Source organism: Acomys minous (assembly GCF_964271855.1).
Source record: "Acomys minous genome assembly, chromosome: 11".
NCBI lineage: Eukaryota > Metazoa > Chordata > Mammalia > Rodentia > Muridae > Acomys > Acomys minous.
Window position 1 is genome coordinate 71,360,087 of NC_140492.1, and position 72,089 is coordinate 71,432,175.

The window sequence follows — 72,089 nt, forward strand, 5'->3', positions numbered from 1 at the left end:
TGTTGCACATTCAGCCCTGTTGTAACCTCAGAACTTGACACCAGATGTTTTCAGAGAGACAAGTTTCTTCTCTGGGGACTTGCTAGTCACTTCAGAGCTGCTTGAGGGCAAGCACCAGGCCTGAATATCCTACTGTGGGCCTTGGCTGTATGAGGCCCAGTGTACTGCCCGTGCTGCCTTCAATGCCATTGGATCCAGCTGCCTGGATGTGGGGAGGCTTTCTTCTAGAGCTGATCTGGCACTCTATGATCCCTGAATGGTTGAGAGACATATGCTGTGGGACCTTATATATCATCAAAGCATTCAGCTCTTTGCTCATTTCTACATACATACATACATGCATATATGTGTGTATACATACATGTATCTCTCCTTTCCTCTCTTTTCTGTTTTCCTCACCTCTTTTTTCTCTCTCCCTCTTCCTCTACCCATTTCTCTCTCTGTGTGTATACATATGTACATATTTATACATATATATGTATTCATATTCCCTTGGATTCACTTCTATATCCCCCACAGTCTGTCCTTGGTTGCTCCTTCCTTACTTCTGTCCAACTATCCATCCATCCACTCACCCACCCACTCATCCATCCACCCAATGTGCTTTCTGTAGGACAAGCTCTGTGTTGTGCTTGGGAGATTAAACTGAGGCTTGATTTCAGTGCCAGGGAGCTGCTTTCTCTGGATGGGATGCTCTCGAGTGTCCACTGCAGTTTGCATCTCTTGCATACTCACTGCAAAGAGGGAGGGGCCTGACTGTAAAGAAGCAGAATCTGCAGCTTCGTCCAGAGAGATCATGAGGCCCCTGTGTGCATATGAGGTCTGTGAAGGAAGGTCAGGCTGCAGAAGTGGACTGAGCATCTGAGGGGTGCTTTCTGTGGGACCTCACTCATCCTTTAACACGTAGTTCATGTGTTGTGAAGATTTTGCATTTTCTGTTTATATAAAAATTAACTTATAACTACCTCTGGGATTTAATAAAATCATTACTCAAAAGAAAGATGTAAGCTTTCAGCTATTGCTGCCATTATAGACTCTAATCCTCTGAAACATAAGCCTCAAACTAAGTGCTTTCTTTTATAAGTTGCCTTGGTCATGTTTTAGAAAAACAACTAAGACAGAAGTTGGTATCAGAGAGGTCTGAACACACACACACACACACACACACACACACACACACACACCATACCACATATACACATACACACAGATACACATACACAGACAGAGACACACATATATCACATACGTACATACATATACACCACACACACACCACATACCATACATAGACACACACCACACACACATATCAGACACACAGACACACACACACACCTCCACACCTACAACCCCCCACAAACACACACATACCACACACATATACCATATACACAGACACACAGACACACAGACACATACACACACACATACACACACACACAGACAACCCTCCTCCAAACGCACATACATACCACATATATACACACAGACGTCCCCACACACAAACAAACACACATATACACAGACACACAGACACACAAACACAGACACACACAGACACACACATACACACACACACACACACACACACACACACACACACGTGTACACAAGACATCTGCCATTGAGAGCTGTAGACAGGGACGCAATCAGTCCAAGAGGGAGAAGTATGCTACAAGCAGGCAAAGCTGCAAGGGTAGAGCTAACTAAATTCTCTGTTATCGGACATAGACCTACAGGGTTTTTCTAGCCTTTAGTCTGGTTTTGGGTTCTCGTTTTTTCAGGTTGACTTTTCATTTGAATTATAGTGTCCTTTGTTTCTTGTTTTTTGGTTTTTCAAGACAGGGTTTCTCTGTGTAGTCTTGGCTGTCCTAGACTCACTTTGTAGACCAGGCTGGCCTCGAACTCGCAGCAATCTGCCTGCCTCTGCTTCCCGAGTGCTGGGATTAAAGGCGTGCACCACCATGCCTGGCTCTAGTGTCTTTTGCTGTCCAGAAGCTTTTAAATTTCATGATGGCTATTTGTCAATTGTAGTTCCTAATGGTATATCAATTTCTAGCTTTTAGAGGACACTCACACTGATTTCCATAGTGATTTGCACAAGTTTACTTCACCACTAGTAAGTGATACTAGTTACTTATATCTATGTCAGCATTTAAACAAATATTAGTCTGAATGAGGTAAAACAAAATCTCAAATTAGTTTTACTTACCATTCCCATAATGGCTAATGATATTGAACACTTTTCAAAAGCATTTGCCAGCCATTTGCACTTTCTTTGAATACTCTGTTTAGTGCCATTTTTAATTTGATTATTTTTGTGTGTATTTAATCTTTTGACTATTTGCATACTTTACAAAGTGTTTTTAGATAAAAATTATTTATTATATGTGTAATAGATAAAGGTTTTTAAAACTCAGTTTTTCCAGGCTGACCCTTCATTTGAATGATAATGTCCTTTGTTGTACAAAACCTTTTTAGCTTCATGAGGTCCACTTGTCAATTGTTCCTAATGACAGCTGTTCAGAAAGTCCTTTCCTGTGCCTATAAGTTGAAGCATATTCTATATTTTCCCTACTATCAGATTAAGGGCATCACATCTTCTGTTGAAACCCTGGACCTGTTTAGACTTGAGTTTTGGGGAGAGTTCTTTGACACATACCTGTCCAGTTTGACTGCCACCATTTTTTGAAGGAGCCATCTTCATATCCAGTGCATGCTTTCAGTATTTTTGTAAAGTTTAAAATGGATGTCATCATGTGCACACATATTTGGACACTCGATTCTGTTCTTTTGATCTATGCTGATTTTATTGCTATAATTTTGTAATGTATCATGACATCTTTAGTAACATTCCTTCTGGCATTTTTCTCCCACAGGATTGCTTTGGCTATCCAGGAAATTTTGTGGTCCCATATAAATTAAAATTTTTTATTTTGTCTATTTTTTGTTAAGAATGTTGTGGGGATTTTTATTGGAATTGCATTAAATTTGTAAATTTTTTGATTATTTTCACAATACTAATTCTAACAATTCACAAGCATGGGAAGTTCTTCATGTTTATTCAGAGTTTTAAAGTTTCCCCTGTGGAGATCTTTCACCTCTTTGGTTAGGTTTATTTTTAGATATTTTCATTTTTTTTAAAACATTTTTTTATTTTCTACATATACATTTATATTACTACACATATATAAAATAAACTACCTATAGCAAGAAGAATCATGAAACAATCAGGAATTATATATATGTTACATTCATAGTGTTTTGGCTGTTTGTATTTGACAGCCTTGAAGAAAACATCTTTCCTATTTTGGTGCATCTAAAATTCTGAATGTAAACCAATATCTATCATATCTCATCATTATCAACTTAAAACATCTATCTAGGCCTAAAAGCATCTTTTTTTTTGGTGTTTCTCATATTTATTAATGCCACATTGTAGTGGTACTTAGACAAGTGTACAGCAACGGGCCATGTCCATCTAACACAGTTTGCTTAAGCTTAGTCGACACGCTTCATCTTGAATGGACACATGGAGCAGTTAATGATGGCCACGGGCAGGTGCAGGTGCAGGGCTGGAGCTTTACTTCTTTTATCAGCACTCCTGATTTTTATAAAGGATGAAGGTCATTAGTCCCATTCCTACCCAAATTTCCTGGTCAACCTGGGTATACTAGGGCTTCATTGGGACCCAGACATTCTTAATAAGGCTTTGAAGCATCTCTCCAGGTCACCTGATACCAGCTGTCCCAGCAGGCCTTGCGCGGAGGCAGTGGCGGCTTGTGGGGCAGCAGGCATGAGGCTCGAGGTCCCCACGTGCACCCGGGGCCTGGCCCCACCCTCTTGCGTCACCTAAAAGCATCTTAAGCCCTAAACAACTAAGCTTAACTGTAAAACTAAACTATCTGGTTTTCAACCCCATCAGAGACTTGAGAAGGAATAAAATTGATTACCTGAGTATACTGGGAGTGAAGGTTAGCAGCTTCCCAAATGAGAATATTTTTAGCCATTTTCTTTTTTATGCTATTGTGTATTTTAGAGTTCCATCACCTTCTTTCAAATGTTTTTAGCTATTTTTTTTTTAAATTTTGGATGTGTAGTATAACTCATTTATCTTCAAGCCCTGATATTTTATCTTTTACTCAACTCATTACACTTGTTTTCCCCTGATTTTTCTAACTGGATTATTGAGTTTTTCAGTTCCACCTTCGTTTCAGCTTGAGCACTTTCCAATATTTCCATGTCTTCATTGGATTCGATTTTCAAATTCTAGATTGCCTTTGTCTGTTCATTCACCCTTAGTTTTGTGTTTTGTTGAGCAACATTGTGGTATTTATTCTCATTAAGTTCATTGCACTGTCTCTTTGTATCTTCTTTAAATAACTTGAATTCTTTGATCAAATTTCATTCTTCTTTTGAATTTTGTGTTCTGAAGTTTATGTAGGAAATCCTTATTGTTGAACATTTGTAAAGAACTGGTGTACTTGGGGTGCATATTGTCTTGGTTTTCATATTGTTTATGTTTTTGTGATGAGCCCAGGCACGTGGGCTTATCTTACTGGTTCTTTACATGATGTAGACATAGCAGGGTAGATCCAGAGCACAGGATGTGCTCAATGGGCTGGGCTTGGAGTTTGGGTATGGCTCAGGTGGAGCCAAGCCAGGTGGACGTAGAGGGACTGGGCTAACATGTAGAATGTTCATACTAGCCCAAGCCTGGAGGTTACAGGCAGTGCAGGCAGTTCTCAGCCAGATAAGCAGGGACACTAGACACAGTACCTGGGCTAGATCTGAGGACTGGGGAAAGTGCAGGTAGGTTAGGATCAGGAAGAGTGACAGGGCTGGACCCCAGAACATGATGTGGCATTAAAAAAAAAAATCTCAGATGTTATGACTAGGGAAGATGAAATCTCAAAGTAACTTTATTTATTTATTTTTAAAAAAGATTTATTTATTTGTTATTTATACAATAATCTGCCTGAATGTGTGCCTGCACACCAGAAGAGGGCAGCAGATCTCATTGTATATGGTCATGAGCCATCCTGTGGTTGTTGGGAATTGAACTCAGGACCTCTGGAAGAGCAGACAGTCCTCTTAACCAGTGAGCCATCTCTCCAGCTCTCAAAGGAATTTTAGTTTGCATTTCCCTGAAGGCTAATGATAGTCAACACATTTAAAAATATTTTTTGGCCATTGGTTTTTCTACTGGGAACACTTCGATCAGGTCCCTAACCTACATTTTAATTGGTTTGTTTGTTTTCTTGGTGTCTAGTGCTTTTAATTCATTGTATACTCTTGCTTTAGTTACTATACTCCTTCTCCCTTCCCTGTGATGCAGATATAGGTCAGATTAGACCAGATTAGGAGCAGATAAAGGCACTTCTAACAGGCTGGTCCATCAGTCCCAAAGAACATGGCTGGAAGTCAAGGCTCAGGGTTAGGGAGGGGAAGTTTTATAGAATGTAGGTGAAGGGTCACAGCATATTAGCCATAAGCTGGGTTTGTGACCAAGTATGGTCAAGAGCTGAGCACTTAGGTGGGGATTTTGGGGTTGGCAGCAGCAGGAGAAGAGGTCATGACAGATGTCAACAATGCTTGGCCCTTTCCTTTGTTCCGAGGCTTCCCAGGTGGGCGGTGTTGGGGAAAGGAAGGCAGTCACGGTTTCCCAGCTTGTGCAGGGGTGAACAGGGGTTCCAGCCAGACAGCTACTGTTCTATTTTTGTGAAGAGACATCATGACCAAGGCAACTGTTAGGAAAGAAAACATATGATTAGGAGTTTACTTACAGTTTTAGAGAGTTAATCTATGATTATCATGGTGGGAAGCAGACAGGCATGGCACTTGAGTGGTAGCTGAGAGCTTTACATATGATGTGCTAGCAACAGGGAGAGAGAGAGAGATGGACAGACAGAGAGACAGAGAGACAGAGAGAGACAGAGACAGAGAGACAGAGAGACAGAGACAGAGACAGAGAGACAGACAGACAGACAGACAGACAGACAGACAGACAGACACAGTGGGTTTTTAAACCCCAAAGCCCAACCCTAATAACATACTTTCTCCAACAAGGCCACACCTTCTAATCATTCTTAAAGTTCAAACAGCACTATTACTGAGGACCAAGCATTCAAAGATATAAGTCTATGGGGGAACATCCTTATTCAAACCACCACAGTTGCAAACACTAATTCTTTGCTGGATGTATAGCTGGTAGAGATATTTTTCCCATTCTGTAAGCTACCTCTTCAGTTGATTAACAACTTACTTTGCAATACAGAAAAAAAAATTTTCATTAAGTCTCACTGACTGATTGTTGGTTTTATTTCCAGGGGAACAGAGTACTCTTTTGAAAAGTCCTTACTTGAGTCTATATCCTGAAGTGTATTTCCTACTTTTTCTTCTGGAAGTTTCAAATCTAATATGAGGTCTTTGATATATTTGACTTGATATGTGTACAGCATGAGAGAAAAGAACCAAGTGTAACTTTTTGCATCTATACTTCCAATTTTCTCCAAAAAATGCTATTTTTATCAAAGCATATTTTTTGGTATCTTTGTAAAAAATTAGGTGGGTATAGATAGGTGAGTTTATATCTAGATCCTCAATTCTATTTCACTGGTCAATGCATCGTGCTTGTTCCAGTATCATGCTGGCTCTTCTATTATGGCTCTATCGAATAACTTGAAATCAGGTACAGAGATACCTCCAGTGGTACTCCCATTTTTTGGTGTGTGTGTGTGTGTGTGTGTGTGTGTGTGCATGTGTGTGTGCGCGCGTGTGTATGTGTGTGTGTGTGTTTCTTCTCCCCCACAGTCTAACCACAGCCTAACGGGTCCCATCTGTATAGCCTGCATCTCTTTCCCCTGTGTTCTCACAGGACCTCTCCCCTAAAGGACAGAGAACAAATTGCAGGCACCAGAGTTTCATGTCAGAGGTAGTCTCCTGATCCCCCCTCCCCCACATGGAGAATGAGCTGCCCATTGGCTACATATGAACTGGGGCCTACATCCCCTGCTTGCAAAGTCCTTGGTTGGTGAGTCAGTTTGTGCAGACCCCCCCTGGGTCCAGATCTGCCAGCCTTGATAGCTTCCTTGTGGAGCTCCTAACAACTCCCTTCCCTATCCTGCATATTTCCATCCCCCAGATTTTCCATACAATTCACAATTCTTCACCCAGCTACATGTCCCAGTATCTGTCCAGATCCCCATCATGTGGAGTCTATCAGAGGACAGCTATGTTGGGCTAATATCCACTTATAAGTGAGTGTATACTCTGGTGCCTCACATTTGACCAATACCCCTGGAGGGGGAGACCTAGTGCCACTCAGAGGAAGGATAGCAGGTTACCGAGATAAGACTTGATACCCTATGAGCATATACTGGGGGAGGTAATCCCCCTCAGGAACAGTCATAGGGGAGGGGAATAAGGGGAAAATGGGAGGGAGGGAAGAATGGGAGGATACAAGGGATGGGATAACCATTGAGATGTAACAAGAATAAATTAATAATAAAAAATAAAAAAATTATCAAAATCAGAATCAGTAAATAAAATAAACACATAAAAAAGTGAGTGTATACCATGTGTGTCTCTCTGGGTCAATGATACCTCACTCAAGATGATCATTTCTACTTTCTCCATTTGCCTGCAAATTTCAAGATTTTCTTGTTTTCGATAGCCAAATAGTACTCCATTGTGTATATGTACCAGAGTTTCTTTATCCATTCTTCAGTTGAAGGACATATAAGTTGTTTCCAGATTCTGGCTATCACAAAAAAAGCTGCTATGAACATAGTTGAGCAAATGTCCTTGTTGTATGATGGAGCCTCTTTCCAGTAGATTCCCAGGAGTAGAATAGCTGGGTCTTTAATAATATTATACCCAATTTTCTGAGAAAGACCCAGACTGATTTCCAAAGTGATTGTACAAGTTTTCACTCCCACGAGCAACGGAGGAGTGTTCCCCTTTCTCAACATTCTCACCAGCATGTGTTGTCACAAGTTTTTGAACTTAGTCATTCTGATAGCTGTAAGATGGAATCTTGGGGTTGTTTTGATTTGTATTTTCCTGATGACTAAGGATATTGAGCATTTCTTTTTTTCTTTTTTTAATCAAAGATTTATTTATTTATTTTATGTCTATGAGTATACTGTCTTCATTCACACCAGAAGAGGGCACCAAATCTCATTAAAGATGATTGTGAGCCACCATGTGGTTGCTGGGAATTGAACAAAGGACCTCTTGAAGAACACTAGTGCTGTTAACCGCTAAGCCATCTCTCCAGCCTATTGAACATTTCTTGAAGTGTTTCTTAGCCATTCAATATCCCTCAGTTGAGAGTTCTCTGTTTAGCTCTGAGCCCCATTTCTCAACTGGGTCATTTGGTTTGGTGGTGTTTGATTTCTTGAGTTCTTTATATATTTTGAATGTTAGTCCTTTGTCAGATGTAGGGTTGAAGATCTTTTCCTAGTCTGTCATTGCTTTCTGTTGGTTCTTTCCTTTCCTTACAGAAGCTTTTCACTTTCATGAGGTCGCATTTGCTAGTTGTTGACCTTAGAGCTTGAGCTATTGGTGTTCTCTTCAGGAAGTTGTTTCCTGTGCCAATGAGTTCAAGGCTCTTCCCCATGTTTTCTTTGAGTCGATTTGTCTGGTTTTATGTTGAGGTCTTTAATCCACCTGAACTTTAGTTTTGTGTAGAGTGATAAATATAGATCTATTTGCATTTTTCTACATGTAGCCCTCCAGTTAGACCAGCACCATTTGTTGAAGATGCTATCTTTTTTCCATTGCATGGCTTAGGCTTCTTTATAAAAAATCAAGCGTCTATTGGTGAGTGGATTTATTTCTGGGTCTTTGATTCAATTCCACTGATCAATCAGCCTATTTCTATGACAATACCATGCTGTTTTTTATTACTATTGCTCTATAGTACAACTTAAGATCTGGGCTGGAGAATCCTACAGAAGATCTTTTATTGTACAGGATTGTTTTAGTTATTCTGGGGTTTTGTTCTTCCATATGAAGTTGAGAATTGATATTTCAAGGTCAGTAAAAAATTGTGTGAGAATTTTGATGAGAATTGCATTGAATCTGTAGATTGTTCTTGGTAAGATGGCTATTTTTACTATGTTGATCCTCTTGATCTATGAGCATGGGAGATATTTCCATGTTCTGATATATTTTTCAATTTCTTTCTTTAGAAACAAAGTTTTTTTTCATACAAGTCTTTCACTTGCTTGGTTATAGTTACACCAACGTACTTTGTATTACTTGTGGCTATCGTGAAGGGTATAGTTTCCCTAATTTCATTCTCACCCCATTTGTCATTTAGATACAGCAGGGCTAATGACTTTTTTGAGTTGATTTTGTATCCAGATACTTTGCTGAATGTGTTTATCAGCTGTAGGGATTCCTTGGTAGAAATTTTGGGGCCACTTACGTATACTATCATATCATCTGAGAATAGAGACTATTTGACTTCTTCCTTTCCAGTTTGTATCCCCTTGATCTCCTTTAGTTATCTTATTGCTCTAGCTAAGATATCAAGTAGTATATTGAAGAGATACAGAGAGAATGGACAGCCTTGTCTTATCCATGATTGATTTCAGTTTCTCTCCATTGAGTTTGATGTTGGCTATTGGCTTGCTGTATATTGCCCTTACTATGTTTGGCTATGTGCCTTGTATACCTGATTCCTCCAAGACTTTAAACATGAATGGGTGTTGGATTTTGTCTAATGCTTTTTCAGCATCTAAGGAGATGATCATATGGCTTTTCCCCCTTCAGTTTGTTTATATGATGGATTACATTGATGGATTTCTGTATATTGAACCACCCTGCATGCCTGGGATGAAGCTTATGTGGCCATGGTGAATGATATTTTTGACATTTTCTTGGATTCAGTTTGTGAGTATTTTATTTAACATTTTTGCATATATGTTCATAAGAGAAATTGGTCTGAAATTATCTTTCTTTGTTGGATGTTTGTGTGGCCTCACAGAATGAGTTTGTTAATGGTCCTTCTGATTCTATTTTGTGGAATAGTTTGGAGAGAATTGGTATTAAGTCTTCTTTGAAGGTCCGGTAGAATTCTGTGCTGAATCCATTTGGCTCTGGGATTTTTTTGGTTGAGAGATTTTTTAAAATGACTACTTCTATTTCCTTAAGAGATAATGTACTATTTAATTTGTTTACCTGATCTTGGTTCAATTTTGGTAATTGGTAGCTATCAAGAAAATTGCACATTTCATTTGATTTTCAAATTTTGTGGCATATAGGCTTTAGAAGTAAGACCTAATGATTCTTTGGAATTCCTCAATGTCTGTCACTCTCTCTCCCTTTTCATTTTTCATTGTTGATTTGGATACTATCTCTCTGCCTTTTAGCTAGTTTGGCCAAGAATTTGTCTATCTTGTTGATTTTCTCAAAGAACTAGCTCTTGGTTTTGTGGATTCTTTGAATTGTTCTCTTTGTTTCTAATTTATTGATTTTTTTTTTTGCCCTGAGTTTGATGATTTTCAGACATCTACTCCTCTTTGGTGTGTCTATTTCTTTTTGTTCTAGAGCTTTCAGGTGTGCTGTTAATTTGATAGTATGGGATTGCTCCAATTTATTTATAAACATACTTAGTGCTATGAACTTTCCTCTTGGCACAGCTTTCATTTTGTCCCATGTGTTTGGATATGTTATACCCTCATTATCATTGCCTTCTAGAAAGGCTTTAATTTCTTTTTTTATTTTAACCCTTACCCAGGGGTCATTGAGTAGGGAGTTGTACAGTTTTCATGGGTTTGTAGGCTTTCTGCTGTTTCTGGTGTTGTTGAGTTTCAGCTTTAATCCATGGTGGTCTGACAAGTTGCAAGGGATTATTTAAATTTTATTGTGTCTGTTGAGGTTTGCTTTGTGATGAAGTATATGGTCATTTTTGTAGAAGGTTCCATGCACTGTTGAGAAGGTTATTCTTTTGTGTTTGGGAGAAATGTTCTGTAGATATTGGTAAGGTCCATTTTATTCATGACATCTATTAGTTTCATTATTTCTCCATTTATGTCTGTCTTGGTGATCTGTCTATTGGGAAAAGAGAGGTGTTGAAGTCTCCCACTATTATTGTGTTGGGTTAGATGTGTAATTTAAGCTTTAGTAATGTTGCTTTTATATATGTGGATACTTCTGTATTTGTTCAAAATTGAGATGTCCTCATAGCATATTTTTCTGTTGGTGAATATGAAGTGTTCTTTTCATTAGTTTTGGTTGAAATTCTGTTTTATCAGATACTAGAATGGCTACACCAGCTTGCTTCTTGGATCTGTTTGCTTGGAATACCATTTTCCAGCCCTTTACTCTAAGGTAATGTCTATCTTTATTGCCAAGGTGTGTTTTTTGTATGCTACAGAATGATGGGTCCTGTTTTCACATTAATTCTGCTAGCTGTGTCTCTTTCTTGGCAGTTGAGGCTATTGCTATTGAGAAATATTAATGACCAGTGGTTTTTGGTTTCTGTGTTTTTGATGTTGGTGGTTGGGGGCAGGGCAAAGGGGAGAGAGAGAGAGAGAGAGAGAGAGAGAGAGAGAGAGAGAGAGAGAGAGAGAGAGAGAATATGTGTTCTTTCTTTTGGTTTTTCAGATGTGGGGTTATTTATTTCCTTTGTCTTCCTTGTAAAGTTAGCCTCCTTGGGTTAGAGTTTCCTTTCTAATATCTCCTGTGAGGCTGGTTTTGTGGTTACATATTGCTTAAAATTGTTTTTTTTTTTGGTGTGGAATATCTTGTTTTCTTCATCTATGGTGATCGAAAGTTTTGCTGGGTATAGTAGTCTGGGTTGGCAAGTGTGGTCTCCTTGTGTCTACACAACATCTGCCCAGACCCTTCTTGTCTTCATTGTCTCTGTTGAGAAGTCTGTTGTAATTCTCTTAGGTTTGCCTTTGTATGTGACTTGGCCTTTTCCCTTGAGGCTTTTAATATTCTTTCTTTTTTCTGTATGTTTAATGTTTTGATTATTATGTGGTAGGAGGATTTTTTTTCTCATCCAATATATTTGTGGTTCTTGTATATTTAATGGGCATTTCTTTCTTCAGGTTAGGGAAGTTTTCTTCTATGATTTTGTCGAAATTATTTTCTGGGTGTTGGAGCTAGGAATCTTCTTGTTCTCTTCTATTCCTATTCTTAAGTTTGGCCTTTCATAGTGTGCCAGATTTCTTGGATGTTTTGAGTCAGGAGCTTTTTAGATTTAACATTTTCTTTGACAGTTGCATTGATTTCTTCAGTCTTATCTTTTATCCTTGAGATTCTTTCTCCCATCTCTTTAATTCTGTTGGTGATGCTTGTGTCTGTAGATCATGTCCTCTTCCCTAGGTTTTCCATTTCCAGGATTGACTCTGATTGCATCTTCTTTATTGCTTCTGTCTCCTTTTTTAGGTCTTGAATCCTTTTATTTATTTACTTCTCTTGTTTGATTGTAGTTTCTTGTCTTTCACTAATTTCTTTATTAAATGATTTGTTCAATTCTTTCATCTCTTTCGTTGTTTATTTCTATTCTAGTTTGAGGGACTCAATTTCCTCCTTTAAGGCCTCTTCCCATTGTGATGTCTCTGGTATTAGCTGGTTTTGTCATCTCTGAATATAAGAGAGTTTGGGAGTACAAATAGACAATGGGACTTTGGTCCTGTGCTCTACCCACTTCTGCTTAGATCCCTGACTCTGATAGCTTCTTGTTTATGACCCAGGGAGGCCAGGAACCTCAATTGAGGTCACTGTCTCTGTCAGCTCCCTGATTGTGAACCAGGTGAGCTGTGGAGCAGGCTGAAAGATATCTGAGCAGAGAGATGTTCCAGTGGGCCTTCTTGCCTCCAGGCACCGGAAGGCAAATGCAACCTTAGTGCTTTAGGAGTCCACAGCTCTCTCTGTATCCTGGAGGTGAGACTGTGTTCCTTCCAGGCATGCCAGTGCCTGCAGGGACAAGGGAGATTTCTGCTGGTTATTTGGGTGGCCTGCAGGCAGACCTGCCCATGCACTGCATAGTTTGCAACCTTCTCACCTGTGTATCAGCAGCACTGTTGTTTTATAGTTCTCAGTTTGGTCCTTAGGTTGCTGTACAGTCACTGCTTCCTGCTGGTCAATCAAGGTGTGTGCTTAACTCTGCCATTTTAGATCCTTCTTTTCATATGAATTTAAAAATGGCCATGGAATTAGATGCAGAAAAGGCCTTTGACAAAATCCAACATGCCTTTATTATAAAAGTCCTAAAGGATCCAGATATGCATACATCTCCATATCTCAACAGAATAAAGGCAATATAACAAGTCCATAGCCCATGGAGAAAAACTTAAAACCTTTCTTCAAAAGTCAGAAACAAGTAAAGGATGTCCACTCCTCTTCACATCTATTAAATATAGTACTTGAAGTCTTAGGTAGAGAAATAAAATAGCTGAATACCAAGAGCATACTTATAGGCAAGGAATAAGTCAATGTGTCTCAAAAATATCTTGGGATAATAAGGCAGATGAAAGACTTGTATAATTAAAACTTGAAGACATTGATGAAATAAATAGACATACCGGAAGATAGAAAAATTTCCCATATTCATAATTAATACTGTGAAAATGTCCATCCTACCAAAAGCAATCCACAGATTTGATGAAATCCCCATCAAAACCTCAAGACAAATTTTTATAGAAATTGAAGAAAATAATCTTCGATTTTGTTGGAAACAAAGCATCCTGTCCAACTGAAACAACCCAGAGTAATAAAAGATGTGCTGGAGGTATCACAAACCCCAATTTCAAGTTGTTCTACAGAGTAAAAGTAAAAAAGCATGATACACCCCTACCCAGATCTAGACAATGGGCAGAACATTCTCCACAGTTGAGTGGAGAGTGGGGTATGGCTTTCACATGTACTCTGGTGCCTCACATTTGACCATGTCCCCTGGAGGGGGAGACCTGGTGGCACTCAGAGGAAGGATAGCAGGTTACCAAGAAGAGACTTGATACCCTATGAGCATATACAGGGGGAGGTTATCCCCCTCAGGAACAGTCATAGGGGAGGGGAGTAAGGGGAAAATGGGAGGGAGGGAAGAATGGGAGGATACAAGGGATGGGATAACCATTGAGATATAACAAGAATAAATTAATAAAAAAGCATGATACTTGAGTAAATGGAATAAAATTGTCCCACACACCTTTTTTTTTTACAAAGCAGCAAAAAAAAAAAAAAAGAGATGAAAACAAAAACAATGTAAAACAAAAACAATACATTGGAAAAAAACCAGCACAGAAGAATGAAAACTGATCTATTGCCCTACACAAAACTCAAGTCTAAATGGATCAAATAGCTTAAAAAGACCAGATAGAAAAGAAAGTGGGCAATATATTTGAACTAAATGGCACAAAAAGGACTTTCTGAACAAGAAACGGATAGCACAGACATTAAGAACGATTTATAAATTGGATCTCATGGAAATTAAAAGCTTCTGTGTGGCAAAGGACATCATTATTCCAGCAAAGCAGCAGTCTACAGAATAGGAAAGCAATTTCCAGTTACACATCCGATAGGAGATTAGTATATAGAATATATGAAGAGTTAACTAGAATGGGACATCTAGAAAACAACTCAATTACAAATAGAGAACAGAATAAGAAGAGAGTTCTCAAAAGATGAAGCACAATGGCCAAGAAATGCCTAACTAAATGTTCAACATCACTAGCCACTGGGGAAACATAAGCCACACTACTTTGAGAGTTCTTCTTACCCTAGTCAGAATGGCCAAGACCAATAAAAAGAAATCAGAATACATGATGGAGATGATGCAGGGAAAGGGAAACACTTATTCATTGCTGGTGAGAATAAAAACCGATACAGCCACTTTGGAAACCATTGTGGAAGGTCTTCAGGAAGTTGAAAACCAATTTTCCTCAAGATACACGTACTCAAAGGACTTTACTTTCCGCTGAAGAGACAACTATTCACCCATGTTCATTGTTAATCTATTATTCATAGTAGCCCAAAATTTAAAAAGCCTAAATGTTCATTCCCTGATGAATGGACAATGACATTATATGTTTACACAATGGGCTATTATTAAGCTGTCAACAAAAATAAAATTATGAAACTTATAGGCAAATGGGTGGAGCTAGAAACAATTATCCTGAGTGAGGCTACCCAGACCTCAGTAGACACATATTGAGTGTTTTCTCTTATACATGGATATTAGCTTTTAAGATTTTGATATTCAATTTGAATAGCCATCAAGGTTAGGTACCTAGTGAGTGTCCAGGGTTGAGGAGGGATCTCCCAAGGAGAGGAAATTAGAATGTAGTGCTGTGGAGAAATGAAGTGGAACTAGACTAGGAGGAAAGACATGGGGGAAGCCCGTGGGGGAACAAGGCAAAGAAAGAAATCTGTGGAGAGACAAACACTAAAGCCCTTTTTAAAAAAATATGGAAACCTACTACTACACAAGCTTCCTAAAATATACATATATGAAATGAATTTAAATGGAGTTACCATAACTGGGGAGACAATACCCTAACTAAACATCTTACGCCATCAAGTAAAACCTCGAAGGGCAGGAATTAGTTGTATCTTACTGAATCATTAGCCAAAGAGGCCCCATGGATCCCCCAAACATCACAGTTTATTGCTAAGGCTGTTAGTTTTGCTATACAAGTTGATGCTCAGGCTCTATTCCTGAAGAAGACACTGACTCATGCCGGCGAACATGGAGAAACTGAGTTGGTGCCCAACTAGGAGCTTCACCTCTGCTGACTAGACCTCATGTTGCTGAAGGTACTCTGCATGCTATTGGAGGAGAAAGGTAATCATCAATATCACCCAACTACAAATCCTTTGATCTAAAACCATGCAAGATATATTGGTGCAATAATGGCACAAATATTATGGGAGTAGCCAACCACTTTCTGGTTGAATTTAAGTCCTACTCCATGAGCTGGAACCAATACCTGACACTGTTAACATTGTCAAGAATATTAAACTAGGGCTGGAGAGATGGCTCAGCACTTAAGAGCACTGACTGCTCTTCCAGTGGTCATGAATTCAATTCCTAACAACCACACGGTGGCTCACAACCATCTATAATGAGATCTGGTGCCCTCTCCTGGCAGAGCACTGTATACACAATAATAAATAAATAAATATTAAAAAAGAATATTAAGCTAGAATGGCAATGGGCCTAGGGGACGACCTATTACTATCAATCTGCTAAGTGAACATAGTAATTAAATGACTTCTAATAACATACTGCTATAGCCATAGGTCAGTGCATTGTTGACCCCTCATCACAGAAGATTCTTCTTGCAGTATGTGAGAGTTAACAAGGAGGCAATATGCAGAGAGTGAGAGATTTTGGAGAACTCAGACCTTAGTGATATGTCTTCATCAAAGCCTTCCCCTCAATATTCAAGGATCTATGCAGAAAACAAAGCAGAAAGAGCGTAAGAGCCAGAGGTGTTGGATTATTCCAAGAAAACAGTGTCTTCCAGAGACACTAGAACTGATGCACATGTGAATTCATAAAGGCCATGGCAGCATGCACAAGACCTGTACATGTTTAAACAACAGTGAGAGGAGCAACTGACATCAGGCCTCATCCTGAACCAAGAAGTCATTTGCAATTAATAAATGCTGGCAAGGGGAAAATAAATTTTCTCCAGTGGAGAAGTGGGTATGTCAATCACATTACACAGCATGTCCCATGCTCTCATATGAGTTGTTGGCTGGCACAAAACAAACTTCATGTTTTTCTTGTGTGTGTGTAGGTTTTTGTTTCATTTTAGCATTTTTATCTTATTGGTTTTGGTTTGTTTTGATTTTTTGAGGGAGTTGGGAGGTAGGAAGGGAGAGGAAAATAAGAAGTTGGGCGAGGAGGATCTGGGAGAAATTGGGTGAAAGCAAAAACTTGATCAAAATGTGTTGTAGGGAAAAATACATTGCCATCAAATGAATGTTCATCTTCATAGCAGGATTGTAATCAGAGCATTCTGACATTGTTTTGGAAATTTTGTTCTATGTAAAACAGTTAAAGCCAAATGATTACAGCCTATGTAGAGTGTGTGCGTACAAGGGAATGGACTAAAGTAGAGGTCATGGCAGAGTTTTAAATCAAAGAAGTATCCAGGGGAGAGGTGACCTGTCTGTCTCCTCTTCATTCTTAGTTTAATGAGGAGCTGAAAAAATTTTGAGCACTAGGGGGCGATGGTGAGATGGAAAGTTCTTTTTTTGTTGTTGTTGTTGTTTTTTCCTCCTTTATTAATTTATTCTTGTTACATCTCAATGGTTATCCCATCCCTTGTATCCTCCCATTCTTCCCTCCCTCCCAATTTCCCCTTATTCTCCTCCCCTATGACTGTTCCTGATGGGGATTACCTCCCCTCTATATGCTTATAGGGTATCAAGTCTCTTCTTGGTAACTTGCTGTCCTTCCTCTGATTGCCACCAGGTCTCCCCGTCCAGGGGACATGGTCAAAGGTGAGGCACCAGAGTATGTGAGAAAGTCATATCACACTCTCCACTCTACTGTGGGGAGTGTTCTGTCCATTGGCTAGATCTGGGTAGGGGCTTAAGGTTTACCACCTGTATTGTCCTTGGCTGGTGCCTTAGTTTGAGCGGGACCCCTGGGCCCAAATCTGCCTATCATAATGTTCTACTTGTAGGCTTCTAGGACCCTCTGGGTCCTTCTACTTTGCCTTTCTCCCATGATTCTCTCATCTAGAGTCCCACTAGAATGTTCTCTCCTCTGTCTCAGTTTCCTGGTAAGTGAAGGCTTTCGTGGGACATGCCCCTTGGGCTAATATGCAGATATAAGTGAGTATATACCATTTGAGTCTTTCTGCTTCTGGGTTAACTCACTCATTATGATCATTTCTAGCTCAATCCATTTATCCACAAATTTCGGGAATTCCTTGTTTTTAATAGCTGAATAGTATTCCATAGTGTATATGTACCACAGTTTCTTTATCCATTCTTCTATTGAGGGACACTTAGGCTGTTTCCATGTTCTGGCTATTATGAATAAGGCTGATATGGAAAAACAAAAAACCCAGAATAGCTAAAACAATCTTGTACAATAAAAGGTGCTCTGGAGGAGTCTCCATACCTGATCTCAAACTGTACTATAAAGCAATAGTAATTAAAACAGCATGGTACTGGCACAGCAACAGGCCGGTTGATCAGTGGAATCGAATCGAAGACCCAGATATGAATCCACACACATATGGGCATTTGATTTTTGACAAAGAAGCCAAATCCATTCGATGGAAAAGGGATAGCATCTTCAACAAATGGTGCTGGTCTAACTGGATGTCTATGTGTAAAAAAATGCAACTGGACCCATATTTGTCACCTTGTACAAAACTCAAATCCAAGTGGATTAAAGACCTCAACATAAAACCAGAGACACTAAATCACTTAGAAGAAAAAGTGGGGAAGAGCCTGGAACATATTGGCACAGGAGACAACTTCCTGAACAGAACACCAACAGCCCAGGCATTAATGTCAACAATTAATAAATGGGACCTCATGAGGCTGAGAAGCTTCTGTAAGGCAGGTGACACGGTAAAGAGAACAAAGCGACAGCCTACAGACTGGGAAAAGATCTTCACCAACCCCACATCTGACAAAGGTCTAATATCCAAAATATATAAAGAACTCAGGAAATTAAATACCACCAAACCAAATAACCCAATCGAGAAATGGGGCATGGAACTAAACAGAGAATTCTCAACAGAGGAATATCAAATGGCTGAGAAACACTTAAAGAAATGCTCAACCTCCTTAATCATCAGGGAAATGCAAATCAAAACAACTCTGAGATTCCATCTTACACCCATCAGGATGGCTAAGATCAAAAATTCAAGCGACACCACATGCTGACGAGGATGTGGGGAGAGAGGAACACTCCTTCATTGCTGGTGGGAATGCAAACTAGTACAACCACTTTGGAAATCTATCTGGTGCTATCTCAGAAAAATGGGAATAGGGCTTCCTCAAGACCCAGCTATTCCACTCCTTGGAATATACCCAGAAGATGCTCCAGCACACAGCAAGAAAATTTGCTCAACCATGTTCATAGCAGCCTTATTCATAATAACCAGAGATGGAAAGTTCTTGTGGCCAAAACAAGACCAAATTTTTGTTGAAAGGAAATGAAAATGAATTCTGGTATATTCTACTATGCTTAATTTAAAAACTAGCATAAATGAAAATTTGAAACACTTCCACGTGTCATCATCTATTTCTGCTGTGACTCAAATTATTGTATGGTTTTATATAAAAGATATTTTGGTATTAAATTTCTCTAAGTTGTTGAACATGTTTATATCTTTCTACATGGGATATAAATATCAGTGTTTGTAGTTCTGTGTTCTGTACTCTCTCTTTCTCTCTGATTCATTAACACAAATATTAGGAAACCAAATTCTTAAAGCTAAGTTTCAAGTTTTTGGAGGGAATAATACTATGCTAAACTATTTGATAAATACATAATATAAACCATAAATAAAAATACAGGCAAATAAAGATTCCTGGCAGAGGGAGAATTACTTCTTCCAGAGATGAGATCCCCTGTTCATTATTGCATGCCAAATGGGCAGTCCTGAAACGGATAGATACAAACAACAGCACACCAAACAATAAAAAGTGCTCAGCATGAAACATTTATACGTTTTGTAAACACGCACACACACACACACACACACACACACACACACACGTATGTAAAAATAATCTAAGAAAAAGTGGCTATCTGAAAGGAGGGGTCATAGGACAGTGATCTATCTGCCTTTTATTTTATTTTTTTAAAATATATTTTATTAATTATTCATATTACATCTCAATTGTTATCCCATCCCTTGTATCCTCCCATTCCTCCATCCCTCCTGCTTTCACCCTATTCCCCTCCCCTATGAATGTGATTGAGGGGGACCTCCTCCCCCTGTATATGATCCTAGGGTATCAAGTCTCCTTCGTAGCCTGCTATCCTTCCTCTGAGTGCCACTGGGCTTCCCTATCCAGGGGACATGGTCAAATATGGAGCACCAGAGTTCGTGTGAAAGTCAGTCTCCACATTCCACTTAATTGTGGAGAACGTCCTGACTATTGGCTAGATCTGGGTAGGGGTTTGATGCTTACTGCACATATTGTCCTTGGTTGGTGCCATAGTTTGAGCAGAACCTCTAGGCCCAGATCCGCCCATCATAATGTTCTTCTTGTAGGTTTCTAGCATACTCTGGATCCTTCTATTTCCCAATTCTCCCATACTTCTCTCAAGTAGAGTCCCAATAGGATGTCCTTACCTCTATCCCACTTTGCTGGTAAGTGAAGACTTTCATGGGACATGCCCCTTGGGCTAGTGTCCAGATATAAGTGAGTATATACCATTTGACTCTTTTCTGCTTCTGGGTTAACTCATTCAGTATGATCATTTCTAGTTCTATCCATTTGTCCACAAATTTCGGAAATTCTTTGTTTTTAATAGCTGAGTAGTATTCCATAGTGTAAATGTACCACAGTTTCTTTATCTACTTAGGGACACTTAGGCTGTTTCCAGGTTCTGGCTATTATGAATAAGGCCACTATGAACATGGTTGAGCATATGTGCTTGTTGTGTGGTGGAGCATCTTCTCGGTATATTCCAAGGAGTGGAATAGCTGGGTCTTGAGGAAGTCCTATTCCCAGTTTTCTGAGATAGCACCAGATAGATTTCCAAAGTGGTTGTACTAGTTTGCATTCCCCAGCAATGGAGGAGTGCTCCTCTCTCTCCACATCCTTGCCAGCCTGTGGTGTCACTTGAATTTTTGATCTTAGCCATTCTGATGGGTGTAAGATGGAATCTCAGAGTCGTTTTGATTTGCACTTCTCTGATGACTAAAGATGTTGAGCATTTCTTTAGGTGTTTCTCAGCCATTTGATATTCCTCTGTTGAGAATTCTCTGCTTAAATCTGAGCCCCATTTCTTAATTGGGTTATTTGGTTTGGTGGTGTTTAATTTCTTGAGTTCTTTATATATTTTGGATATTAGACCTTTGTCAGATGTAGAGTTGGTGAAGATCTTTTCCCAGTCTGTAGGCTGTCGCTTTGTTCTGTTGACAGTGTCACCTGCCTTACAGAAGCTTCTCAGCCTCATGAGGTCCCATTTGTTAATTGTTGGCCTTAAGTCCTAGGCTGTTGGTGTTCTATTTAGGAAGTTGTCTCCTGTGGCTTATAGGCAAATCTTATGGAAACATTTTTTTCAGTTGAGATTTCTCTTCCCAGATAGCTCTAGCTTGAGTCAAGTCGACAAAAAGTAACATGTTTGTAAAATAAAGAGGCTGTATTGCTTGGATTTATATTTGGGTCTTCAATTGTATTCTATTGATCTGTGTGTCTGTTTTGTGCCCAAATCATGCTGTTTTTACTATTATGACTCTTATAATTTGAAGTCAGATATGCTGTTATCTCCAATAGGACTGTTATGCTTGTAAATTTTTTGGCTACCTGGAGTTTTTGTGCTTAGATAGGAATTTTATCTATCTATCTATCTATCTATCTATCTATCTATCTATCTATCTATCTATCTATCATCTATCTATCTATCTATCTTCTTCTTCATCATCATCTAACCATCTATAATCTATATATTATTTTTGTTTATTTATTATTTAATTTTATCTATCTATCTATCTATCTATCTATCTATCTATCTATCTATCTATCATCTATCTATTTTACATCCTGGTCATAGCCTCCTCCCTCCCTTGATGACTAAGCATGTTAACATTTCTTTAAGTGTTTATCAGACATTTGGTATTCTTATGTTGAGAATTCTCTGCTTAGTTCTGTACCCCATTTTAAAATTGAATTATTCAGTTTGTTGGTGTTTGACTTCTTCAGTTCTTTATATGTTTTGGATATTAGCCCCCCATTTTTTGGATGTAGGGTTGGTGACAATCTTTTCCCAATCTGTAGGTTGTTGTTTTGTTCTATATACAGTGTCCCTTGCCTTACAGAAGCTTTTCAGTTTCATAAGGTCTCACTTATTAATTGTTGATCTCACAGGCTGTTCAGGAAGTTGTCTTCTGTGCCAATGCATTCAAGACTATTCCTCACTTTTTCTTCTGTTTGATTTGGTGTTCCAGTTTTATGCTTAGGACATTATTGTTATCTGGTAAATCCTAATACTGTAAGAAAATACAAATGCATTTGCCTATGTTTTTACATTAGCATACTCACAGTAAAGTGTCACAAGTGTAATTCATCAGGTGAATGGCTGGAGCCAGATTCAAACCCTCATCTCCCTAGTTGCCACAAGATTCTTAAACGAGGCAGCTATGAACATCACAATGGCATGCCTTATACTCAGAGAGTGTTCTAGAACCTTGGGCCTGAGGGACTGGCTGGGAAGGGTTTACAGAAATGGCCTCAAGCTGCTACATGAAGAGGAGAGCCTGGTTATAAGGGAAGGAGCTGCCACAGATCTGCCTCCTTTTTTTGAGAAACGGTTTCTGTGGCTCTTCACCCTGGCCAGCCCCCACCCACACCTTCACCTCTCACAAAACCTTCAAGAAGAGGCAAGTGTTTGCTATCCCATTGGGAGCTGCCTGTGGTTTCTCTCATGCACAACACTTACCTTTATTAGCTACTCCTCTCCATGTGAGGTAATTTTCTCTCCTACAAGTGGATGAAGGGCAAGGAGCTTGATGTTCCTCGGTTTTCTGTGTCCCTGCTCTGAAGCTGACTCCATTCCTATGCATCAGAAGGCCAAAGCACACAACATCAGCAGACAGAGCTCACCTGCCATGCCTGGGCAGATCTTTGCAGTGGCTGTGCTATTCCTGTTTCTGGCTCGTAAGTGATATAGCCCACTTTCCCTGGTGGCCATGCTTCATTTAGTCCTCTTAAATCTAAATGCGTACTTGTGTCCTGGACCAAAAGTGAGGCAGGAAGGGCTATAGAAGTGGCTTCTGTTGTTCCTGCAGGTATTTAGTGTGAGAACATTTCAAACCTGTTGTCTTACATAGGTGGGGGCCACCTACTATTTTTCCAAAAGCCTTTATGGATTGAGTGGAATTTATGTGAGTTAGAATGGGTTATCAATCCCAGAAGACACTGTCTATGGCACCCGAATTAGTGTGGTAACCGTACCATGATTGAGTTTATAGAAATCACTTTATTATGCAGATATAAGTGAGTATATACCATTTGAGTCTTTCTGCTTCTGGGTTAACTCACTCATTATGATCATTTCTAGCTCAATCCATTTATCCACAAATTTCGGGAATTCCTTGTTTTTAATAGCTGAATAGTATTCCATAGTGTATATGTACCACAGTTTCTTTATCCATTCTTCTATTGAGGGACACTTAGGCTGTTTCCATGTTCTGGCTATTATGAATAAGGCTGCTATGAACATGGTTGAGCAAATTTTCTTGCTGTGTGCTGGAGCATCTTCTGGGTATATTCCAAGGAGTGGAATAGCTGGGTCTTGAGGAAGCCCTATTCCCATTTTTCTGAGATAGCACCAGATAGATTTCCAAAGTGGTTGTACTAGTTTGCATTCCCACCAGCAATGAAGGAGTGTTCCTCTCTCCCCACATCCTCGCCAGCATGTGGTGTCGCTTGAATTTTTGATCTTAGCCATCCTGATGGGTGTAAGATGGAATCTCAGCGTTGTTTTGGGGCATGTCCCACGAAAGCCTTCACTTACCAGGAAACTGAGACAGAGGAGAGGACATTCTAGTGGGACTCTAGATGAGAGAATCATGGGAGAAAGGCAAAGTAGAAGGACCCAGAGGGTCCTAGAAGCCTACACGTAGAACATTATGATAGGCAGATTTGGGCCCAGGGGTCCCTCTCAAACTAAGGCACCAGCCAAGGACAATACAGGCGGTAAACCTTAAGCCCCTACCCAGATCTAGCCAATGGACAGAACACTCCCCACAGTAGAGTGGAGAGTGTGATATGACTTTCTCACATACTCTGGTGCCTCACCTTTGACCATGTCCCCTGGACGGGGAGACCTGGTGGCAATCAGAGGAAGGACAGCAAGTTACCAAGAAGAGACTTGATACCCTATGATCATATAGAGGGGGAGGTAATCCCCCTCAGGAACAGTCATAGGGGAGGGGAATAAGGGGAAATTGGGAGGGAGGGAAGAATGGGAGGATACAAGGGATGGGATAACCATTGAGATGTAACAAGAATAAATTAATAAAGGAGGAAAAAAAAAGAAATCACTTTATTTTATGAGTCCTGGGCCAGGGCTTAGGAATCAGAGCTGATATTTGGCTACGTTCTGCGTTATCTGCTTTTATTACATGCGAACATTGTTTATTTTAGGTAAACAGTGACATGTGAGGATATATCTGATGTCATCTGAATAGCTGTATCACTTCACAAAGGTGTAAATTGAAGCATCAAAAAATGCTATTACAATATCGCTGTTGCATATCAACTTAGAGAGGTTGCCTGGGAAGCCAAGCTTAGAATGGCTGTCTTAAGTATCTTCTCCTGCTTGAGTATTTTATACCCAACATATTGAGTTCTACTAGGTTATTGTGATGTTCTGCCAGAAAGTGTACCAGCTGATTTCCAGCTCCTTCTAGAACCACTGAGTCTAGCTTGTGGGACCATTGGCTTAGTCTACACTATGGTGCTGACATAGAGTGGAGGACATAGTGGCCTCAGCTGTTGCATGAATGTTATAGGAGCTGTGTAAAGGGTCATGGCAGCTGCCTTAATCCAAGTATGTTTTGTTTGTGCCATGCTTTCAGTATTATGATTTCATGTTATCGGAAGTACAGAAAAGAAATGAGTTAATTTGGAGATGTAGCACAATGACAGTGTTGGCTTAGCATTGGATCTACTCACTAGCACTGTGGGAATAACCCCCCCACAACTTATTGTTTTAAGCTAATATGAAAGGTAAACGTTTCTGCCATGCACATACTCTCATCCATCTAGAAGCAAAAGTAGGATGAAGGGTTATTTACTCCAGGAAACACAGGCTCAGCTTATAATCAAGGTTTTATTGCTAAGAAAGAAAAGGTATCACTTTCCCACCTTGTTCATGCATGCATGTGTGTGCGTGCATGAGTGTGTGTGTGTGTGTGTGTGTGTGTGTGTGTGTGAACACATTAATAAGCATTTTGTATTTTTATTACCATTTCATGTTCTCTTTTTCTAAGTGTTACAGTAAACACATTTGTTTGCTTATGTGTACATATTATTGGCTAATATTCATGTATGAGGAATGGATTTTTTTCTTCTGAGATTAGATGACATCAATTTATTTTTTAATTGTATTTTTAATTATTTAAAAGAAAATTTAAAGTTAAACATATTTTGGTCACATTCCTCCTCTCTTCCAAGACATTCCAGACCCTTCCCCCTCTGTGGTCACACAATTTTAAGTTCTTTTTCTTTCTTTTTTTTTACTTTATTAATTTATTCTTGTTACATCTCAATGGTTATCCCATCCCTTGTATCCTCCCATTCTTCCCTCCCTCCCATTTCCCCCTTATTCCCCTTCCCTATGACCGTTCCTGAGGGGGATTACCTCCCTCTGTAAATGTTCATAGGGTATCAAGTCTCTTCTTGGTAACCTGCTGTCCTTCCTCTGAGTGCCACCAGGTCTCCCCCTCCAGGGGACATGGTCAAAGGTGAGGCACCAGATTATGTGAGAAAGTAATATCCCACTCTCCACTCTACTGTGGAGAGTGTTCTGTCCATTGTCTAGATCTGGGTAGGGGTTTAAGGTTTAACGCCTGTATTGTCCTTGGCTGGTGCCTTAGTTTGAGAGGGACCCCTGTGCCCAAATCTGCCTATCATAATGTTTTACTTGTAGGCTTCTAGGACCCACTGGATCCTTCTACTTTTCCATTCTCCCATGCTTCTCTCATCTAGAGTCCCACTAGAATGTCCTCCCCTCTGTCTCCGTTTCCTGGAAAGTTTATAAAAAAAATAAATAAAGAAAACCCAATACAACAACCTCTCTATCAGGTAAAAAAAATTAAAACAACACTCAAAAGAAAAACAGAACAATAACAACAACTCCCCCCAAAACTGTAATCAAATATAAACAGACTGAATAACTGTGGGATCCATATGTTGGTAAACTACTCTGAACATGAGATGTATCTTAGCATGATTGATATAACCAGTGTCACTTTATTGTAGAAAAATGATTTTTCCCTTTCCTTGCAGGTATAAGTAACAGTGTAGTTGCTAAGCTTATGCTAGTGGCTAGGTTTTCGTTCATTCATTGATTAAAAACACAACAAAATATAATTAGATAAAACAAAGCTGTCATAGTGAAGTTGGATAAGACCAATCAACAGAAGAGAAATAACCCAAGAGAACTCACAAGAATTAGAGACCCACTTGTTTGCACACTCAGGAATCCAATAAAAACACTAAACTGGACCCATAATATATATGCAAAGGAGGGACCTTGTACAGACCTGTGTAGGACAGCATGCTACTTCCATCTGTGAGTTCATAGAGCTATGCTCGTGCCCATTTAGAGGGCTTTGTGTTCTTGGAATCCTCCATTTCCTCTGGCTTATACTCTTTCTACCTCATCTTCCACAGGATTCCCTGAGCCCTGATGTGGGGGTTTGTGGGGGTGGTGGTGGCAGATTTGATAGAGACATCCCATTTAGGGCTGAGTCTTCCGAGGTCTCTCTCTCTTTGCACATAATCTGGATGTGAGTTTCTGTATTTGTTTCCATTTGCTGTAGGAAGAGGTTTCTCTGATGATGGCTGATTAAGGCACTGATCTATGAGCATACCAGAATATCATTAGGAGTCAATTTAATGCTACTGTTTTTTAGAACAGTAGTATTTGATTTTACCCTAGGTCTTTGTGATGTTTATTATCTGGCTGTTGGTCACCCAAGCAGTGCTGGGTATGGGTTCCATCTCATAGAGTGAGCCTTAAGTCAAATAAGATGTTGGTTCAGTAATTTACACACAGGTTTTGTGCCACCATTGGTCTAGCATATCTTGCAGGTAGGGCAACATTGTTGATCTAAGGGTTGTGGCTGGGTTGATGTCTATGTTCCCATTTTAGTTTAGTGTACAGAGTAGCATCCTATACCAAAGATGCTAGCCCATAGAGCTGAAGGTTCTATTCACTAGCTGGACTTCTCCATGTTTAATGAGTTGCATAGGTTTTATCTTTAGTAATGGGACCTTGCCATCAATTTGTGGAGAGAAACCTATAGTCTTGACAATAGCTTGGATTGCTTGAATTTTCCCATGGGGGCCCCTTTTGGCAAAGAACTCAATTCAATGTAATCTAATCCTTGTACTTGAAGCTTCATTTAGTGACAAGAAATGTTGAGTTGGGGCCCTGTCTTCCCCATTATTGATGATTTCATTTAGATTGCCTTCATATATGTGTATGTTTTAGGAGCATCTATTGTTTTAGATTTCCATTCTACCCCTCAAGTTGTCCCTAATTTTAACTGTCTCTCCCCAGATTTCCTCTCTTGTCCCTCTCTTCCCTTCATCTCCCCACTTGATCCTCCTGTTCCAGCCCCTCATCCATCCATAACCAACTATTCTATCTCTCCTCTCTAAGGAGATCTGTTTGTCTTTCATAGTTCCTTGCTCTGTGCCTATCCACTGTGGTTCTGTGCACTGTAGTTTGGTTATCTCTGACTTAAAAGCTAATATTCACATGTAAGCAAATAATACCATATTTGTCTTTCTAGGTCTGAGATACCTCAGGATGATTTCTTTTAGTTCCACCCATTTAGTTCACAATTTCATCTTTTCTTTTAAAAATGGCCAAATAATACTCTCTTATGTAAATGTACCACATTTTCTTTATCCATCTAGGTTGTTTCCAATTTCTGGCTATTATGAATAGAGCAGCAATGAGCATGGCTGAGAAAGTGACTCTGTGGTAGGATGAAGAGAAAGTACCTTAGGCTTGAAGCCTCCATGTAGTTAATGTCCAGTAATTGGGAAGTTTTAAGAGTAGGGAGTGTCACTCAGTACCATGCTTGGCCACCATATACAAAGCCTACAGTTTGACACTTAGTAGCAGACACACCAAGAGTTTTGTTGCTATCTATTAATGCAGAACAATAAACCACTTAAAATGTATCAGATGGAAGGAGACCTAAAGACACTTATAGACTGTATTGACTGTTATGAACCCAAGGATATCATAAATACCAGGGCAGATGCATGCCCTTTTCACTCTTTTCACCTTTCCCCAAGTCTCATTCCAGAACTTAGCAACTACAAATTCTATAAATGTCTGAGAAATGCAATATAAACAAAGAAGTTTGAATGGGCCAAGCCGTTTTCATTAAAAGTTTCCAAGGGACCATTTAAGAATTTCGTTTTATGTGCCTAAAAAGAGGCAAGGATAGAATCTGGATGAAGTAAAGACACACGTCTTCAACTGCTTAAACAATATCCCTGGAGACAATTTGTGACAACAGCAGGCACGATGTACTCAAGGGTCCTGCAGGTTTTTCCTGAAACTAACATGTTTGAGCTTTGTAGTAATTCTAGAATGTCTTTAAAGCTATTACTGTCTTTTATTCACTCATCCAACTTATGTTTACTAAACACTTTCAATGCACAATGACTTGTGGTCAAAATTGTATGCATAATTCTCAACTGTAGGTTTTAAATCTAAAGTGAGATGTATAACTAAGAAGTAAATAAGCAAGTTAACATTTCTTCCAGGATGACATTTCACGCCTACTCACTGGCAATGTACTCACTAATTATTTTGGTACTGTCCCCACATGTGAGCACTTCCCCAAGATGTGATTGGTGAAGCCAAAACAATGAATATATCACTGAGACGAAGAACCATGGTGATAGGGGCTATTGAATATAAGGAGGACAAGGCAAGGCACTCTGAAAAGCTGGCACTTACACCAAAACATGAAGGACATGAGCAACTATACCTTGAAAATTTCTGTTAGTTAACAAAGACTGGACTGCACAAAAGATTAAGAAAAGAATAGAAGTTGGCTTATATTTAGAAAAATAATGTGAGGGGAGCTATCTTGCAAGAAAATAGTCTCTCATCATTGGGAGCAGTTATGCATAGATTTCGTGAATATATACCAGCTAAGCACAATTTATCCATTAGGTTATCATTTAAACTAAATGGCTTCAAAGGCTTATTCCAAACTTGGAATTACATGATTCCATGAAAAAATAAAACCCTATAAATATCTAATGCTGCCTTAGTCTATGCAGTTGTCATAGCTGCTGCTCATCTGAGCACTTTATGACTTCTTTTTGGTCTCACAGTTGAATACAATTGCTTTGGCACGCAATGGTACTATAACCTATGCAGATATGGGTTACATGCAGAATGTCTGCCATATGGTCATGAACATGTATTGAACACAGGTGCAAACCAAAACATTAGAGTGATGGCCTGGTTCTAGAGTCTTTGATGATCTTCACTTTATTGTTGCAACTCTTGAAATCTTTCCCTAAATATGAAACTGTATGCAAGTTTACTTATGAACATATTAAAGTGGGAATGGAGGAGGGGCCTTTTAAGCATTTGGTCAGTGCTTTTAACACTTTTTAAAAAAATTTGCATTAATTTTAGATGGCCATCAAATAAGAGAAAAAGAATTTCCAAAATCCAGAGGCTATCTTCAACATGTTTCAACAGCAACAGGACAGACCACAGCAAAACCTCCACTACAGCTGATTGACCAAACTCCTCACGTAACTTCAGCAGTGACATCAAAGGAAGACTACATTCAAATGGCTTCTGAAACCTCCACCTCTGAAAACACAGCTCACACAACAATAAAAACAGCAATCCCACTAACTACAAAAAGTCTTCTTCTACCCAGCAGCCGAGCTAGCTACACCTTGGTCACATCTAATAACTCACATATGACTGTTTCCTCTACCAGTGGTCCTGGTTCAAGGGCACATTTGCCAATTCCTAAAACTGGAGCTAGTCTATCTACTGTCGACCATATAACTGGGAGAACTACCCAACCTGGTGGTCAGCCTACCCTTCTCAAAACCACTTTCACAGCATCACACAAAAGCACAGCTAATCAGGGGCCAACTCTGTCAACCCGTGTCCCAGAGAAACCTACACCCAAAGACAGCCCGACAACCTCACATGCCCCTGTAGTTCCCGGACCCACTCTTGCAACTCAGGCATTACTAGCCAAGACTGGAACTTATGAAGTTCTAAATGGAAGCAGGCTCTGTATAAAAGCAGAGATGGGAATAGAGCTGATTGTTCAAGAAAAGGATTTGGTAAGTTGGGGGGTGGTCATAGAATGATAATATCTTTAAAATCTGACTGTAGCTGTTTTGGTGAGAGTGAGCAGTCTTTAGGTGAGAGAGGGAGCTGTGGGTTCATGTTTCCAGCATTCCTTATCCCAAAGGAAGGTGTTACAGAAGAAAATAGAGAAAGCAGAGAGAACCTCAATGTATATACCTCTCACTTGGAGCCTCCACTGTCAATATTAGGGATGCTACATGGTAATCACATCCCGGGCTTGTTCTTATGCATGCCTTCTCAGCCTCAGTTGCTTTCTGACATGAGACATTAGAGTCTGGTGTTCTCCACAGTTCCAGCTCACTGTAATATTAACATGAAGATGCAGATTAACCAGAATATTAGGGAAAGAGATTGTATAAAGCATTTTTTTATAATGAAAAGTCATCATAAATTTTTGTTTTCTTTTTTATGTAGTCTTCATCCAAAAAAAAAACCACATATTTGTGTTTGGGGCAGAAATACCTTAGAGCACAAACTCCTCTTTCTGCCACCTTTCAATACCTTGAACTGAACAAAAATTGAATTCCATGTAGTTTGCTACCTATGAGTTACACATTACACATCCCTACCATGGGAGTATTCCTTCTAAGAGAGTCTTTACACATATGCTTGTAAGTACGCGTATGTCGTACACCTACCTAGCTGGGGAGTTTGTGGCTTTTAAATGAATACCCACTTATTCATTTAATAGCCTATACTTCTGGTCTCTGGCTTGTGTTTTCTCCTGCCTCTTACTGATTGGATCTATCTTATTTGGTTTAGGAGTCTGCAACTCAGAGACACTTCAACATTGACCCCAGCCTAACCCACTCATCTGGGAAATGTGGCTTCCGAAAATCTAACCTGTTCTTGAATTTCCAGGGTGGATCTGTGAATGTCACATTTACAAAGGTGAGATATGCAGTGACTGGCTCCACCATGGAGTGACTTCGCAATCTAGTGCCAGCTTTCAAGCGAGAGCCGGCCAGAAGTATAAAAGTGCCTCTTGAGTTCTCTTCAGATAAGAATAAGAAGCTCAGGAAGGAGAGGAAGAAAGGGTTTGACATCATGTTTACCTTCTTCTCCTTAAGCCTCCTCTGGCCAGCCCAAAAGGGCTTGAGTGCCTCTTAGGGGAGCCTTACCTCTGGGGGCTACACTCACCAGTGCCCTTTGCAAATTACTTGAGGAGGAAGTGGCACAGATGAAAAGATTTGTTGAAATTTCTAGTGGGCATCAAATAAGTGGGGTTATTCTAAAACCAACATCAAATACCAGAATAGGTTCTTTCCAATTATCGAAGGCAAACTGCATGGGCTAGGAAGGCTCTGAGTTTCCCTGATGGGATAGAGACAACAAGTAGAGTGGAAAAAGCTTGTTGAAATCCGAGTCAGCTGTAAATTTGACTCAATCCCTGATTTGGTTTTGTGGCAGCAAGTAGGCAGTCCTAATCTCTTTCAGTTCTATTTTATTTCTTAGAAATGAGAAAAGAGATCAGCTCTATAAAATCATATTCATTATAGAGAGAATAGTAATATTCAGGAGCTACTTACTGTAATTGAAGTGAATACAATGGGAAGATATCTGGGTAAGGGCAAAAAGGATGAACCTGGCATTTCACTGTCAGAAGAGACTCACCCTTCTGTGGTGCTGAGAGGGGCTGATAGTAGCTGCATGTGCACAAGCCACTTGGGTTTGTTTTTTAATATGCACAATGGGAGGTATGAGACAAGTTGCTCTGACTCTTAGGAGGATGAGAACTTCACAGTATTTATGTGTGCATGGAAATGACTTAGCTTGGAACATTCTTGTTAAGGACAAAATTAAAGATCCTAATTGGCTCTTATTTGTGATTCTGGATCTACTGACATTATTTTATAAGATAGGGTGTTGGGATGAGCTCATCCTTGAAGTTTAACTTAATAGAGAAGGAGGTTTCTGGGGGAAGCAGAAGTAAAACATAAAGTAGATCCTTCATTATTTTCCTTATAGAGTCAAAGCAGAAGGATTGTGTGTGTGTGTGTGTGTGTGTGTGTGTGTGTGTGTGTGTGTGTGTGTGTGTGTGTGTGTGTTGGCTAAATCTGACTATATAAAGATTTGACTATTATCTCTCTCTCAATTTCTGGGCAGATCAGGTAAACTGAGCTCCAACAGGACAAGTCAATAACCTCCCTTCTATGTATTATGTTTAAAAATGTTAATTTGTTCAACAAAATGTAGAGTCAGTAACTACTGTTATTAACTTAGGATGGAGATACATTTGAGAATGAGTATTTTCCTTTCCATACCACAAGCATCTCTCCCTGGTTCCAGAAGCTTCTTAGGACATAATAAGGACTCTATCCATGGCTAGCTAGCATAAAATTATATGACTGTCAGGAAATCTTTTAAAGGTCACCTTAGAAAATGAAGTATGCCGACTAGGCATCTATGGTTTGTTATGGGCTCAGTGTCACATGGAACTTGTCCATATGCCTGAATGATTAAGTGCTCATGAGAAGCACGTAGTAAGTAGCTGTTGTGAAATGTGATGGCCACTGCCACCAGACCTGTGTCTTTCAGTGTTGTGCTCTCTCCCCCCTCTCAATTTTTGTTTATCTCTTTCTCTCTGTCAGTCTCTATATCTGTCTCTCCTCCTGTTTTCTGATGCTCCTTACCTGTCTTTTTGATGCCTTTAGGCTGGACAATTTGACCAGATACCGTCTAAGTCTTGAATCCTTGTCTTTCTGAATATATATTCCTGAATTCTGATTATTCCAGATGAGTGGACAGGTAATGAGGATTCATATTAATTTAGAAGCCCTTCCTGCCTCCACCCAACATCCCAGAGCCACTCTGCAACAGCAGCCCAAAGTGTAGCCTTGGCTTCTTTGCTAGGTATCACAAGCCAATCATCTTCAGTTTCCAGCATAAGTTCCTCAGGCGTCTGTTTTGTTTCTATGGAAGGAGGGGATCAAGGAGGCTCTGAGCCTTTGTATTCTTACAGAATTTCTGTATTTTGTTTAAGCCAACATAGTGAATTAAAATTCAAAGATTTTAGTAGCTAAGCACAGCATAGTAGAAGCAGAGTGCAAAAAGTATTTTTCCTGTCGATGTTTTTAATTTAAAGACACTTTAAATATTTTGATGAAGATTAAAAGTGACCTTTCTTAGGACTTAGGAGACCTGCACTGGATCTGATGTGGAAGTCTCCTTCTTGAAGACTAACCTTCATAGTTTCAGAAGGTGCTATGTAAGCCACCACAAGAGAAAAGTGACCAATAGTCCTACCCAGCTGTGATGCACAGAAAGATATCTCTAAAGAGGCAATAGTGGCACTTATATCTTGTGGTAGCTAATAACCACTTAATTGGACTTAAAACCTGCTCAATAGGGTTTTCATGTTTGATGCTATAAACCTAGACAACTATTCATTCTGATGAGGCCAATTTCCTAAATTAGTACGATATCTAAATTGAAACATCTACCCTTCAGCCCTCATCAAAGAAGATTCTTTTTTCAACAGAGATCAGTACCCAAGTGCACAACTGGTCAAAATAAAGAAAACAACTGACCACAGGTTCCTATCCCCTATTAATACGTTTATAACATACATCTTTTATCTAAGGCTCAGGGAGTATAAAGAAAGACTAGGCAGGGGGTAGATTTTAAGAGCAGGAGGACAAGGATATCTCCTATGAGATTGTGTCTTCTGTAGATGACCGGGAAGTTGCACCAGTGACATCCCAAATATAGAGTTGCCTAAAAAGATGTGAACAATGGCAATACTAATTGACTTGCCAACATAGATGAGGGAAATATCACAAGGCATCCCTTCTTGATTAAGAGCTACAGGCATTCAGGGCTGCCAAGGAAGAAACATTCAGTGCTTTTCATGGAGAGGCCCCTGATAGGTTATCCAATCTTATATGACCAGTCCTAAACACATATGCATGCAAGCAACTCAGCAATCATAATTACAACAATAAAGAAAAATGCCCATGTATTTGAGAAGGGTAGGGGGACATGGGAAGATTTGGAAGGGGGAATGATGTAAATACAGTACTCGTATATGAAATAAAATAAAAAACTAACCCCCCCAAAACACTGAACTTTCCTAAAAAATTCAATACAAAAAAGATTTTATTTCCTCCTTTAAGGTAATAAAGAAAACAGTAAGGTGAGTGTGAAATGATAAGGAACAAGCAACAGAGCTGGTGTCTTGACCTGGGAATTTTCATTGTATTTTTTTTCCAGTATTGGAGATTGAATTAGGAGCTCTACATGCTACGCAAGTGTTCTACCACCAAACATTTATTTTATTAGTCTGTGATAGGGTGTCACTAACATTATCCAGGTGGGCTCATTTTCTAGATCTTGATGACCTTGAAATTGTTATTTCCTTCCCTGAGCCTCTCCAATTATCTAGAATTAAAGGCTTATACCACCAGGCCATTCATCATCCTTTCAAGCAGACACCTTATCCAGGAAGGTCAAGTGCACACTGAGCATCTACCATTTATCCCCATTGTTAAATAATTTTCATATGGGGGATAGCTTGATAGTCTGTTTCTAAAAAGTCAGAAACCCAGGCTTTTTTTCCTTAAAAATATGATTGTAAATGTTACAACACATTTTTTTCAACATTTCAATACTATGTCAACTAAATGAGATATAGATTCAGGCCAGACTGAGCCTGGTCTTGTGATTCTGATATGACAAATATATTTTATGAAATAGATGTTGGCAATAAAATACTGTAGATTTTCCCAAAAGGGTAAAATGACACTTCAATCTTATCACTTTTTAAATGTTGTTACTGGCTGAACTGACATTTCTTAATAAGTGTAGCATCAGTATATGGGGGCAGGGGCAGATAAACTTTGGGTGTGGGGTATGTTTTATATCTTATAGAACATTTAATAATATTCCTGGCCTCTGTAAAAAATTTTATGTGTTTTTAGAAATAGATCACACTCAATTTGAACCTAAAATATTCTCCATATTGTTATCAAATATCTCTCAGAAAGAAAAATGACTCCTGCTTGAGAAAAAAGAAAAATCCTACAATCACAAGGAGTTTACAAAATAATAGATGTCCTAAGTTAGAGCCAAGTGGCAGAATAATAGGAGATAATGATTAATAGGACTCTTGTGGATGAGAATTGCTGAACTGGTGTCTTTCCCTGGAGATGGCTTGTGGGGTAGAAATATAATTTCCTCTTATGACCACAGGAATATAATTTCTTCTTCTTGTGGCAACAAACATATCCACAAGAGAAAAGAACAAAGAGGTTTGTTTGCCATATGTTACATTCAATCACTGTGGCTTTCCAGTGAGATTTCAATTTAGTTTATTGAGTTTTTCATTTACAGTATAATTTAGTTTGGTTTTTCAGCAATTCTTTTTATTGAATTTTATTTTTGTATCTTGAATATACTTCCTTATTTCATTCAGCTTTTTTATTTTTATTCTCTTCTTCACTTGTGTCTTTTTAAATGAACTCTTTGGATATAGTTATAATGGTTCTTTTCTAGTTTTTCTGATTTTGTTCCTTTGGGAGCCATCACTATAGGATAAATTGTGGAGGAAGATATCTGAGAATTTTGTTTCTGTGCTGAGACTTGAACATCTGGAGTTAGTTTGTTGAGTTTTTTCCCTTTTTTCCTTCACTTTTTAAAAAAGTCAAGTCTCTATTCTTTCAGTGTAGATGTTTACAATGTTCATGAGAAGAGTAAGTCACAGTTGGGTTGAGGTATCCTCTGTGGAATTGGTATTTAGGGCCAAAGGCTTTATCTCTAGTGTTCTTCTGAGGGTCAGGTATTGTCCTGGTCATGTCTGCTGCTTGTGTTGGGAGTTGTTTCAAATAGAAGTTAAAATAAGTAAAAACAGTTTTCTATACATAATTGAAAATGTTTAATTGATTTTCTTGAGAATTTCATACAATATATTTTATATATAATCACTCCTTTACCCCAACTATTACAAGATCCCCTCCCTTTCTTCTGACCCATGTGTTTGTTTATTTATTTATTTATTCATTAAAAGCACATCAAGTCCAATTTATATTTCCCAAATACCTTTGAGTGTAGGAACAACCCTCAGAGTATGGTGGTCAACCTTTAATGAAAACTGGCTCCTTGTTTCTCAGAAGCTATCTGCTGCCCATAGCTCCTTACCAAGAGATAGCACTTTGTGCCCACTTCCTCTAATAATGTGTGGGCTTTGTCTGGCTTGCATTTGTACAGGTTTTGTGTGTGTTGTCACAGCTGCTGAGAATACACATGTGCAAGTGACCTGAAGTGTCCATAACACACCTGTTTTGTCAAAGTCATCCACCGCCTCTGGCTCTTACAGTCTTTCTTCTTCCTTTTCCATGATTCCTGGGTCCTGTGAGGAAGGGTAAAACACAGATGTCTTATTTAGAGCTAATCCCTCTGCAGCCTCTTACTCTCTGAATACTGACCAGTTGTGGGACTTTGCTGGTAATAACAATCTTTTGAAAGAAGAATCTTCTCTGATGAGAAGATGTACTAAATTATAGGTCTGCAGTAAGTCATTCCAGGTCAGTTTAATGTCCATTTAGAGGAATAGCAGTAGCAAGTTCTCCAGTGTGGTTTATGACGTATCTAGCCAGAGGTTCTTACCCATGATGACCTTGTTCCATCACGTGGACTGAGCCACAGATCCAACCGTAGAGTAGGTGGCCACTTCCACAACATTTGTGCCACAAATAGAGCAGTGACTTGTCTTGCCACCATGGCTGTCATTATAGTTCGCTGGGTTCACAGAGAGTCTCTGCGTGAGACTGATGAGTACCTTCCTTCTTCAGTTGTGCGCACTGAAACTTTCCAGTACTATGAAGGATAGTCAGTAGAGATGGAGTTTCCAGGTGAGCATCAGCTTGATTTCTCCATGTTCTATGACTTAAGTCTGTGGTATCTTCAGAAATAGTCTTACTGTGACTTTCTGGAGAGTAAGCTAGGGCATAATCTTAAAAGCAGGATCTCTTGTTTTGTCTCACCTATAAACTGTGAATCTGAGGGAAATACATAACTACTCTGAAACTTCTGATTACTCAGTTCTAAAACTGGCTGATGATATTTATTGTGGTTGTTATATAGAGGGTTACTATGAATGACAAATGATGCAACAGGTTGGAAATAGTGTACTTGGTAAACTGTGATGCCCTTCTAAAAACACCACATACCTAAACCTAAGGTCACAGAGATACCAAAGTAAGGAAGTTTCTAGAAGATTCAGAGTAGTATTGTAGCCATTCCTCCACTGTCCCTTAAATCAGATTAACTCCATAATCTAAGTAGCTTCTAAACACAACATCCAGCATATTACCTTATCCTTTAATAGATCCCATCTTTGCCTTTAGAATGAGATAGGATCTCTCTCTCTCTCTCTCTCTCTCTCTCTCTCTCTCTCTCTCTCTCTCTCTGTGTCTCTCCTCTCAGTTTTTTTTGAGATAGAGTTTCTCTGTGTAGCTTTGGCTTTTCTGGACTCACTTTGTAGACCAGCTTGGCTTTGAACTTACAGAGCTCAACATGCTTCTGCCTCCCAGAGTACTGGGATTACAGGTGTGGGAACTGCACCTGGCTGGGTCTTTCTTTGGCAGTGGTTGAGATAAGGTTGGTTGAAGTAAGGCCACTTTGTGGCCTTGGTTGGCCTGAGATAGCCCTGGTTGGCCTGGAATTCACTTTGTGGACCAGGCTAGCCTCAAACTCAAACTCATGCCTTCCCTTGTCCCTGAAGTGCTGAGATTAAAGGTGTATCCCACCACACCCAGCTGGAGCAGGAGTCTTGTAACCTGGACTATGGATACAAAAGTAAAGGTCTATTTATGCTGGAATAAATCCTAGTTGAAGAAAAACCCAACTAGATTGCATGTAAAGGCAACTCAGACAGGATTTGGGCCATAGATATTTTCCATTAAAGCAAACAGTGTGTTATTCTATTTTCCTTTAAGACTGATGAGATTAAATATTTCAGAGGAGAGCTTTGTCTTCTGCTAGGTCCTTGAACAATGCCTGAAGCGGAGCAGATGTTAAAAACAAGTTAATTCTGGTTTGAGTTTAGCACCAGGTCGCCATATCTTGTCCTGCCACCCATAGGCTGTGGCCTTGCATAACACTCAGTCTTCATTTTTTTTACCTCATAATTGTGAGAATTAATTAGGACAATGTATGGAAGCATCTGGGACAAATTAAGAAGCTACTGTGATAGACTAGTGAGTGAATTTCAGGATGTAGAATTTCTGTATCTTACTAAAGTAGGTTGTACTGTGGTATGAATTATCATTTCATCTATAAATAACAGGAATGTGGCCTATAATGTGATGATAACTATTATTGTTAAATTTCTTTCATGATTACATGTGAAACTTTTAAAAGTAATTTGATTTTATATACTTATTTTGATTAAACTATCATGATTTTTACATCTTTCTGGTTGTAACAGTGTAAATCACTAACTTTGAAATAGAAAAGGGCCAAAGGGGTAGCTCAGTAGTAGAATATGTGTGTGTTAGGTATGAGACCCTGGATTCAATTCTCATTGCCAAAAAAATACATACATTTCCTTTTAAATTGACTCCTTCATACTCAAATTAAATTCTATTGAGTGCTCCATGCCTCCAGTCTTTCATGGGGTTGCAGGGCTATTGTGTAATTACTTTTGATTTCCAAATGAAAACTCCTAGATAAAAATGGAGGCAAATGTGGGCTCCAGGAGGAAAAGAGTTTTCCCAGCATCCTGCCTTGTGGCCCATTTAACCAATTTGAAAATATGGATCTGTTGATCTCTTTAGAGATTGACTTTATACATAGGAAAATGCACATATAATTTTGCTTATGTTATTTTCACCTGAGGGTCGATGAAATCTTCAAACTCCATCCAATGTGTTCGTGAGGATGGGTAGTCTAAGTTAATACCATCCACGGTTACTACTGTTCTTCTCTGCTTTTCCTGATGTAATTGCAATTTGGAAACTTGACAGAACTGAAATTCTTCGAGTGGCATTTTAGTTTCAGGATCTAGAAAAAAGTAAGAAATAGAGCAATCTGGATCTTGTAATTGTTCATTTCTTTTTGAATTTATTATATGTTTTGTTTACTTTTTTGAATATTTAAAATATAATCATGTCTAGCACAAACATGTACCTCAGCCCTCATATCAAAACTCAAGATCCAAAATCATAAACATAAAAATTGATGTTACCCCAGGGTTAACACTTTGATGTTTTACAGGAAGAAAACTCATATTATGTCAGTGAAGTGGGAGCCTATTTGACCATCTCCAATACAGGTTAGTAGAGAACATGTATCATATCACTGTTTCTGGTTAGCTCATTTTCTTATTATTGACTTTGATAGTTTTTAAATAAGGTTAAAAAAAACCCAACAATAAGGAAGTAGTGTATCTATAAAACTCTGGGGGAACTCAAAACCTTATATACTTCATTTTATCTGATCATAGAGGATGGTGGTCTAGATTATATTGACAGTTGTTATCTTTAGATATTACAAATTCAGTACCTTTTAAACTAATTTGTTATTTGAGTGAGACTTACTCTGTACTCTTAATTGTATATTATGCTACAAAATTATGAGGAGCCATAATTATCCAAACTGATAAGATTCTGTCATAGCAGAGCTTTCTTTCCAGAAGGAAAGAACACCATACACAGTCATGTTAAATTATATTTTAAGTGGTAATCAGTTCTATGAGCAAACACAAATCACAATGCCAAAGAATGGAGAGCTAGTTCATATGTCCTTTGGGAAGCCTCCAGAGGAGAAAGAATATTTTGAAGATGGGAGGTTTGAGCATAATATCTTCAGTTCGGGGCATTTGGTCTGAGGCACCTTTTCCAGGTGGCAGTAAGAAAGGTCTTAAGGAATGAGATTGTTAAAAGAGCTATGTTTACTACTTTTACACTGCTGCAGTAAAGCTCTATGGCTAAGGCAACTTATAGGAGAAATTGTTTATTTGGCTTATGGTTCCAAAGACATAAGAGTTCATTAGCATCATGACAGAGAAGTGTGGCAGCAGGCAGGCATAGCAACTGGGGTGTGAGGCAGGAAGCTGAGAACTTAAATCTTGATCTGTAAGCTGAGGCAGAGAGAGAGAGAGAGAGAGAGAGAGAGAGAGAGAGAGAGAGAGAGAGAGAGAGAGAGAGAGAAGAGAAGAGAAAGAGAGGAGGAGAGGAGAAGAGGAGAAGAGGAGAAGAGGAGAAGAGAGAAGAGAGAGAGAAGAAGAAGAGAGGAGAGAGGAGAGAGGAGAAAGAGCACATTGGGAATGGCATGAAGCTTTGAAATCCCAAAGTCTGATCAGAGCAATGAACTTACTCCAAGAAACCCACATCCCCAAGCAGTGCCAACAACTGAATACCAAATAGTCAAATACGAGAGCCTATGAGGGACATCACTATTTAAGCTACCACAGCAGCTAATGAACAGTACTAGTGTGTCCTAGAAAGTGAATGAACACACAGTAGATGAGGTCCCAGCGAATGCCATTCCAGAGCATGTGGGGCCTATGGGCAGGCAACCTAAAGACTTGACATTTTATTCTAAAGCATATGTACCATAGGCAATGTTGGGCTAAGGAAATGGTATAGCATATTTGCATTTATGAATATTCACTTCGGTTACCTTATGGGAAATTACCCATAGAGGTATATGTTTAAAAAAAAAAAAGCCTTACAAATGTTCATGTTTAGAAAGATAGTGTTCCCAACTGAATCAAATGAATCTAAGGAGCCCCTCAGATAATTCCCCCAGCAAGTCTAGCCTTAGATAACACATCTGCATTGAACTTCTCTGCTGTGCCACTTTTGGTTTTGAAATTTTCTGTTTTCTTTTTTTAATTGTTATCATTTGATTGGTTTAAATATTATTAGTTAATAATCTATCACTAATGACATTTGCTAATAAATCAAACTCAGGGACAAAGTCTATTTAAAAATTTGCTGTATTTTATTGATATTATCCAAGAAGATTTTTTATTAGTAATGCTGATTAAATGTAAGTAAAAATAGCCCAACAATTGATAATTAATTTTTTTGATAATTAATTTTTATATATGTTAACTTACACCTGTCTCATCTAGGCTAGAGAGTAAGTAATATGAGTACTAATAGAAATTGCTTAATGTTATCACTAAGGGTGGTCCAGATTTTAGCCAGTAGTAGGGTGGGCAACTTTTTCAATGTGAGAAAAGAATATCAGGCTAGCGATTAACTTAGAGGCTGATGGAGAAACAAGTTCTAGGTTCATATGATCCTATGCTCAGCATTATCAGAAAGAAGAGTAGTAGACACAGTAATTATGGTCTTCATGTCAGTGTGGTGCTGGTGCTAGTGTTAGTAACAGTAATTCATTGTCATGACAGTACTGATACTTAGGTTAATGTTAATGGGCATGGCAACAATAGGATATCCATGTAGACAGACAGATAATAGATTAGATAATAGATAAATAAAGCTTCAGAATCTGTCATATGACACAAAAGTGTAAATAGATGAATTAGTACACCATTTCAGACCAACTTGTTAATTTTCTTTCTTGGTCAACTTGTTAATTTTCATGAGACTATTTCTTACCGTAACTGGCAATGGGACAAGACACAGGCTTCTGGGCCCATTAGATATTATTTATCAGTCATGAAGCCAAAGTATGAGTAAAAGAAGAGTGCTTGGTGTCTGCCTTAAAGGTCGCCATATGCCTGACATAACGAGTATGCTCCTTTCCTGAACAGCAAGCAGAAGGACTGGAATACGTTTCCAAGGATGGAAGCAACTTCTTGATGGTTCTCCTTCCTGCTGTATCGATCCAGTCTTACGGCATGCAGATGCACCACTTGTGATCTTGTCTTTCTTTGTTCTGACTCATTTATCATGCACTCTAAGTATCAAAACAATCTCACTTCTCTTTCTAAAGTCTTTAAGAAGTTCTCTATAGCCTCAGGAACTGACAACTCTATCTCCAATAAGATGAAACAAAACCAGAGGGAAAATGCTTAGTTCACCATTCCTACATAGAATCTTTGTGAAACATCTCACATATATTTCAGACAGAGCAACAGAAAACATCTGCTAGAGTTTTTTTTTTTCATGACAAAAGATGGTGCTTCATCTGAAAGAAGACAACTGACTGTACATAAGCAGGCCAGTGGCGCCTTGGACTTAATTGATATTGTGAGGATTCTTGCTGATTGTATTTTACCTTTCACTCTCAGAGAAGACTTACCAGGGAATGAAGAATACTATGATGATGTTTGAGACAGTAGTTGGGCATTCCTTCAAGTGTGTGAGTGAGCAGACCATCCATCTGTCATCTCAGCTTCAAATAAAAACAATGAATATCCATCTCCAAGCCTTTGATTTTGAAGGAGACTTCTTTGGAAATGGTAAGTTAAGCATCCTGAGTTACAAGTAGCCTTCAGAAACCCAGGGGGCCAGTTTCAGGCATGTTTATTCTGACGCTGTTAAAAAGCTTACTGTAATGGAAAAACTCTGCGGTTTTAAAGGCTGTGCTCCCCTAACACTTACATGTGAAAGCCATATACATAGGCAAGTCCACTGCCTTATCAAAGCAGGATGACTATTTGAATGAAACATAACATTCTTACTCGTTTAAACACACACACACACACACACACACACACACACACACACACACACACACACGAACACATACTCCAAGTAGAATACTTTGGACACCTCTTGTAGATTCTGTAATAACTCTAGCATGTTCATGCTCAGAGGATACTTTAAACATATCTTGTCCTGGACTTGCTTTGTATAGACAAGGTTGGCCTTGAACTCACTGTGATTTGCCTACCTCTGCCTCCCTGAGTTCTGAGATCAAAGGCATGTACCACCAAACATGGTTGAGTTTTGTTTTGTTTTTATTATTTCATGATAGATTTTTCCCACCTGCAGAGAACTAATTTCAAGAAAGAAATTACTTATGTGGGAGTCCTTTTTCTGGATTCTAAAGCTTTTCATTGGATATTTCCTCACAGCCAATTTAGTTTACATCTAACTTTTTTTTTTTTAAATTTGAACCACAACACAGAGCTTGTCTGGTAGTTTCCAGGGTAAAAACTAGCCCCTAGGTGAAGCTCAGGGTAAGGTAGGCCACTTTTTAGAAAAGCCTATGTCTTGGTCCCTGTTCTATTACTATGAAGAAACACTATAAGTACAGCAACTCATTAAAAAAGGTATTTAACAGTTTCAGAGGGCTAGTCCCTTATCTATATTTGTAGTGGGGAGCATGGTGGGATGCAGGGAGGCACAGCCCTGGAGCTGAGAGCATTACATCCTGATCTATAAATAGCAAAGAGAGAAAAAGAGAGAACCTATGCCTGGAGTGAGCTTTTAAAACCTTAAAGACCACCCCTCATTGGTGCACTTACTCCAACAAGGCCACATCTACTCCAACAAGGCCTCATCTCCTAATTCTTTTAGTCTCTCTTAAATTGTGCCATTAACAGATGAGTGAGCATTCAACTATGAGTCTATGGGAGCCACTCCTATTCAGACCTCCACAGGCCTTTCCCGTGTCTAGAAAACAGTGTTACTAAGACTCGCACATTTGACGAGAAGAATCATAAGCATCATCTAAATATATTTCTAGTAGGTACTCAAAAATATTCTGAGTACTTTTAAAGCATCATAAATAGAGGCTCCATATAAACTTTTAATATGAATCTGATTTTACTTTGGGTTCCATTACACAACTAAGAATGTGTCTAGAAAAACCACTACTTTTTACTTGGCAAATGAAGAACTCAGGTGTTGATTGGATCCCATGCTCTTGAAGGTTTTCTGTGTCTTAGAGTTTCTACTTTGGCTCTGTATCTTTGTCATAGGGTTCATGTTAGCATCACCACAGCTAAACTGTTAAAAGGTGATCTTAGAGTGTCTAACTTCTAAAAAAATATTTACTTCTTTGCAAAGAATCCTCTAACATTAATCCTGTGGTTTCAAAATAAGGCATACACTTGTTTGTCTACTTGTGAAGACTCTCTGTGAAGCAAGAAAGAGGTAGGTCTGGTGAATAAAACCTCTCCCATGTCTGATTACTATTATTAATGCTCACAGGCAGATATATGAAAACTACTTCTTTTTTTTCCTAAAGAAAAAAATTAGAAAGTTAAGGAGACCCTGAGCAATAGGACAATGTAACTTTACTCTTCTCTCTACTTCACCTCACTGAACTCTCACAAACCCCTACAATTCCAAGCAGCCCATGGGGCCACTGAGGCCATGGGTGTGGCCATGGTCAAGGCTGCAGGGCTCATGGAGGTAAAGCCAAAGACAAGGAGTAGATCCCCATCACCAAGCTGGGCCGCCTGGTTAAGGACATGAAGATCAAGTCCTTGGAGGAGATTTATCTGTTCTCCCTGCCCATTAAGGAATCCAAGATTATTGACTTTTTCCTGGGCGCATCCCTAAAGGATGAGGTTCTCAAGATCATGCCAGTGCAGAAGCAGATACGGGCTGGCCAGCAGACCAGGTTCAAGGCTTTTGTCACTATTGGGGACTACAATGGTCACATTGGTCTTGGTGTTAAGTGCTCCAAGGAGGTAGCCACTGCCATCCGATGGGCCATCCATCCTGGCCAAGCTTTCCGTTGTCTCTGTGCAGAGAGGCTACTAGGGGAACAAGATTGGCAAGCAACACACTGTCCTGTGCAAGGTGACAGGCCGCTGTGGCTTTGTTTTGGTGAGTCTGATTCCTGCCCCCAGAGGCACTGGTATTGTCTCTGCTCCTGTGCCCAAGAAGCTACTGATGATGGCCAATATTGATGACTGCTGCACATCAGCCAGGGGCTGTACTGGCACCCTGGGCAACTTTGCCAAGGCCACTTTTGATGCCTTTCCAAGACCTACAGCTGCCTGACACCCGATCTCTGGAAAGAAACTGTGTTCACCAAGTCTCCTCAGGAATTCAGTGATCATCTTGTGAAAACCCACACCAGAGTGTCTGTTCAGAGGACTGATAGCTGTGGCTACCACATAGGGGCTTTTATAGAAGAAAAATAAAGTAAATTAACTCTGAAAACAAAAACAAAAATGGAGAAAGTTACTGTGTGAATGGGACTTAAAAACATATATACAAAAGCCATGGGCACTCAAGGAGTACAAGATTAGCACAGTGATAGAGATGAGGGGTAGATCAAAGAAATTTTCTACATTTCCCACATTTTTACTCATTACTTTAAGTAGGAAGGTCATGCAATTTGGCAACAACTCTGTGGTTAATGCTCCTTTACGAAATGCACTTGTTCTTTTTGGAAGTGTCTTAGCTCTTTTCATATTCCCAAGGGGTTGAGAGAAGCATCTGGAAGATTCAAGAGAACCTGAAGAGCCCCTAAACATATCCAGAGTTCTGAGAAACACCCATTGCCTCTTAAAATAGGAGGTGTTGATGGAAGACTAGATGTGAGAGCCTAGTTTTCTTATGACTCAGAGTTAAAAGCACACACCTGGCTTTGAGAGGTGTGGTCTCATTTTTCCTCTGTCAAACGCTTTTTTTTCTAGACTTCAAGGTATGCAGAGTCAAGGGCCCTTGTAAAGCTTTACAGATCAGAGTGAGAGGTGTTTACTTATGATGCCCCTAGCCATCTTGAAGAACAACCACATTAAAGTTTATCTATTTTGTAGAAATGTCTTCCAAACTAGATAGGAACGAGAAGCAGAGCTTAACATGAAGATTAGAACAATAAGGTGTTTTATAAAATTGTAATTTTTTTATTTCCACCACCTTTAGTGAGTTCTTTCAGCTTGTAGACTTTGGTTATCTGCCTCAGCTAACATATATTATCCTCCACATTAACTTGGATTAATGTGCCAGTAGCCATGAAGAACAGGGGTTTTGTTGGGATAACTAGAAAGTCAATATTTGAATATGTGCATTTCTCATAGCATTGCCTACTTTCTCCCTCACAGAGTGGAGGCTCACCTGAGGCAGGCTCCTAACTCTGCCTTCCTCTTCTAGCCCAGCACACTTATCCTCTCTTAGAAACCTTAAACAAATGAACAGAATTCTGTGGGCACTTCCTTTTGTTTTGAATAAAATAAGGATGGTTTACTTCACAGTCTTTCTTTTCAAACCAAGGATAGAAAATAGAGAGTGAACATAGTGGTTGAAGGAAGTGAGCTGAAAGCTACCCCAAACTACCTGATAACTCATCCCATACTTATAGAAAATAATAGATTCCAAAAAATCAGGAGACTTATTGACATAGGAATGAGGAATGACATAGGAATGACAATAGGAATGAGGTATGGAAGTTATCCATATAGTATTAAAGAAAATTGAATGTTTGGATTGCCATGATTAAGTGTGAGCAAGATGAAAATAAAGTGCATGACCACTGGAAGAAACACTGCAGAAAGTTATAAGAATACTTGAAGCTAAATGGATGAACTATTAGAGGTATTGCTTTATTAGGCATGCCATAGTGAAGTATTACAGATTATGTGTCTTAAGCAACAGATATTTATGTTCTCACAGTTCTTGGAGATGGAAGCAAAGATTAATATGTTGGCATCATTAGATTCATGAATTCTTTATTTTATTGAAAATAAACATTTTCATACAATATATTCTTATTATTGTTTCTCCTCCCCATAAGTCCCCTAGTTCCTCCTACTTTACCCTCCTTTCCAGGTTTACATCATTCTTATTTTTCTTCTGGAAACAGCAGACATCTAAGAAATGATACTACTATAAAATACTATAAGATAAACCAAAAGCAAACAAATCAGAATATGACAAAACAACCAAACAATAAAAAGAGCCATGGAAAAAGTGCAAGAATCACAAGTAGACACAGAAACAGACATTCACATATATTGGAATCCCATTGATACCCCCCCAAAGAATTTATAATATGTACACAAAGGACTTGTAAGGTTAAAAAAGTCCTGACTTTACAGTACAAGACAAAGCATTCAAAGATGTTGTTGAGTTCATTTTCTGTTGGCCATCTATTCCTGGGCATGGTACCTACCCTTAAGAGTGGTTTGTTTCCCCAGTGAGAAAACTAATTTTTCATTAGTAAGTGGAAAGCAATAGAAGATAGCTTCTGCATTTGAGTTGGGGGCATGTGTCCACTTCTCTTTCCAGCTCTAAGACACTATCTGCAGACTTACCCAAGCCTGCATATGCTGTCTCAACCTCTGTGAGTTCATATATGTACCTATAATTTCCTATGTAGAAGACCTTGTTACCTCTGTGTCCTTCCTTTGCCCATGGCCCATACACTCTTTCTGTTTTTTCTTCTGTAGAGTTCTCTGAGCCCTAAGGGGGAGAGACTTGGTAGAAACATCCCTTTTGGAACTAGGTTTTTTCAGTTTTCTCACCTTCTATGTATTGTCTGGCTGGACATCTTTGTATTTGTTCCCATCTGCTACAGGAGGAATCTTCTCTTATGATGGCTGAGCAAGTCACAGATCTACGGGTACAGCTGAACTTCATTAGGAGTAATTTTATTGTTTTGTTCTTTGGGCAGAACAGTAGTATTTGGGACTAGATATCCTAGGTCTTCAGGCTATCTAGATTCAATTTCTTGGCTATTCAAGTGACACTGAGTATAGGTTCCATTTCATGGAGTGGGCCTTAGCACAAATCAGCTAGTGCTTGGTTACTACCACAAGTTTTGTGACACTGTTTCAACAGCATATCTTGTAGTCAGATCACCCCTATAGATAGAAGGGTTTGATACCCAGTTTATCTTTCTCCTTTGGTAGCACGCAGAGTACCTTTCAGTAGTATTATATTAATCTGTAGGAGGGAAGGCTCTAGTTCAGCACCATCTTGACTCCTCTGTGTTCAATGAGTTGTGTAGGTGTTATCTTCAGCAATATGGCCTTACCATCAGCTTGTGGAGAGCATCAATAGCCTTGGCAATAACCTGAGTTGTATTAGAGTTTCCATGCTGCTCCATTGTCCTTTTAAATTTGTATCCCCATGATCTCTTTTACTTGTCTTATTGCTTTGACTAGGACTTCAAGTACTATATTGTTCCTGATTTCAGTGGGATTGCCTTAAGGTTCTCTCCATTTACTTTGACGTTTGCTATAGGCTTCCTGTATATTGCCTTTATTGTGTTTGGGTATGTACCTTGTATCCTTGTTTCCAAGACTTTTTATCATGAGGGGTGTTAGATTTTGTCAAAGGCTTTTTTGGCATCCAATGAGATAATCATGCATTTCCTCCTTAATGATCTCTACCATCTTCATAAATGTAGATTTAAAGTTGTTTTCATGTGTTTCAGCTGTATTAGGATACCTAAAACTTGCTGCTATATTGATCTAGTTTTTATTGATTGTGTTATTTTGCTGTTAAACTATCTGGTTGTCCCTGGCATTGCTTGGTTGTTCTTGAAGCCTTCTGGCCTCTTTGGAGTGTGTGTGTGTGTGTGTGTGTGTGTGTGTGTGTGTGTGTGTGTGTGTGTAAGTCCTAGGTTATGGGATGGGGGCTGGATATTCTCAAGTTGTCTATAGCTCTTCTTTGCTGGTTGTGTCCTAGTTGGTCCTATGAGCAGGGCATTAGGGTATGAGTTTCTAACGTGTGTGGTCCTGAGGTCCTGCAGGTCTTCTCAAGATGGCCAGTAGAGCTGTGAACTATAGGCTAAATATGTACATCTCTGAACTCCAGAGACTTCCTCAGGATGTCAGCAGTTGGAAGGTCTGAGGGTGCCTCTCTCTGGGAAAACAGGAACTGATGCTGGTGTTTTGGAATCTGAAGCACGGTGGGTAATTGGCCCTGCAGACAGTGTACTCCTGGTGCTCAAACTCTGGGGGTCTTTGCCATCTTGGAACGGGACCCTGTGTGCTCCTAGTGTCCAGCCAGTCTCTACCAGGAGGCTGGGAGAACCATGGGCTGGAGACTGGGGCCCTGTCTCTGGTATCTAGAAGCTGTCTTTGGAAGTTGGGAGGAGTCTGGGGTCCATATGCTTGAGCCTTGCATTTCTGGAACTTGGGAGTCATGTTTGAATAGGCAGAAGGTGCCTGGTGCTGGGAGCCTAGTGGATGTGGGAACTGTCCATAGGGGGGAGTGCCTGGAACTGTGTATACTTAGCTCCCAGGATGCCTCCTTTGATCTGGGAAGCATAGATATTGGCGTTACAGGGTACTATAGTATTTATTTTTGGTCTTTTGGGAGTTACTAGACTGATCTCTGGAGTGTCCTGAATAGTTTACAACCCCAGCAACAGTGACTGAGGGAGCCCTTGCCCCACATCCTCTCCAAAATGTTGTCAGCTTTTTTTTGTTGTCTTTTGCCATTCTGACTGGGGTATGGTAAAATCTCAAAGTTGTTTTCACTTACATTTCCCTATTTTCTAGAGATGATGAACATTTTGAGTTATTTCTTATCCACCTTTATTTTTTATTTTGAGACCACTCTATTTAGATCCATAACCCATTTTTATTTATTTTATTAATTTATTCAGACTACATCTCAATTGTTATCCCCTCACTTTTATCTTCCCATTCCTCCCTCCCTCTTTCACCCTTTCCCCTCCCTTAGGTCTGTGACAGAAGGGGACCTTTTTCCCCACTATAAGGTCACAGCCTAACATGTCTCATCCTGATAGCCTGCTTATCCTTTTTCTGAGTGCAACCAGGCCTCTCCATCAAGGGGAAGCAGTCAAATATGGGGCACCAGAGTTCATGTCAGACTCAGTCCCTGCTCTCCCACAACTTTGGAGAATGTCCTGTCCATTTCCTAGATCTGAATAGGGCTTCATTGTTTACTGCATGTATTGTCCTTGGTTGGTGCAGGAGGTTGAGCAGACATCCATGGGTTCAGATTTGCCCATCATGATGTTCTTCTTGTGGGTTTCTAGGACCCTCTGGATCCTTCTATTTCCCCATTCACCCATATTTCCCTCACCTAGAGTCCCAATAGGAAGTCCCTGCATCTATCCCCATCTCCTGGTAAGTGAAGACTTTCATGGGACATCCTTTTTGGGTTAGTGTCCAATTATAAGTGAGTACATACCATGTGAGTCTTTCTGGGTCTGGGTTAACTCACTCAGTATGATAATTTCTAGTTCCATCCATTTGCCCACACATTTCTGGATTTCCTTGTTTTTAAAAGCTGAGTAGTATTCCATAGTGTAAATTTACCACAGTTTCTTTATCCATTCTTTGACTGAGGGACATTTAGGTTGTTTCCAGGTTCTGTTTATTATGAATAAGGCTGCTATGAACATGGTTGAGCATATGACCTTATTGTGTGGCATATGCTCAAAGGACTCAATATTCTACTCCAAGGATACTTGCTCAGAATGTTTCATTGAAATTCTATTTACAATTGCTGGGATGTGGAAACAATCTAAATGCTTTTCAGGAGATGAACAGGTAATGAACATATGGTAATATACACCTTGGGATACTATTCAATTGTAAAGAAAATTTATATAACTATACAATAATCATATATATTATGTGCTTATTTTATGAATGAGAGAATTTCAAGGGTAAATAATATGCCAAAAATTATTCCCAGTATTGTGGATTTAGCTCTGTAGTAGTGTGCTTGCTCACTATGCAAAAAGTGGGTTAGATGCCCAAAAGTACAGTCAACCAACCAACCAACCAACCAACCAACCAACCAATCTATGAGTCAGCCAACAAAATAAAAGCTGAGATCAGATATGTTTGACTCCAAATCTCATGTCCTTTCTATTCTGGTCTATTATCACCCAGTTTTACTTGATACATTGTGTTTGTTTTCTCTTATAGTGGACGAGTGTTTGTCTGACTATACAATTGTGCTTCCTGTGGTTGGAGCCATCGTGGTCATCCTCTGTGTTGTAGGTCTGGGTGTCTACAAAATCCGCCAAAAGCATCAGTCATCTGGATACCAGAGAATCTAATTTGTAACCGAAGGAAATGGTAACAATGAACTTTAGAAAAAAATAATTATTTCCAGTATGGTGGAGGATTCTTTTACTTGCTGTTTCCTACTAAAACCAATGAGTGGTTAGTGATTCAAATTGAAGCAGTATATCAGTTCTGAATATTTTTACTCATATCATGAAAGACTAAGGAAGATATTTAAGACTATTTTCTATTTGTTGGAAAAATTTATTCAAATGAACATTTGAGACACATTGTATTAGCATAATGTTCAAAATTATATACCAAAATACTTGATTTTAATTAATCTTACCTGTGTTTGCTTAGAGAAAGTTATTTTAGCATTAAAATGTTTATTTTAAGAACATTTTACTGGATGTATTTACCATCTGTGCTTATTTGATGCATGTATGTCTGGCATGATTACTTTTTAAAAATTTACTTTCCTTCTTGATTATTGCTGAAGAATTAATAAAAATTAAGAAGTAGCTGCTTATAGATGACATAAAAATAAATAAGCATCAATAATCATGACCCTTAATTATATAACATATGTGGTGGCCTAAGAAATTTACTGTATATTTTTTTGAGTATTCATAATTAACAGATGACTCACAGAGTTAAGAAAATAAAATCTGCCACTAATCACCAGCATTGGACTCTTGGACTCTTCTTTCTTTGCCTTCATCTATTCAACAGAGAGAAAAACCAGAACTAGAACTTATGTAGCCATAGCACAGTCCCTAATTATCACACAGGCAGGAAAGGCTGATTGGTCAGAACACAGTGCCTAAGTATCATATGAGTGAGCAAATGAGTGGGACTTGTGCATTGAGCCATGTAGCTCTAAAGAGAAGAGAAAGAAATGTACTTTTAAAGGTATTTTGTATTTCTTATTTTTCACACCATGTTTGTCATGGTTCTCTAAAAGGTCAGTAAATTAGTAGACTTTTGATATATTTCATTACTGGAAAAACTATGATTGATTAGCCTGTACCAAAGGTTCACACATGTCAGGTGGTCATTATAGATATTGTTTTCAATGTACTGTCTATTATGAGTTAGGCTATTATATATATTTGAAGACCCTGCCATTTATGTTGCAGTCTACCATGTCTGGATGGCCCTCCCAGCTTGGAAGAAAGTAGAGGATTCACTTTCTCATTAGGGGTTCGTGTTCTCTGCCTGACCTTATCTGGAGAGCATATCTAAGCACAAATGGCAGACCATATTTGGAGTGTGACCTTGCACAAGAGCTACACCACTCAATGCAGGAGTCCCACTCCTTTGCTTGCTCATATAATAATTAGGTACTGTGTTATGGCCAATCAGCCTTTCCTGTCTACATGATAATTAGGCACTGTCTTATGGCCAGACACTCCTTCCTGCCCTCTGCTCTAAGAATCTTTATATGCTTCATCCCTGAAACAACAAAATGAGCTACCTTTCAGAAGCTGATCCTGGAAGTCTTGTCCATCATTCTTGTGGGTTGGTTGAACCCCACTTAGTGCTTCTGCTCCCGTTGTTTTCATGGGCCGGTGACCAACGACCTCTGGGGGAAGGGAGGACTGCAATTACAGACATGGGTTTGACTGAACTGCCCACTATAATAACTATACTCACATTGCCTTTGGTAATTCAATTCTGCCATTTGGCCCCTGATATTTGATGGTTCAGTTAAACCCAGGGCATTTAATCCATCCAGTTGAGCAGCAGCATCTCCATCTACAAAGCCTGGCACAAGGAGAAGAGCAACAACAAAGCTCTTCAAATGTTTTTATACTGCCCTATTGCTTTCTGTCTTAAAGCATTAGTGAAAAAAATGGTAGTATTGCCAATAAAATGACACATTGATTAATGGAATAAAAATCAAGGACTCCATATCAGCCCTCTGTTACCTTGTAGTCATCTACTGCCTCTGTCTCTCACAACTCCTTCTTCAACAGTGATTCTTGAGCCATGCATTTCCCCATCCCTTCATATCTGCTCTCTGCCCTTTGCCCTCTGTCCTTGCAACACCCCCCAAATAAAGTAAAATAAAATAAGATAAAACAATAAACAAACAAACAAAAAAGCTTGTTGTGGAACCTATAGGGTGTCAGTGTGTCCGACAGTATCCTCTTTTGTTCACACATCTTTACTTACAAATGTTCATTTGAATGAGTCATTGGTCTAGATTGAGTCCTCTGGCTTCTGCTACACCATCAATACTGGATATCCTGTTGTTGCTCTGAGTCATGGAGATCCTGCAGCTTTAGATCTGTAGGACTGATCCTTTCACACACTCGAGCAGTTTATGGATGAGGTAGATGTTGGTATGGGCCAACTCAGCACCCTGGAGATAGGCCTCGGTAGCTGATTTGGTCAGCTTCCTAGGTCTCCCACAACCATACCACCACTGTGAGTTCTCCAGCACTGTCCCAGACAGCTCACCCAATGCTGCACCTGTGAAGCATCAGGGACAGTTCTCCCAATTTCTTGCCCTTAGGGCTGGATCACTGTTGACTTTGGCACCAGGACCAGCTCTACTTAGTGCTGAAGCCAGTGAGGGGCAGGGCAATTTCTGCACAATGCTTGGACATCAACATGGTGGCAGGTGGCATCCCAGACCAGGTACATCCACATAACTTTTGTTGGCAATATAAGCCATGAGCATTGACACAAGCCCCCACTGCTGCATGGCCACAGATCCTGATGCAGCCCTCAGTGGCAGCATGGGCTAGGACTTCTCCATGGCCTCAGGTCAGGTGTCAGAGAATTTTACTCATATCGGGCTATTCCTTCCCAACTTCATGTCTCCAGATCCACATCTCTTCATAGTGCTCAAGCCATTCTGGGCCCACCTGCTCCATAGGACTTGTTTAAAAAGTTTTTAGAGTTATTTATCTCATCCCACACTCCGTCCCCTATCCTGTCCTCCCATCTCCACCTCAGTTTATCCATTCCTGTTCTGTGTTTTCCTTTAAGCCTTTATACTAGTGTGCTCTATCTCTTCCATTTAAAGCCACTCCCCATAGCTTTTTAGTGATTTCTTAATCTCTAAGAGTATTCTAAATATAACACACACATTTGATGTTTTAAAAATAACATTCACAAATGAAAGTGTGTGAAATATATCTTTCTGGATCTGGGTTATCTTACTCAGACTGATTGTTCAGAGCTTAATCCAATTCTCTATGAATTTAATTTTTTGAAGCTCAATAATATTAAATTGTGCAAATATACCACAGTGTTATTATTAATCTCTCAGTTACTAGATATCCAGGTTATTTCTACTTCCTTGCTATTGTGAATAGAGCACTGAAATAACTCATTGTCTCTTATCAGATCACTATGGATTAAACTGGACCTCAACAATAACAGAAACAACAAAAAGCCTACAAAGTCATGGAAACTGAACAACTCTTTATTCAGTGACCACTGGGTCAGTGAAAAATACTAAAGACAGAAATGAAAGAGTTTCTATAATTCAATGAAAATGAAAGCACAAGGCACAACATACCCAAATTTGTGGAAAACAGTGAAAGCAGTACTAAGAGGAAAGTTCCTCACAGTAAATGACTTCATAAACTGAAGACATCTCATACTAGCAACACAATTTCATTCATGAAAGTTCTAGAATAAAAATAATCAAACACACCCAAGAGGACTAGATAGCAGGACATAATCAAACTCAGAGCTGAAATCAATAATTTAGAAACAAAGAGAACAACAAAAGAATCAATAAATGCATGATCTCATCCTTTCTGAAAACCAACAAGATAGATAAACCCTTAGCCAAGCTAACTAAAAGACCAAGAGATGACATCTAAATTAACAAAATCAAAAATTAAAAGAATGACATAACACTATAGAGGAAAATCAGAGTCACTAGGGCTTCTTCAAAAGCCTGTACTCCACAAAATTGGAAAATCTAAATGAAATGGGTCATTTTTTATATATTCTATTTCCAAAGTTAAATCAAGATCAGGTGAACAAATAAAACAGTCCTACGAGCCCTAATGATATAGAGGCACTCATAGAAAGAATCCACAACCAAAAAAAGGTAAGGGTCAGACAGTCTTAGCACAGAATTCTATGAGACTTTCAAAAAACCAACACTCCTCAAACTATTTCACAAAATAGAAACAGAAGGAAAATGTCCAAAATCATGCTATGAGGCCACAGTCACCTAGATAACTAATCCACATAAAGACCCCCCCCCAAAAAAGAAAGAGAATTTCAGACCAATTCCCCTTGTGAACATTGATGCAAAAATACTCAACAAAATATTAACAAAATCCAAGAACACATGAAAAATATCATCCACTACAATCCAGTAAGATTCATACCAGGCATGCAGGGATGGTTCAATACATGAAAATCCATCATCCTGAGTAAGGTAGCACAGAACCCGAAAGACAGGCATGATATGTGTTCACTTAGAAGTGGATATTAGCCATAAAGTACAAGATAACCATGCTACAACCCACAGATCCAAAGAAGCCAAAGGAAGAGGTTGAATCTTACTCAGAACACGAAATAAAACAGACATCTGAAGTAGATGGAGGAAGTTAACTCTGTGGGAAAGGGGATGGGAAGGATAACAGGGGTGGCTGGCAGCAGTGCAGAGAATGGTGTGTGTGTGTGTGTGTGTGTGTGTGTGTGTGTGTGTGTGTGTATGCACATGTGTGTGTATGTGATGACTGTGAGAGAGAATGGAAATCAGTGAATTGGGGGCTCTTTGTGACAGGGCAGGCTTCAGGGAGTCTATGGAGGTGTGTATGACCCTAGCTGAGACTTCTAGCTGAGGGGATTAAGCTATTCCACCCCTTGAAATATACCCAGAAGATGCTCTAGTACACAACAAGAGCATTTGCTCAACCATGTTCATAGCAGCCTTATTCATAATATCCAGAACATGGAAACAGCCTAAGTGTCCCTCAGTAGAAGAATGGATAAAGAAATTGTGGTACATTTACACTGTGGAATACTATTCAGCTATTAAAAACTAGGAATTCCCGAAATTTGTGGACAAATGGATTGAACTAGAAATGATCATAATGAGTGAGTTAACCCAGAAAGACTCAAATGGTATATACTCACTTATATCTGGACCCTAGCCCAATAGGCATGTCCCATGAAAAGTCTTCACTTACCAGGAAAGTGGGACAGATAGGAAGACTTCCTACTGAGACTCTAGGTGAGAGAAACAAGGGAGAATGGAGAAATAGAAGGATCCAGAGGGTCCTAGAAACCTCCAAGAAGAACATTATGATGGGCGGATTTGGGCCCAGGGGTCCTGCTCAAACTAAGGCACCAACCAAGGACAATACATGCTCAACCTCTTCCCAGATCTAGCTAATGGACAGACATTCTCCACAGTTGAGTGGAGAATAGGGACTGACTTTGACATGAACTCTGGTGCCCCATATTTGACTATGTCCCCTGGATGGGGAGGCCTGGTGGCACTCAGAGGATGGATAGTAGGCTACCAAGAAGAGACTTGATACTCTATGAGCATATACATGGGGAGGAGGTCCCCTCAGTCACAATCACAGGGGAGGGGAGTAAGGGGAAAATGGGAGGGAGAGAGGAATGGGAGGAGTCAAGGGATGGGATAACCATTGAGATGTAATATGAATAAATTAATAAAATATATTTAAAAAAAGGAGCCTGAAGTGGCCATTTCCTGCAGCTAGGTAGGACTTCCAGTGGAGGGAAGGGAAAACCACCCATAAAACCTTAGATCCAAAATTTGTCTTACCTATACAAGTGTAGGGGTAAAGATAGAGCAGAGGTTGAGGAAATGGCAAACCAATGACTGAGCCAACTTGAAACTCACCCCATGGAAAAAAGTCAGCCTCTCTATTAGTGATACGCTGCTATGACTGGAGACAGGGACCTAGCACATGTCTTCTGAGAGGCTTCTTGCAGCAACTGATGGAAGCAGATGTAGAAACCCACAGCCAAATAATAGGCCAAGCTCAGGGACTTCTGCAGAAGAGTGGGAGGAAGGATAAAGTGAGACAGAGTGGTCAAGGACACCACAGGAAGATCTACAGAGTCAACAGACCATGGGATCACAGAGTTTGAACCATGAACCAAAGAGAGTGCATGAACTGGACTTAGCTCTCCTGTACATATGTAGCAGATGTGCAGTGTGATCAACATATGGGTCCCCTAACATTGGAGCGGGAGTAGGGACTGTGACTCTGTTGCCTGCCACTGGATCTCCTCCCTCAGCTGGGCTGCCTTGTCAGGCCCCAGTGTGAGAGGATGCACTTAGTCCTGCTGTGACTTGGAGTGCCTGGGTGGGATGATGCCCTTTGAGGGCCTCCCCTTCTCTGAGAAAAAGGAGAAGGGGAAGTGAGGGGGGAGGGATCTTATGGTGGTACCAGGAGGAAAGCATAGAGGGGATCAGGCTGTAAAGGGATTGGAGTAATAAATAAATGAAAAATAAAGATAATGTGTTCAACATGATGTGAATGGGGTTTATTTTTTATCACTCATCAGTGAAAGTTTGTGATGAATCATGCATATGGCCTCAGGATTTTGTGTTTCAGATGAACATTTAGGTAATACAAATCTGCATTAGGACAGAAATAGGGAAGACTCAAGTAGCCCAAAGTTGTGCTTGCTTCATATACTCTACGAGAGAAGACAGTGTGAGGTGTGTTCACTTTTAGCAGCTGTACTGTACTAACTGGAATTCTTTAATGCTTGTACAGGATGTATTCTCTTACTTTTGGTTGTGAACCTAGCCTTAAATGCTGTATTCTCGATGTGAAAGAATGCATATTTAAGTTCTTGAGAAAGAAGTGGTTTATAAGTAAAAAAAAGGGAGAGGGCTGTCATTTGTTGACACTAACTGCAAGAACATTATTTCTGATTAATCAAACACCTTTCCTCAACAGTGTGTTTTAGTGGAATGTATCTCCTAACTTTTCTGACTTTTTAAAATTTTATGTGTTCCTTTATGTATTCTGCAATAATTTAATCAATATTTGCAGTAGTTCTTTCTTTTTTCTTTTTCTTTTTATCTTATTATTTTATTATGTTTCTTTTTTAACATATACATTTATATTATTACACATGAATAAAATAAACTACACACAGCAGGAAGAACCAAGAGATAATCATGAGTTACATAAATGTTACGTTCATAGTGATTTGGCTATTTGTATTTGTCAAACTTGAAGTAGACATCTTTCCTGTCTTCTTGGGCCTCAATTTCTGAATGAAAGTCAGTATCTATCATACCTCACCTCTATTAACTTAAATCATCTTTCTTGATCTAAAGAGAGCGTATCCCCTAACCGACTAAACTTGATTGTAAAACTAATCTACCTGGTTTTCAACTCCATCAGAGACTTGAGAAGGAATAAACTTGATTACCTGAGTATACTGGGAGTGTAGGTTAGCATTTTTCCAAATGAGAAGATGACAGAGACAGTTTGCTACCTGAATAGTCCCCCAAAACTCCTTATAATGTTGGAGCATCTTCAGACTTCTGGTCTAATATATCTGACACATATTTGTGAGGTAGGAACTATTGAGGCCTTGCTTACTCTGTCTTGGCAGAGTTCAGCTGTTGACTCTACCTGCATCCAAGCTTGCCCATTTTAGGCAGAATTCTGTCTGTGGCAGAAATGACATTTTATTTAGTGCCTAGTTTGCCACATTGGAGCCAACTCCATAAGGGAGTTCTTTTGAGGTCAGCTAAGTGTTGCTAGGAGTTAACTTGTCTTGTTAAAGAATCTTTAGAATAACAAAAACATCTTTAAATGACATATTCTGTAGGTCTAGGCTTTTGAAGACCTTATTTAACTATTTTATCTTATATATTTATAGAATCGTATTTATCTATTAGACCTAGGTATATATTCTTGTGATAAAATTAAACTAGTATTTGATATGTTCATGATTTGTATCAATAACCAAAATTCTATACTAATGAACTAAAAATAACCTTCTTTGTGAGTAACAATTAAGGCCTTGAGTTAAGGAGTAGGTTCAATCATCTACCTTATTTATATCCTCCCTCTATATTTCTATTTCTCTCTCTCTTTTTCTTTTCATCAACTGATAAAATTCTGGCTGGGTCTAAGTTTCTTTTAATCATAAGCTGTTGTTATTTTTATATTACTGTCTTGATCTCCCTATTTGTTATAGGACTGTTATATTGTTCATATCCTAGTTTAAATTTTATGGGTTGAACATTAAATTAAATGGAGAGATACTCAAGGAAATCCCTCTAAAATCAGGGACCAGACAAGGCTGCCCACTTTCCCCATATCTCTTTAATATAGTTCTTGAAGTTCTAGCCAGAGCAATAAGACATCAAAAGGAGATCAAGGGGATCCAAATGGGAAAGGAAGAAGTAAAATTATCTCTATTTGCAGATGATATGATAGTGTATATAAGTGACCCCCAAAATTCCACCAGAGAACTCCTACAGCTGATAAACACCTTCAGCAAATTGGCAGGATACAAAATAAACTAAAAAAAGTCAGTAGCTTTCCTATATACAAATGACAAACAGGCAGAGGAAGAAATTAGAAAAATTACTCCCTTCACGATAGCCACAAGCAATATAAAATATCTAGGAATAACCCTAACCAAGCAAGTGAAGGATTTATTTGAAAAAAACTTTAAACCTCTGAAGAAAGAGATTGAAAATGACATCAGAAGATGGCGGGATCTACCTTGTTCATGGATTGGAAGAATCAACATAGTAAAAATGGCCATCTTACCAAAAGCAATTTACAGATTCAATGCAATCCCTATCAGAATACCTACTAAATATTTTGAAGATATTGAAAGAACAATTCTCAACTTCATATGGAGAAACAAAAAGCCCAGAATAGCAAAATCAATCCTATACAATAAAAGATCCGCTGGAGGAATCTCCATACCTGATCTCAAGTTGTACTATAGAGTAACAGTAATTAAAACAGCATGGTACTGGCACAGCAATAGGCTAGTGGATCAATGGAATCGAACTGAAGACCCAGAGATGAATCCACACACGTTTGCTCACCTGATTTTCGACAAAGAAGCCAAATCCATTCAATGGAAAAACGACAGCATCTTCAACAAATGGTGCTGGTCTAACTGGATGTCTACATGTAGAAAAATGAAATTAGACCCCTATTTGTCACCATGCACAAAACTCAAGTCCAAGTGGATTAAAGACCTCAACCTAAAACCACAGACATTAACCCAATTAGAGGAAAAAGTGGGGAAGAGTCTGGAACTCATAGGCACAGGAGACAACTTCCTGAACAGAACACCAACAGCCCAGGCCTTAACATCAACAATTAATAAATGGGACCTCATGAGGCTGAGAAGCTTCTGTAAGGCAGGTGACACTGTCAAGAGAACAAAGCGACAGCCTACAGACTGGGAAAAGATCTTCACCGACTCTTCATCTGACAAAGGTCTAATATCCAAAATATATAAAGAACTTAAGAAATTAAACACCACCAAACCAAATAACCCAATAGAGAAATGGGGTGCAGAGCTAAACAGAGAATTCTCAACAGAGGAATATCAAATGGCTGAGAAACACTTAAAGAAATGCTCGACCTCCTTAGTCATCAGAGAAATGCAAATCAAAACGACACTGAGATTCCATCTTACACCCATCAGAATGGCTAAGATCAATAACTCAACTGACACCTCATGCTGGCGAGGGTGTGGAGAAAGAGGAACACTCCTGCATTGCTGGTGGGAATGCAAACTAGTACAACCACTTTGGAAAGCTATCTGGTGCTTTCTCAGAAAAATGGGAATAGGGCTTCCTCAAGACCCAGCTATTCCACTCCTTGGAATATACCCAGAGGATGTACTACTACACAACAGGGACATATGCTCAACCATGTTCATAGCTGCCTTATTCATAATAGCCAGAACTTGGAAACAACCTACGTGTCCCTCTATAGAAGAATGGATAAAGAAACTGTGGTACATTTACACTATGGAATACTACTCAGCTATTAAAAACAAGGAATTTCCAAAATTTGTGGACAAATGGATTGAACTAGAAATTGTCATAATGAGTGAGTTCACACAGAAGCAAAAAGAGCTAAATGGTATATACTCACTTATATCGAGACACTAGTCCAAGGTGTACGTCCCCATGAAAAACTGTACCTACCAGAATAGTGGGTAAGAGGGGAGGACATCCTATTGAAACTTTAGGTGTGAGAAGCCTGGGAGAAAGAGGAAATGGAAGGACCCAGTGGGTCCTGGAAAACTACAGGCGAGTCTGGGCTCTGGGGCCCTCTGCAAACTGTGGCAACAGCCAAGGAAAAAATAGGCAGTAAAAACCTTGAACCCCTACCCGGACTAGCCGATGGACATTCTCCACTGTTGAGTGGAGAAGGAGATCTAACTTTCACACAAACTCTGGTGCCCCATATTTGAACATGTCCCTTGGACGGAGATGCCTGGTGGCACTCAGAGGAAAGATAAGAGGTCACCAAGGAGAGACTTGATACCGTATGAACATATTCAGGGGGAGGAGGTCCCCCTCAGACACAGACTTAGGGGAGGGGAGGGGAGTAGGGGGGAAGTGGGAGGAAGGGAGGAATGGGAGGATACATGGGATGGGCTAACAACTGAGATGTAATATGTATAAATTAATAAAAATGTATTTAAAAAAATAAATTTTATGGGTTGGATGAATCTAGAAATACATATATTTCTTTTAGATTGCCTGACTGAATGGATTCTAAGTTTTAAAAGTATTCCATTATAACCTGAGTTTTGCTGGTGTCTGGTTTTTTTTTAAATTCTTAGATCTCTCTGCTATACAGTCTCTGGTTCCTCCTCCTCCAGACAATGTCAGAGGTGGGGTCCCTCTTGTGGCATGGGTCTCAAGCTGGACCAGCCATTGACTAATTTTTTCAGGTGTAGGCACTTAAAGCTTTACATTTTTCTTATGGGACTTTGTAATTTGTGCTAGATGTTTCATTGTTTAGTTTTTATTTTCATTTAGTTATGTAAATTTTTATTTCTTTGTTGCATTCTTCTTGGACCCATTCATCATTCAGTAATGAGATGTTTAATTTCCATGAGTTTGTGTAATTATGAGTTTTATTGTATTATGGTCAGGCTACATAGAGTAATTTCATTTTTTCTGCTTTGTAAAGATTAGTTTTGTGTCCTGGGGTATGTTCTGTCTTAGAGAAGTTTCCAGAAGATCCTGTGTAGAATGTATTTTCTTTGGTATTTGGGTGGAATGTTCTATAGATATCTACCAGATCCACTTGATATATGATGTTATTTACTTCTGATGTTTTTCTACTTACTTTTGTTCAGATGACCTGACTATTGGAAAGAGTGAAGTAATAAAACCATCTGCTATTACTGAGTTTGAGTTAGAGTTAATCTGCGTCTTAAATTACAGCAGTATTCTGTTTATGAAATAGAATTCATCAGCATTTTGTGTATACATGTTTAGGATTGTAATGCCTTCATGATTAATTGTTCCCTTTATAGAATGAAATGTCCTTCTTCATCTCTTATGATTAATTTTTGTTTGAAGTTTATTTTATTTCATATTAGTAAATAACACCCACTTAATTCATGATTCACCTTGGCCAACCTTTTACTTTAAGGTGATTCCTATTTTTAAAGCTAATGTGGGTTTCTTGTAGACAACAGAAAGATGGATTTTGTTTCTTTACACATTCAGCTAGCCTATGTATGTTGATTATAGAGTTTATGCCATTGATATTTATAGTTATTATTGAAGGGCATACATTGATTGCAGTTATTCCTTGCTGTTTGGATTCTTAGTCATACTTTGTGTTTCAACAATCATAGCTTCATTTCTTTCTATAGTCTCTAGGGCATCCTATTTCTCTCTATAGCCAATGTTTTCAGTAGTATCTTTACAATTGGGTTGATAAACATGAAGTTTATCTTTTCTTCCAACTATGAAAGATGCCTTTTGCTGGGTACAGGTGTCTATGTCTGCATTTATGGTATATTAGAACTTGAACTATGTTGCTACAGAATTTTATGGCTTTAAAAGTTTCCAAGTAGAAATCAACTATTATTCTGGTGACTTTTTTCTTTATGTGTCACTTACTCTTTTCTCTTGTAGCTTTAAACACCCTTTCTCTGCTGTATTTATTGTTTTAACTATGACATGCCAAGGAACAAACTTTTATGTTTTTTTCAAATTCTCTGTGCTTCTTGTATTTTTATGCATTGCCATTTTCTTAACTTTGGGGAAGTGTATATGCCATTATCCTGGGATTATTCTCTGTCATTAATGCCTTTAGTTGAAGATGGCTGTTTTCCTGGTTCTCATAATTCCTGCATGCTCTCTACACAAACTTTCATATTATTTTTTCGTATTGTTTTGCTTGCCAGGTCAAATTCCTCTACTTTATTTATGAATGCCTATATTTATCTTTTATTTGATCCATTTGGCTTGTAAGTTTCCCATGTTTTTTTCTGAGTTATCTGAGCTTTGCCTGGAAGTGTAAGGACAGCATGAGTGTGCCAAGGCGTAGGGCACTCATCTAGGTATCTCAGAATGCAGGCTATGACTAGGCTATGCCTGAGGGCCAGCAAAATAAATAAGTAAGGTTTCAGGGGCTCTCCAGACTGGGCCAACCAACATTTATGTATCCCAGATGATTCCTTGAGTTTGAATGTGGTGCAGTTTGTCTAAGGTCCTATGGCCCAGCTCACAGCATAGGTGACTTTGGAAAAGCCTAAAGGTTGAGTATGGCACAGGCAAGCTCACGAGTGGCAGGATGCACTGGCACATAGGTTTTTAACTGTCATTATTGAGAAACGGAGAGAAGCTTGTCAAAGGCAATTTCTCTCAATGAAATGAGCCAAGTTTCTGAAATGAAAAACTTTCCTTTGGAAAGGGCCACTTGTAATAGCCTCAACACCACACAGCCACGCAACGTGCATCAGCATTCAGGTAACATATACCTAAGCGGGAAAGACTTACTCTTCTGTCCTGAAGAACAATGTGTTATAAAAACTGGGAGTTCTTTGTTGAATGAAGGAGTGAAGTTTGTGGGGACATGATGTTCCATTTAGACTATGACTCCTGACAGCAGCACCAGCCTACACTGGAGCTAAGCTATACAGCCCTGGAAGGGAATGCTGTACAATCTTTGTGGGCCTCATATTGTAGTTTGACAAATAAAATAATAGTTATACTACATATGGCTGCCCATAATTCTAGTATTTACAATGCTGAGGCAGGAGATTGTTACCAGCTGAGCCCAAGCCTTGGCTCCATGGTGTGTTCTAGGTCATCTTGAGCTACATGTCTTAAAACTAGAACAACTCCTGTAAGGTGTTAATGAACAAGAGATGCTTGAAGTATTGCATGAAAGTCTGAAGTGCAGAGAAAAGTTTGGTCATAACTTATGACTAAATCAACTAAATTAATTATCAAAATACTATGTTCATTTATATATCTAGTTTCTTTGGTGATGATGCGATGCTCAGACCCCTCTATTTTATCACATAGAATGCTGCAGTGCACCCATTTCCCCACACAAACTACTTCTACACTCCTATCTGACTCTCAGGGGATTCAATTCCCAATGATCCTCTATAAAAAGATGGCTGCTTTCTCTCCCAGAAACCAGACACTAAGAACTCCAAGGACACTAGATGTCTTCCACATTTTCCCATGGTGTGTCTAAGGGATCCATTGCTCAGCTCAAGCTTATCTGAAGGGGATGCTGGAATTGAGGTACCTTCCAAGCATCATGTCCATAGAGGTATTATTAATAACATAAGCAAGTGCTTAGCATTCTGAGTGGAGATGCTCTGTACACTGCTAAACCTAGAGGATAAAGTATGCTTTGTCGGATAAATAAGTTGTGGTCTGATGTGGTGAGTATGAATGGCAGAAGGGAAGACGGGGTCCTGCTGAGATGCACAGGCCAGCTCACCATGTGCTGGAATATGCTGTGGTTAGCCCCAGCTCATTGCTCCAGCAGTAAGTGAACTCATGTAAACACCTCACTGACAGACTGAGATGTCCTGAGGCAGTTGGCTGATTCTGAATGGAACAGAGCCAGTTTCTCTGCAGAAAGCATGGTGATCCAAGGGAAGAGAGATTTCTAATGTATACTTGAAGAATGGAAAACCTTGGAACCTTTGGAATGATTAGGGTATACCATTTCTGTGGTAGTAACCAAAGTATGGGAAAGATAGGCAACACATTAAATTGTGTAAATACAAAAAAGTTCACTGGAAATAGTAAATAAAGATAGATTTCATATATGTTTTTAATTACAGGGATGTGACAGAACACATTTGCATCCTTGAAGCTGTATTATAGTGCTGACTCTTAGGACTGAACGTTTGGAGACTCTAGAGGCAGGAAATTCACCAGTATGATACAATATCTTTAACTTCTATGTGATGCAAAATAAGGGTTACATGGTTTGACTACAATAGACGAGAGTGATATCAAACTGGAGATTACACAAGTTTACAAATAATTCAAGTGTTCAGAGTAGTAAGCAACTATAATAGGTGCTAATAGCTACTCTCCTATTAGATATTTTGAACCCAATTTATGAAAAAAATCCTTATTAATATTTCATTACTATTCTGTTCACAAATGCAGACCATTCTGTAATAGTTATATAAGTAGCATATTATATCTATTTTAAAATTAATTTACGAAGTCTCATAAACCATCTGGATATTCTAAAATTGACTGAGTGCAATTTCTTATTAAAAAAATAACACCCAATAACATTTCTTTGAAATAACTTAGAAGAAATATGAACATGTGTAGTATATCTTTTTAAACTTTGTTTTGTTTTATCTCTAGAAAGGAGAGAGACAATGTTATTCACTGTGTTGATATACTAACAAAAACTGATAAGGAAACAGAACTAGAAAGGCCATGGTTAATGAACCTATTGTCTCTCCAGTCAAAAACTGCTAAACATCAAAGAAATAATTCACAGATTCTTGATAGACAGCCACAGTGAAGAGCTTGGTTTCCATGGTGAAGCTGTGTAGCTTATCTGGCCCTTTGAAGAAGCTCCGGTGCCCACATGATGATGCAACTTTGATGTTGCCTTAACATTGAGATCTTTTTCTTCGCCCATCTGATCTGTAGGAGAGGCGAGGTCGCTCTTAGACTGTGTGGCCACCTTTACCAGTGCTGCTGTAGGGGAAGGTTTACCATTTAGAGTTTAAAGTGGCAACAGTCAAACCTATGTCTTGGCAGTCCCTGTGCTTCACTAACAGTGGGCATCTCACCTTCTCCATCTTAAAGCAACATGATTCTAATGTGCTGTCAAGAGATTTTAAGTTCTTGATTGTTCAAAAAATTAGTCAAAGATGGAGTGTACTGAAAGTGTATTATAATAATAAGTTTGCAGTGCAGGAAACAATGTTCATTTATGTAGGTACAGATCTCATTAAGATTTTATTCCTACCATGCACTTAGTCATAAGACTTGTGTAATACACATCTGCGTGTAAGACATATACATATTTGTCTACAAAACCTAATGTTTCACCTCTGCTAACTATAGCCTGACTTTATGTCACAGTTGCTGGAATCAGTCAATAATGCCAAGTACATGTTCAATATTTTGTACGTTTCTGGTCTTGAAAATAGCAACAAAATCTTCCTTGCTACAACTTCTGTTTTTTTTATGGTAGAATAGATAAATGGAATCAACAACCTACAAGGTAATTTTCTAGATTATCTGACTTTATTTATTTTTCTTTCAGCCAACCTTACTGTATGGGGAAATACTTTAAAGGTACTGTAATTTGGTATTGTAAGGTATATGATACAACAGAAATAGGTTCTGTCTTCAGTGAGGCAGGCAAGTCATGAATATAAAACAAGATTTTTATAATTTTTCAAAGGAAGGAGGTGCTACTATTGTAGGAGCAGATCTTGTGATTGAGAATGTACTGCTTTGATAGTGGGGGGAGTGGACTCACATCTTTCTGCTCCTGTAACCCTTCCACTTGAGTCTGTTCATAATAGTATGCTGAAATCTATATAAGGGAAGTGATAAGGGTATACTGCCTTAGTTCCCACCCTCACGGTCTATCATGGGAGACCAGCATCAGTTAGTTACAATCTGTAGGCTTCAGGAAAAATGAGCAGCACAGGATTACAAATGTGGCGCTGAATCTGTGTAAACTTTGTTCAACTGAAGAAGAGGGTGAGGGATTTAGAATCATCAGGTCTACACACAGTTCAAAAGATCTGAGAGGACATAGTACATGCACACTGCATATGGAGGCAGAACTTATGGAAGTATGATTTATGTGTAAGTGTGATTTGTGTATAGGATAGAGGTAAGGAGATTTGGGGCTTTTCCAACTGCACAAAATAACAACATCCCACATCCACCAGATCTGGAGTTATAAGTGCCCATTCATGGCATTGATTCAGGAGGCTATTCTAAGGGGTTTGTTCTAATAGCTCACCATCCTGCATTACTAATTTGATGACATTGTGTGATATATGATTCTATTAAATCTGGCTGTCAGTAAAAAGTGTAGACAGATGGTAACTCTGCAATGATTACATGTATCTGAAGGGTTAAAAGGACAAAACACACACACACACACACACACACACATATACACACACACACACATACACACACACACACACACACACACACACACACACACACACCAAACAAACAAACAAACATTGGTTGGTGGAAAATGAATTTATGAGTGGTTTACTGGCTGGCTCAGGAGTGCCACTTAGCTTTTCCAGGCGTATGTTCATGTGTATATCTTAGTGAGAAGTTACCCAGACATTCCCACACAATATCTTGCATTCTTTCTCATTTAGTGAGGTCACAATTTTACTTAACTATACAGTGAATGATAATATAGCACAAGTTCTCCTGGCTGGGTAACATCTTGGGATCTTCATTCATGGTCTGTAAGGCTTTCCCACTCTCTATCTTGTCCTCTTCCTCATGTCTCTCTCCTATATGAACAAGCTTAGAATATTAAAGAATACAGAAATAACAATAGTTATAGAAACTATAAAAGACTACTAATATAATGATTGTAGCAACAGTCATTGTTTCTGAGGATTTGCTATCCTAGGAGTGTTTTCTTTCCCTCTGGTGGGTATTTAATATGTTTCTTTCAATATTTTTATCTATTTATTTTTCTTTTAATGTTAAAAGCAACTCTGTAAGCAAGAACTGATATCATCTTGACTGAATTTCAGAAAAAATTTAATACAAATTTTTACATAGTTTGTATCTGGTCTATGTTTTTGTTCAATGAGACAGAAACTATATTTTAAGATATTTTATTTGAATTAAATTTTATTATCTTGTTTTAAGACAGTGAGATGATATAGTTTATATGGCTATTTAAAAACATATTTTTGAGCTAACAGTACTCCAATTCTTATCAGGAAACCTGTTATTGCATTTATTACCCCCAACCTTACATATCTTCTAGAAATGAGTTAGTTCACATCAGTGCTTACTGAATGTTTAAATTCTAATGGGTGAATTTATAGGAACCAACTTCTAGGAGTTAAACCCAGGGACATGTGCACAATAGATGAGTTAAGTCATAGTCCACAAGCAGATGGTCACCAACTAAGTGAGTTAGATTCTTGAGGTTTATTTACCAATGAGTCATTTTCAGGTTCAAACAGTAATAATGCTTCTCTCATGTAAGTAAGCAATTAAATCTAGTATTCTCCACAATTTCCATATCAAATACTTTCCCAATAAGTATTGTTCTCAGATAGAAATGAATGTATAGTTACACTGATATTAGTGAACAATGGCTACTAGTTAAAATTTTAGAAAGTTTGCATACTTTATCTGGAGAATATACATCAGGCAGTAAAGTGAAAATGCAATCTAAGAAATTTTAAGTTAATGAATATCTGGTGTATAACACTACCATAACTACTTAATTGAGGACAGGTAGATGGCTCAAGAGGTAAAGGCACTTGTCACTCAAACCTGGTGATCTTAACTTGATCGTAGGAACATATGTAAAAAATAGAAGGAAACAAGGACAACACCAATAGGCATGTTACTGCGGACAGGGGAAATCCCAGGAGGACTTGGCCCTAGATAAAGAATTACAGACAAGTAAGGAATGCGGAGAGCATGAGAAATAGTCTTCTCCAAATACCAAATGGTCAGCTATAAAGACAAACATACAGGTACCATACTGACTGAGCACTTATTAACCCTCACACTACAATTAATGAAAAGAGAGGCCATGGATTTGAAAAACAGAAAGGAGGGATTTAGAAATAGGAAAAGGCAGGGGAAATGATGTTAATTATGTAATAATGCCATAAATAATTTTTAAAACACAGAAAGACATAACAGACTTTAAAGAACTGATATGCTGACTGCTGCATGTGTGTGCTCCCACATCATGTGTACACATGTATGAATGCATGTACACATTAGTAAATAAAATAAAATGAAAGCAAATGATAGAAAGCAGTATAAAGCTTATGTAGTCTATAAGAGGTTGATCTATAGCTGTGCCTAAAACTAGGAAGTAACTTCAAAGTGAATTTAGTGGAACATTCCTGAGTAATTAGCTAAGCATAGTCTGGCTCACTAAGTGGGTATGAGCAACAAGTCTTATATGGGGCTTCCCAGGTGGAAATCAGCTAAGATACTTATGAATTATTAATAACTAGCTGCATTAATAATTAATTATGTAAGTTAAGGATCCTAAATAACTTTTCATGAAGAAGAGCTTTTTAGATATATGGAGAATCTCTGCCTCCATCTTTGTTTTTGTGTCTGTCTGTCTGTCTCTCTCTCTCTTACACACACACAAACACACACACACACACACACACACACACACACACACACACACACTGATATTTAGTTACAGAGTCATTTGAAAGAAGTATTGAATGTTTCCACAACTTATCTTGGGCAGTTTCCTTCATGGTGTTAAACAGCACAGAATCACCTACACAATTCACGCTGTTATTATTCTTCATTCTTTTCTTTCATAACTAGGTCCCACTGTTTAATATCCAAGATTTTAAGGTGGAGCAATGCAAAAGATTAGGAAAGTCTGTGTTTGAGTTGGAATACACAGTTAATTAATGGATGGTCTTGCAATGTGCAGGTTCTAGGGAGAGCCCCACCCAAAGAAATCTCCAGTGGAGCTTACACAGGATGTTCAGTTGTGAAAGGTATATTTAAGAAATGACTGGACTTAAGCAAAGCATATGAAAGTAATTGCAGCTATGAGTTCTAAAATACAAAGAGGTCTATTCCACACTCATTTTTATAATTTGTTAGAACAAAAAATGTTCTTGTACATCTACTCTGAAACCCTCTATGAGGCACTTGGTGGTGGATATAAATTATGCATGAACTAATTGTATTATGTAAACATATGTATGTGAGTCTAAGACTTAGACTTAACAGCTTTTTTCATAATAAAATAACCATCTCTTCGTAGGTAAAATTGGAGGAGACATGATAGGACACGAAAACCACACAGCCAGCAGTGACTTCATCCTTCTGGGACTGTTCTCTTCTTCCCAGACAAACTTAGTTTTTTTCTCATTTATATTTTTCATTTTTAACATGACCATAATAGAAAACGCCCTCATGATCCTCCTAATCCACAGGGATTCTCGACTCCACACCCCAATGTATTTCCTGCTCAGCCACCTCTCTTTCATGGATATCTTGCACATTTCCAACATCGTGCCTAAGATGATCGCCAACTTTCTCTCCGGCAGCAGAACTATTTCCTTTGCAGGCTGTGGCTTCCAGATATTCCTGTCTCTCACCTTGCTAGGTGGTGAGTGCCTTCTCTTGGCAGCCATGTCCTATGACCGATATGTGGCCATCTGCCACCCACTTCGTTACCCTGTACTGATGAGGGACAACTCCAGCGGGCTGATGGCTGCAGGCTCCTGGCTTGTGGGGGTTCTCAACTCCACAGTCCACACAGCTTTTGCACTCCACTTTCCCTTCTGCCGCTCGAGGGCCATTGATCACTTTTTCTGTGAAGTCCCTGCCATGTTGAAGTTGTCATGTGTAGACACATCACACTATGAGCGAGGAGTTTATGTGAGTGGCATTATTTTCCTGCTGATTCCATTTTCCATGATTTCTATATCCTATGTGCAAATTCTCCTCACTGTCTTCCAAATGCAGTCATCAGGAGCTCGGCAAAAGTCCTTTTCCACCTGCTCCTTCCACATGGTTGTGGTGATAATGTACTATGGCCCATTCATTTTCACATATATGAGACCTCGCTCATATCACACTCCAGGCCAGGATAAGATCCTGGCAATATTCTATACCATCCTGACACCCACACTCAACCCAATAATCTACAGCTTTAGGAATAAAGATGTCCTGATGGCTGTGAAAAACATGGTCCAGAGTAATTTTTTGAATAAAAAATGAATATAAAAATGTCTCACTTTTGTGTTTTCTAAATTCACCTTCTTAGCTTGGTCCACACATTTACTTTAGGATAATAACTGTAAACAGATATATATTTATATCTATATACAGATGTCCATGGTAAAGTTATGGTATACTGTGATAAGGCAACCATAAAATATTATATAAGAAGATAGAAAAGTTTGCTAATGTATGTATAGTAAATATTGTGGATTTATGTGTGCAAACTGTTCTAGCAAACATCCAAACTTAATGCAAAGAAAAAAATCCCACTAAAAGCAATTAATTCATTTTACAAACAGCAACAAAGTAAAACACTATATTTTAATTGGGGAAAGTTTCAATCATATAATCTCCAATGTTTTGAATAGTTGTTGTTAATCAATAACATATGATAAGTCATTTAAAATGAGAAGACATCATATGAGGGTATAATTGATGGAAACTCACTAATTTGTCCTTTACAGTAGAGTCTTCTACAAGAATCACAAGATGTTTTAGCATTTCATAACTTCTCTAGGCATTTCATA

General features: G+C 38.9%; 2 protein-coding genes across 2 annotated transcripts; both read left to right on the forward strand.

The window, feature by feature from the left end:
- Positions 1 to 22,407: 22,407 nt before the first annotated feature.
- LAMP3 (lysosomal associated membrane protein 3) lies at positions 22,408 to 51,791 on the forward strand. The gene is made up of 6 exons (XM_084802543.1): positions 22,408 to 22,833; positions 29,585 to 30,258; positions 31,049 to 31,177; positions 39,500 to 39,557; positions 42,492 to 42,662; positions 51,021 to 51,791. Exons 1-6 carry the CDS (start codon positions 22,686 to 22,688, stop codon positions 51,152 to 51,154), a joined length of 1,314 nt encoding a protein of 437 aa, XP_084658669.1. The 5' UTR covers positions 22,408 to 22,685; the 3' UTR covers positions 51,155 to 51,791.
- Positions 51,792 to 70,614: 18,823 nt separating this feature from the next.
- Positions 70,615 to 71,559, forward strand: OR2AJ1 (olfactory receptor family 2 subfamily AJ member 1; the record flags this gene model as incomplete). The annotated part of the gene is made up of 1 exon (XM_084802544.1): positions 70,615 to 71,559. One exon carries the CDS (start codon positions 70,615 to 70,617, stop codon positions 71,557 to 71,559), a length of 945 nt encoding a protein of 314 aa, XP_084658670.1.
- Positions 71,560 to 72,089: the final 530 nt, after the last annotated feature.

Excerpts from the sequence above, each read along its gene's own strand:
- LAMP3 (XM_084802543.1), top strand. The coding sequence starts at position 22,686 with ATGTTCCTCGGTTTTCTGTGTCCCTGCTCTGAAGCTGACTCCATTCCT. Across the intron at positions 22,834-29,584 it reads GCTATTCCTGTTTCTGGCTC|ATGGCCATCAAATAAGAGAA; the intron begins GTAAGTGATATA and ends CATTAATTTTAG. Across the intron at positions 42,663-51,020 it reads AGGAGACTTCTTTGGAAATG|TGGACGAGTGTTTGTCTGAC; the intron begins GTAAGTTAAGCA and ends TTTCTCTTATAG.